General features: G+C 42.8%; 2 protein-coding genes and 1 pseudogene across 3 annotated transcripts; 1 reads left to right on the forward strand and 2 right to left on the reverse strand.

Moving 5' to 3' along the window:
• Positions 1 to 31572: 31572 nt before the first annotated feature.
• On the reverse strand, positions 31573 to 33327 carry LOC147894491 (pentatricopeptide repeat-containing protein At2g13600 pseudogene; annotated as a pseudogene).
• A 9-nt stretch (positions 33328 to 33336) lies between these two features.
• LOC147894492 (pentatricopeptide repeat-containing protein At2g33760-like) lies at positions 33337 to 34411 on the reverse strand. The gene is made up of 2 exons (XM_087385323.1): positions 33490 to 34411; positions 33337 to 33395 (listed from the first exon to the last, which is right to left on the reverse strand). Exons 1-2 carry the CDS (start codon positions 34409 to 34411, stop codon positions 33337 to 33339), a joined length of 981 nt encoding a protein of 326 aa, XP_087241449.1.
• A 13539-nt stretch (positions 34412 to 47950) lies between these two features.
• Positions 47951 to 58373, forward strand: LOC147894493 (uncharacterized). 2 transcript variants are annotated; one of them, XM_087385251.1, is made up of 5 exons: positions 47951 to 48333; positions 48459 to 48586; positions 48668 to 48849; positions 48946 to 49212; positions 58008 to 58373. In XM_087385251.1, exons 1-4 carry the CDS (start codon positions 48085 to 48087, stop codon positions 49065 to 49067), a joined length of 681 nt encoding a protein of 226 aa, XP_087241377.1. In that variant the 5' UTR covers positions 47951 to 48084; the 3' UTR covers positions 49068 to 49212; positions 58008 to 58373. The 2 variants fall into 2 exon arrangements, with proteins under 2 accessions (XP_087241377.1, XP_087241378.1); XM_087385252.1 differs by having other exon boundaries at positions 47955 to 48238.
• The last annotated feature ends 13716 nt before the right edge of the window (positions 58374 to 72089 follow it).

Raw genomic sequence — 72089 nt, forward strand, 5'->3', positions numbered from 1 at the left:
ACCAGCATTGCGTGTGACACAAATGGGTTATCATGATATGGTTGCTATGCTTATTGATCATGATAGACAGTATGCAGACACTCCGGACTCCACTGTACTGTACTCCAAGGGCAAAGCCTTAGGCAAATTAAAGCCTTTCAAATGCAATCACTGTGGGAAGCTTGGTCACACCGAGGATCGTTGCTTCCAGAAGCTTGCCAAGCAACACCACAAGGATCATGTCACCTTGGTTGGGGCTGCAACAAGTGAAGACGAAGAAGAAGATGATGCTTCGACACTGACTCATGCTCTTACTACCGACATCAGAGATCTCTCTCTCTATTCAGAGGTCTATGTACCTGATAATCGAGACTTTTGTTTCTGATCTATTATTCCTATAGCTTGATGTATTTTGGGGTCCTCTACCCTGGGTAGTTTCCTTAAAATGATATGTATTGAGTGTTTGGTTTTCATTGAGTCTAAAGGTCCTCTGCCTTGGATAGTCCTCCTAAAAAGATGTATTGGTTTTCCTATTTTGGTGTGTGGCTTCCTAACATGTCCTGTTATGAAGCCAAGGGGGGATGTACTGTGGGAGCCATATGTATTGGCTTTGATAGGTCTCGTTATCAGGCCTGGCCAAGTTCCAAGATGGTGGTGTATTTCTAGACCTATGAGCTGGTCATGTAGCCATGCTATAACGTGAGCCTCTGAGCATGTTGAGTCTCAAGCCATGAGAGTGCTTGGATCAACCTCTGAACATGCTCAGACTTTAGCCTCTGAGTTACATAGGGTGCACAGTTTGATGGCTGTCATTGTCATGTTCTATTGTTGGTTCCATTCTAGTAGTCTCTCACCTTGCCTTCATGGGGGGGTGTTTTATAGTCTATGAGTCCTAGACATGCCACATGTCATATTGGGAGTTATCCCATATACACTATGGCTTTCTAGAGTCTAGTGTCACACTATATAGTGTTGTACTTGTCTATTGTCTATCACATCAGTCAACATCAAGCTCTTTTGTATCATGTGAGTACTTGTCTATTGCTTTCATTTTCTTTCCATTTCATTTCCATTATGCTTGTTATCATTCCTTTCCATTCCTAGTGTTAGCTTGCTTCTCTCCCTACCACTATGATCTTTCAGATCCCCCCTTAGACAATTTATGGCGATCACGGTGGGACACTGCTAGTGTTGAGTAGCAAGAGTGAAGTGGTGTTCTAGGGTCCTACAGGAGAGAGGTCTTATGCCGAGTAGTTCTGATATCCTTGAAGGAGCTAGTGAGACAACTTGGAGGTACTAAAGGAGAGTGGAGAGAAGACCTTCGGCTGATCAAACTCAATACAAGAAGCATTACATGCAACGGAAGTCCTCAGAGCGAGAGCACAGATTGAACCCATTGAAGCAGTAGCTAGAGCAAGTAACTTCATTGAAGCTCTCATTGACTTGGACAGGTGGGATCCCTGGTGGTAAGATTGGCGCTCCGGAGAAAAAGAGAGCGGGTGGAAGAGGAAGATACAAAGGATGAAAGCTCATTAGGAGCTCATCAAGGTCAAGAGATCCCCCTTCTCGTCTTGCAATGATATCTTCATCAACAACCACTTCTGCAAATGTGGTGACTCCTCCTGCATCGAACTCGACATCCATTAGTCAAGTTGGTCAAGCTGCTATCTCATCTGCTTCACATAAATCAGGGTTAGTGTCAAGTTGTGCTTCTACATCCATCCCACCTGTGGTTACTCATCTTGCCCCGGTCATGTCCTTACCTTCTGTGAACGTTCTACCTCCTCTCTCATGTACTTTTATGCAGTCTTTCCACTATCTCTCTCCTTCCCTATTGCCTATCCATCAAACATGGCTTCGACTCCGTCCCTCTCTTTACCAACATGCCTCCCTGCAAATGTTCCCGAGGAAGGCCGTGAAGATGGAACGGTCCCAATTGAGTTTTGCACCAACACAACTTTCAACTACCAACCGCTCAAGAGAGGAGGGCTCATCTTAAGAAGGAATTGGAAGAAATCAAAGAGGCACATAAAGATAGAACAAGGGTGGATGGACCGTCATCCTTTGAAACCTAGATGAGAAGCAGTCTCTAGTGAATTGAATGCAAAGGGGCTGGGCATGGTGGTCACTGGTAATGCCCATCTAAGCGTAAGGTACCGACTTCCACTTCCTTTTGTACATTTTACGAAATTCATGGGCATGATGCTTCATAATGCAGGTTTCTGAAAGGGTTAAGCAAGCTCTACTGGGGATCTCTAGTTGTTGGTTGTAGTCAACAGAGCTGCATCAACCACTTCTAGTCCACCTCCTCCTTCTATGAAGGCATCTGAGCCACTTCTTCCTTCGACTATGCCACCTCCATTACTTCCTAACCCTCCTTTACTTCAAGTTCCTACACCCACTCCTCTTGGGGCATCATATTGTTTTCCCCAACCCTACTATGCACCTTACCAAACCACCTACTCCAGGAGGTGAAAATGTACCATACTACCAACACGGTTGATGGGGTGGTTTCCGAGGAGATCGGGGAGGGATACTTAAAGGGACAAACCTTTGAAGACCCATCATGTGCTACAGATGTGGAGAGTATGGTCACTACCAAGTCATCGTACAGCCATACAACTAGGTCATCGTACAACAGCAGCATCGTACATAGCCCGCACCTCCGTATACTCAGGCCGTACAAGCAGCCATCGTTCAGTCGTACTACCAAGTCACTGTACTTCATCAGCGTCTTTCATCCGTACAGTCAGGTCCAAGTTTTTTTTTTTTTTTCCAAGAAAGAGACTTCTATTAAGTAAGAGAAAAAATCCACGAGAGCAAGCTCAAAGCGGAATACATCATGTAACCATGAGGATAAATAAACCCCTCAAAATGAGGTGGAAACAACCAAGGCTGAGGCTGAAAATGCCACCTCAACCCTGTAAGAGTCTCAGAGAAGAAAGGAGAATCCTTCCATTCCCTGAAAAAAGAAGCCCTCCTAGCTGAGGCTGCACGTGAGTCTCCCTACATGCTCGTCCATATGGCCATCAAAGTATGTATGGTGTCTGTCCAGATGTCTGTCCAGATACTAGCCAATGTGTGCGAGGGATGAACCTGAGTTCCCTCCAATGCATCTGTGCATCCGGCTCTCCAGATATGCCAGGCTGCTATGCTCGCCAGTATCTCCCAAGAGGTATCCACAGAGGCATGTACTGCTGCAAAAGGAAGGTGTGGTACCACATCCAAAGAACATGACTCAACATGACGTCAAATCGAAATGGCCCAAGAAGAGTCATGCCTCTCATAAAAGACCTGAGGCCCAGTAAGAGAAAGCCAAGCCACTGAGCTCCATGTCATAAAGAACAGGGAGTGCACAAAGTGACTGAAAATCCTGGCTACCCCCATCCAAATCATCCTTGTCTATCTGTAATTCCATAAGCAATGCTGAATAGTCTCCAAAGTAGAGAGGCAACGAGGGCAAGTAGGGTCGGCTCCGAGTTTGGATCTCCAAAGGTTCACTGCAATCCCACCATGGATAGAAAGCCAAAAGAAAAGAGTGATCTTTCTATTCCTGTGGGATTTCCAGAGTCTCCTCCAGAAGCACCTTTGCAAATCCGTAGTGATCAAATGCCTCCCAATGAGGAACTCTAGAAGGTCTCCAACCTCTACTACTAAGTTGGAATCTCCTCGCATTACTGACCGTGTAGCGAAAGAAGGGGATGCTTTTCTCTCGATGCCCTGTGTCAATCCACTCCCACTCTCCAGGGTCCCACTGCAAATACCTAATGGGAACTCCCCCGTAGAGCCAAAGCCTCCAAGATCCAGTGGAGAGAAGCCGAGGGTCTGGGTCAAGAAACCACTTTGAATTTGCCACCATCATGCACATAAAAAACTAAGGCATCTCCATGTACATCTCGAAAGGCCAAAACCTGAAGAGGAATACCCCCTCTCGTAAAAGCACCTGCCCAAGTGGAGCAAGTGAGAGGCATATTATCTGTGTCTACCCAATCCACTGGAAGGGTTGCCTCAATCTGCAAGATCCAGGTCCAAGCTTTAGCTATAAGCCGATTCAGACTAGGTTGGGATGAACCCCTTGTAGGAACAAGAATGGAGAATAGTTGTGAACACAAGAGAACAAGAAGTGAACACAAGTGAAATGTTCAAAAACAAACAATATAAGTACTTGGTATATATAGTACCTAAGTACTGGTCAACCATATAGTAGACTTATGGCCTACAACACCATATCATTGTAGATATCTCTACAAATCCCCCCTCAATGATATGGCTAAAGTAGTCTAGAGTCTAGTCATAGTAGTACCATGGTTGCACAAATTCATCCACATGTGGATATAGCGACCTATGGGAGTACAAAAGAAAACAATGTCATTTTACAACCCCCCTTGACATTGTTTGTATGTCTTGTATCCCCAAGCGAGGTCGATGTCGTGTGAAAAGAGATGTTGACAGGCTTTTAGTGAAGATATCCGCCACATTGTCCTCAGTGGAACAATATGTGAGGTCGATGAAGCCATCTGTAATACAATCCCGCACATAATGATAGTGATTCTCAATGTGTTTCATGCGAGCATGAAATACACGATTGTTTCTAATAGCAATGCAACTCTAGCTGTCACATAAGTTGCGTCACCATCCTGAGCATGATGCAAGTCATGCAGAAGCCTCCTCAACCACATACATTCCATAGTGGTTGAATTCACAGCTTTGTACTCTCCTTCACTGCTAGAGAGAGACACTCGGTCTTGCTTCTTATTGAGCGATGAGATACATGCTGAGCCCAATCAGAAGCAATAGCCGAAAATGGATGTGCAATCATCTATGTCCCCTCACCAATCTGAATCTGTAAAGCCACTCAAAAAAATGTCACCATCTGGAGCATAATGCAGCCCATAGGAAAGTGTACCTTGTACATATCTGAGAACCCTCTTCGCTGCATTCCAATGCATGACTATGGGACAATGCATGAACTAGCTAAGAAGCCATGTGGCATAGGCAATGTCTGGCCTTGTGGAGCATAAGTAGATAAAAGTGCCCACCAACTACCTGTACAATGTGCCATCAAACTTTTCAGCTGTATCGTGCTTACTTAGCTTGATTCCCTTTTCCAATGGAGTGGCCACAGGCTTACAGCTCTCCATCTTAAATCTTTGCAACAACCCCTTCGAATATTTTGTCTGTGACATAGAAATCCCCCTCGGGTTTGTCAAAATTCAATGCCAAGTCAAAAGTGTAAGAGGCCCAAATCTATCATGTCAAAGGTCTGACACAAGACGGACCGCATGCTGCAATTTGCTGCAAATTACTGCCGGTGAGTATGATGTCATCGATATAAAGCACAAGTATGACCAAATCTGATTTTTGTTGCAGAACTTATAAATTTGGCTCTGTATGAGTGTTGACAAAGCCATGGGACAGAAAGAGTTGATGCATCTTATGATACCATGCACAAGGCACTTGCTTCAGCCCATACAAGGATTTCCTAAGCTTGCATTCCTTGTGCTCTTGTCCCTGAATAACAAAACCCTGGGGCTGATGCGCATAGACCTCCTCCATGAGATCCCCATTGAGGAAGGTGGTCTTGACATCCATCTGGTACACAGACCAACCATAGAACTCAGCAAGAGCGATGACAGATCAAATGGTAGTCATCTTGGCCACCGGAGCAAAAGTCTCCTCATAATCTATCTCCTTTTCTTGTGCATATCCCTTGGCAACCAAATGGGCTTTATACTTCTCAGCTGTACCATCTGCATGATACTTTATTTTGTAGATCCATTTGGTGCCAATCACATTCTTGCCAATGGGCGTATCAACCAAGTCCCATGTAGCATTCTTTTGAATGGATCTAATCTCAGCTTCCATGGCTCTCTGCCATGCTGGATGGCCCTGAGCCTCCACACAGTGCTGAGGCTCAGTTTTAGCTTTCATCACTTGGGTCATGAGATCAAAATTCACCTGCTTCTTAGCATTCTAAGTGCTGGCCCTGGTTCTCCCCTATATAGGCTGATGTTTAGTATCTGCAAGTGTCAACCTAGCCCATCTAGGAACTGAATCCTCAGCGTCCCGTTGGGAATAGCATCTTAAAGTGCATCTGGAGTAACATCCTTTGCACGGCGTTGATAACGCTTCCAAATATTGGGTCATCCCTCCCCATGAGCTGCCTGCAAATCTGAAACATTTTAGGGAAAAGAACGCTCAACATGTGGCAACCTTGCTAGAGTCTGAGAGGTAGAGGGAACATCAATTGGAGAACCCAAATCAGCATCATCCTCAAAATGAATGATGTCCAAAGGTGTATCATCATATGGAGGTAACTCCTCACAGATGGGTTGCATGCTATCATGCTCTGCAAACAAAACATCCCTGCTTATGATGACTTGAGAAAAAATCTTGTTTCAGTTCCATCCATGGCTCATGATCAACACATGCTTGTGGAATTCCAGGATGATCAATGCACGATCAAGAATTCAAAGAAAGGGTATGAGATTGTGGCTACAGGTTCTTATCAGGCCAGCATGGGTCTTTACAAGCTTGATGCTCAGCCCTGTAATCAACATGCTATGGCTATCTCTTCTTCTACTCCAGGTGATTTATGGCATACCAGGTTTGGTCATGCACATCACAGAGCTTTGGCATATTTACATAATCATAATATGGTTGAAGATTGCCAAAATTACAGCAGCCCGCTCAAGAGGTGTGTGAAGCTTGTGCTCTTGGAAAGTTGCATCGCCTACCGTTCCAAAAGGATGGTCCAAGTTCAGTATAACATACCAGAAATCATGGATATACTTTTTCTTTCATAAGTCTAGAAGAATGGAAACATCTCCCACTCCTGTGATGTCCTGAGTGGCATCATTGACATAAGTAACCTATCTGCCATGAACAGGTTTAGTTTCTTAAAACCACTCTTTCCTGTGAGTCATGTGCTCCGATGCACCACTATATAGATATCAAGTATCTATGGCAAAAAATGAAGAATCCTCAGATGAAGCAAGAGAAGCATCATGTGCAACTAAATCCCCCTTGGCATGAAAGCTGTCCTGAAATGCAGTTAACACATAATCCTTTCCCTCTTGTGCAAAGTTTGCATGAGATGGTGAAGCATTGGCATTTTCAGCTGGTGCCACATAATTACTACTTGTGCCTTGACTCTTTTTCTCATTGGCAATCCTTTTTTGGCACTCTGCAATGTAACAACCTTCTTGCAATAATTGCATTTGCCTTTCTTCACCTTTGCACCTTTATCTGCATTCCCTGCATTTGTGTTTGCATTCACCTCCTTCCTAGGCTGATAAGCATGGTTGGTCTTTTTCTGAAATTTACACTTTCCATAAGTGGCAAGTGCTTGCTCACTCGAACGGGCTGAATTGGAAGTCCGCATTTCTTCCTATAAGAGCATGCCAAGTAACTTCTCAAAATTGAGTGGAGCAGCCTTGAGCATAATAGTCAAGGAGGTAACAAACGTATCATATGAGGGTGCCAGACTATTGAGGGTGATAGAGACCAATTTCTTGTCTTCTATATCCTCATCAATAGCTGCGAGCTCATCCTGAATGTCAGTAATCTTTGCAATATGAACTGAAATAGTTTGACCTTCCTGCATGGACAAGTTGTTGACCTTATTATTCAAAGCAATGCTTCTTGCTTCATTCTTCACATTCCGCATACTTTTCACTCTATCCCAAGCTGCCTTTGAAGGTCTTGCAATACTTGATAGTGGACTTAATGTGTGTCTTTACAGACAACGCATGTGTTAGAACATGAAGCCAAAGTGAGTGTTCTAGTGTGTTTTATTGAGTCCTAGAAGTAGTACTAGACTACTTTATATCCTAGAGTGCCACATGTCACTATGGGACTTATCCCATATACATGTGAACCTAGAGTGTGTGTCCCTATTCTATAAAGGCATTGTACTTTCTAGTCTTGTCATATCAGTCAACATCAAACTCTTTTGGTATCATGTGAGTACTTGTCCATTGCTTTCATTTTCTTTCAATTTCATTTCCATTATGCTTGTTATCTTTCCTTTCCATTCCTACTGTTTGCTTCCTTCTCTTCCTACCACTATGATCTTTCATGTGGTATCATAGTTATGTTCCTAGCCCTGCTCTCTCTTTCCCTTTCCCTTCTAAGAGGTTGAGGTGAGGGAGGCAAATGAAGCTACTCTACCTCCTCCTCCTTGGAAAGCTGCCCTCTTCTCTCTTCCTTGAGCTCTCTTCTCCACGCCATGATCTGCCACCTCACTTCTCCTTCCTTCAGCTACATCTTTCTGTGACCTGCGGGCGATTTTCTGCTTCTATCCGGATCTAGAAGCAGAATCACGGCTTTGTTCAGCAAAGTTGTAGAGGACATTGAGTACTACAAATTTCATCTTTACATCATTGCAATCCGAGTTTTATGTGAAAAATTACAGCCCTTGCAAGAAGTGACGAAAATTGTTTCTGCGCGCGAATTTTGTTTTAGAGCTCAATGATTTGACAGCCCAAGCATGATGCAGCCAGCTCAACGTGGAGCTCTCCATCCTCTTCATCGTTAACCTCTGCTCCAATCATTGCGCCTTCAACATATTCATTCAGCTTCAACTTCAAGCTCTTTCCCGCGCTTCAATTGTTTGTGTGCTGAAGCTACCCAAAGTCAGTTTGCTGCCATGGATTTCTCCAAGTACAACATCGAGAAGCTCAATGGTAGGAATTTTCCTATTTGGCAAACCAAGCTGAGATTTGCTCTTATGAGAGAGGGAGCATGGTCTGTGGTCAATGGAAAACTCAAGGAGCCACTCTTCGATGATACCAAGATCCAACAGTGGGAGACCCTCAACACAAAGCTCTTTCCCTCATTGGATTAGGTCTTGGTGATGAAGTGATTCATCACTTTGATTTTGACCTCACGCGGCACCTGAACTCTGGGACAAGCTCGAGCATTTATTTGGCAACAAGATAGTCAATTCCAAAGTCTTTCTCAGGCAGGAGTTCTTTAAACTCCAAATGGAGCACGATGTGTCGCTCATGGCACATTTGAATCACATGAAGTCTCTCGTCACCCAGCTCGCAGCCCTCAAGGCCCCCGTTGGGAAGATGATCAGGTAGCAGTACTTCTCTCCAGCATCGAAGAAATGCCCAAGTACCGTGAGATTATTCCAACACTTCGTGTCGCACAGGGCATGACTTTTCACGCTATGGTCGCCATGCTACTGGATCATGATAGGAGGAATATCGACACTCCTGACTCCAATGTCCTCTTCTCCAAGGGTAAAGGTAGTCCTGCCTCACATGCTCCATTTTCCAAAGGTAAAGGGAAGTTCACTCCTTCAAAGTGCACATACTGCGGGAGACTTTGACACACCGAAGACCGGTGCTACAAGAAGATTGCCCAGCAACAACACAAGGACCATGTCCACCTGGTTGCAGAAGGAGACAATGATGCAGAGGAACTAGATGATAATCCAATTCATGCTCTCACAGCTCAAGTGGAAGAATTCTCTATTCATCAGGAGGTTTATGAGCCTAATGATCGTGACTATGCTTTCTGAAATCTGAAATCATCTTGATGTAATTGGGTACTCTTCCCTGGGTAGTCCCCCTATAATGATTATCATAAAGAGTCAGTGTGTATAAGGTCCTCAACCTTGGATTATCCTCCTAAATTGATGTATTGATTTTATTTGTGTTTGGCTTCCTACCACTTCATGTTATGAAGCCATGGGGGGATGTTTGGAAGGAGTCCTTCCATTTATGGGTACTCCATTGTTGAGCCTCTGAGCCATGCTTGGTAGAGCCTCTGAGCCTGTTGTGCCATGCTCTCTAGCCTCTGAGCCATGCTCTTAGTCTTTTGCATTCATGCTTGTTGGGCCTCTGAGCCATGCTAGATGAGCCTCTGAGTCTGTTGTACTATGCTCACTAGCCTCTGAGCCATGCACACTTGCCTCTGAGATTGCATAGGCTAATAGTTGGATGCTATCATGGGTGTAGATTTTCTCCTCTATTCTCTCACCTTGCCTTCATGGGGGGGTGTTAGAACATGAAGCCAAAGTGAGTGTTCTAGTGTGTTTTATTGAGTCCTAGAAGTAGTACTAGACTACTTTATATCCCAGAGTACCACATGTCACTATGGGACTTATCCCATATACATGTGAACCTAGAGTGTGTGTGCCTATTCTATAAAGGCATTGTACTTTCTAGTCTTGTCATATCAGTCAACATCAAACTCTTTTGGTATCATGTGAGTGCTTGTCCATTGCTTTCATTTTCTTTCAATTTCATTTCCATTATGCTTGTTATCTTTCCTTTCCATTCCTAGTGTTAGCTTGCTTCTCTTCCTACCACTATGATCTTTCAGCATGGGCATCCTTGCGACCAAACCTCTTTTAATCCAACGTGGGAGTGGTTGTAGAAGACTGAGTGGTAGTGCCAGAAGTGGAAGATGCACTCGTGCTAGATCCAGGAGGTCTAGCCTCATCACCATTAACAATGTCCCATAAGCCCTTTCCAACCAAGATATTCTTGAGTGTAAATGACCACAAAGCATAGTTGGGGCCATCCAACTTGTTGGCCTCAGACATGGTCCCAAAATTCTTTGAAAGAGACATGATGCTGGCTCAAGAATACCTACAAATAAATCTGCAAAGAAAGGCAACAAATGGGCACCTGAAATATAACTGACTGCTATGCAATTACTTCAGTGGCATGTACTGATAGTGGCTGCTTTGAAATAGTAGTAAATATGTCCCAAAAATTGCTTGCACTAAGCCCAATCCCTGCTGGGATAATAGTTGCGAAAATCCGCCCCAAAAAATCTGCTCAATCACAATCCCCCTCCGGGATACAAGCACTTACTTCTGCCCCAAAAAAATATGCTAAATTGCAACCAGACAATGGTTCAATGCAATGCCAAACAATGGCCAACATGCAAAGTACTTTTGCCCCAAAAATCAGCTAAGCACTGGCTCAAATTCCAGTATTCTGAAGCACTTCACGTGCTAGAATGCAATCCCAACTGCAAGTAGCTGTTAATGAGTCTCAAGACTCATAAATGCAAGCTGAGTAGGCACCAAAAAGGCTTGTTCCAGCCACAAATCTTACACCCAACACAATGGGAATCCAAATGCAAGTTTGAAAGAGCTGCAAACAACTTGTAGAAGCTTTACCCACTAAAAAACAAGTGCCCAAAACAGCCTGAAGTTGTGTAACACTGCAAATGAACAATGTACCTTGCAATGCACTTGCAATATGGGCAAGAGAAGTTCTCGAAACTGTCCTAGAACTGAAAAGAGTCCAGATCTGAGCAAAAACAGCAAAAAATGCTTGGAATCGCCTTCTGACAAGTTGTACGGACTCTTGGCACTGTCACGCAGCTATCCGTACAGACAAAATTTTGCAAAAAAAAATTCCCGTCCGAAATGGTGCGGGAAAGGTTCATTTTTTTTAATATTTGCAAAAAGATTACTTCATTAAGTATGAATGAAAACCGCAAGAGCAAGCTCTAATGCGGGAGTACATCATGCCATGCATGAAAAAAAAAACCAGCTAAAAAAGAGCTAACAAAAATCCAAGGTGGAGGCTGAAAATGCCACCTCAACCCTGAAGGAGACTCACAGAAGAAAGGAGATCCTCTCCAAACTCTGGAAAAAGTATCTCTCCTGGCTTTAGCTGCTCTGGAGGATCCCTGCATGCTCGCCCAGATGGCCACCAATGTGTGTATGGTATCAATCCATATACTGGCCATAGATTGGGAAGGGTGAACCTGGGAACCCTCCATTGCCTCCGTACATGTGGCCCTCCAAATAGGCCAAGCTGTAATGCTAGCCAGAATCTCTCACGATGTGTCCACCGAGGCATGAGCAACTCTAAAAGGAGTGAAGGAAACATCCTAGAGAGAACAAGACTCCATAGAGTGTCGTCGTATATAATGAAGGATGAGTCTGAGTCATGTCCCTCAAAAAACACGTGAGGGCCAGTAAGAGATAACCATGCCACTGATCCCCAAGTCATGAAGAAGGGTGCTCTACGAAATATGCAAAATATCCTAGCAACACCCTTCCAAATCACATCCTCGCCTGTCTGCACTCCAAAGGCAATGTTGAACTGACTCAACAGCTGCGTGGCATCGAGGACAAGTAGGGTCAGCCCCGAACCTAGATCTCCACAAGTTCACTGCAATCCCTCCGTGCATAGAAAGCCAAAATAAGAGAGTGATCTTTCTATTCCTGTGAGGGATTTCTAGAGCCTCCTCCAAAAGTTTTCCTGCATCTCTGCAGAAATCTGATTACTGTCCGAATGAGGAGCTCTGGAGGGCCTCCAATCCTATTGCTAATCTGAAATCTCCTTGCATTTCTGACTGTGTAATGAAAGAAGGGGATGCCCTTCTCTTGGTTCCCTTCATCAATCCATTCCCACTCTCCTGGGTCCCACTACAAGAACCTAATGGGGGAACCACCATATAACCAAAGTCTCCAAGACCCAAGTGCCAAGAGAGCAGGGTCAGGATCAGATACCACTGTGAGTCCTTGTCCCACTCCATGTAACCTGTAATCCTAACAGACTAGAAGGCAACCTCCAAAAGAATATCATCTGAAGATCTAAGAAGTCTGTCTCACGACTGAACATCAAAGACAAGGGTCTCCTCAAGTGCATCCCGCAAAGCAATAACCTGTAATGGAATACCTATCCCCGTGAAAGCTCCCAACCAAGTGGACTCTGTGATCAGCATGCCATCTGTATCTATCCACTTTGCTGGTATGGCTACTTCTATCTGTTGCATCCTGGCTGCACTCCCTCTGAGGTGGCCAATTGACAAGAGTTTCTGATCCTCTGGAAGCTTCCTAAAAGCCTTCCAAGCACCTACTGTGGAAGCAGGTCCCCTCTCCCGTCTAGACCACTGCATGTAATGTGACACTCCTAGCGATCTGCCATGCTCATCCAATATAGAGTCATTCCACATGACTGGCTGCTTGTCTATTTCTTCTCGAGAGGAGGGTGGAACTCTCTGAAGAGTGCCTCTGAAGCTGCCCCAAGCTTTCAGAATGGCAGCCATGAGAGAAAAGAGGGAAATCTAAGATGGACTGAAGTAAAGATCCATCTCAAGCTATCCATCCAATCTCCCCCATGAGATGGTGTACAAGACTGAATGCTGTGTAAGAAAAAATCTTTCCAAGGCTACTGTAGGCATCAATCCTCTCATTACAAATTTACAGAGCAAGGCCATACACTGTGTAAGAAAAAATCTTTCCAAGGCTCCTCTCCAGGCATTAATCCTCTCATTACAAATTTAAAGAGCAAGGCTATACACTGCAAGTTTGGATCAATAATATTGAGACCTCCTTCCCCTATGGGGAGAATGAGGGTCTCCCAAGCCACCCTGGCTACAACATCTGAGGTGCCATCTAACCCGCTCCAAAGGAAGTTCCTGATAGGTCTTATGAGCTGAGAAATATAACCTCTAGACCTGCACCACCAGGAAGTAGCCAACAATACCTGGTTCACAATCACTACTCTGGATGCAAGGTCAAGTTTGGCAGAACTCCAAAAAATGACTTTCCTCCTGATGCTCTCCAACACGAGAGCAAACTGCTGCTCTCCAACACGGGAGCAAACTGCTGTGCTGGAGATATGCCCACCCCAACCTAGCATCCTAGGTACCTGAGGGAAACACCCCTCTGAATCCAAGTGAGTCCTATGTCATTCCCCCAGTCTAGAGTGTCCTCATCACTTACTGTTATGGATAAAATTGTCTAAGGAAAAAGGCATTAATATGTATGTGTGTTTGTATATGTGACAATAGTATAATAAAATATGGTGTGCATAGGGCCCAAGGTTGAGGTGGCAGGGCATGACCATGTGCCACCCTTCCATGTAAGAGGACCCATAAGGTGTGTTGTACATAATCCATGATAGTAATATTATAAAATGCAAGGTAGCATGGCTCCTCCATGTGCCACCCCTCCACCTAGGCTGTATTTAGTGAGATATGGCTCAAAGTCCATGGGAGAAGCAATATAAAATAGGTGGAGATAGATATTATATTGAGTTATTCCCTCCATATGGGATAGGCCCATGTGGGGGAGGTATAGAAGGACCAAGAGAGCTAGTTAAATAATGGGGAAAGTAGGATGAGGTGGCAAGATTCCTTGTGCCAACCCTCCACTTGTCCTCCTAGAGGTTTGAACATATTATAAAATTGGAAAGAGACCAAGGGAGTATCATAGACTTGAGATATGGGGCTTGATTTATGTGGAAAATTGAGGCAAAGGGTTGTCGCACACAATTGAGAGTGCGTAACCACCTAGCCCACATGGGAGACTTTTCCACACACACCATGCATGTGGGAGGATACATTAATGTGGAGAGACCCCCTCTTTTGGCTATAAAAGGAAGGGGCTATTCCTTGATGAGACACGCTCATTCTTGTAAAGCCACCTAGCTAGTATTTTGATATTTCCCTCTCATCCCTTCTTTCAAATAAAGTATGGTTCTCTTCCATTGATGTCTACATCTCAACATTCCTCCTCCTATTATGTACATGCTTCTCTTCCCCCTCTCCTTTTCTCCTTGTGTCATAGTCTCCCTTTTCCTTCCCTCCACTTCTAATTCCTTTTTCACCCCTATGACATCCCTTCGCCCTCATGATCTCCTTTTCTCTATGGCCTTCGAGCGTCGCCATACTTAGCCTCTAGCCTCTGGTCTCGAAAACTTTTCCAGCTAAAAGTTTTGGTGTGGCTGTTGGGATACGAATCTCCACGGCTAGTGGCGAATCTTCTACTCGTACGGGTTACATCTACAAAACTATACCATCTGTGCTCTTTCTAGGCGACTGTGCGTGCATTCGATTCGTGCGTCTCCTGTGCGACAGTTTTCTGCGACTTCTGGTTGCGGACAGTTTTCTGTGTTCACCTGCACGACAGTTCTCTGGACTGCTGCGACTTCTGGTTGCGGACAGTTTTCTGCGTTCGCCCGCACGACAGTTCTCTGGACTGCTGCGACTTTTGGTCGCGGACAGTTTTCTGCGTTCACCCGCGTGACAGTTCTCTGGACTGCTGCGTCTTCTGGTTGCGGACAGTTTTCTGAGGCCTTGCAAAACTGTAACAGCAGATCCCGCGCCCCCTCTCTCTCTTCTCTTCTTCTTCTTCTCCTTTCCCTTTCTCTTTCTCTTCTCCTTCTCCTCTCCTCTCTTTTTATTAAAGAGTAGGATTGGAACCCAAGACCTCCCCCTTCACAAAAGAAAGTCTTATCATTGGGCCAACAAGTTGGAAGTGGTAAAAATGTAATGATTTTTGTTCATATATTGAAATCGCGGGAACTGTAACTCCCTAACCGTAAGGAGTTTGCTCTTGCTGTAAAAAGCAAAAATACTTCATTTTATGTACTCTATCCACATCTCTTGCTAGATCGCCGATTCAGAACTTCTCCAAGCTCACTTCACGGACGCACGCCACACGAGAAGGGTGGACATTTATGTCACTTCTCGATGCGTTTAAGGAGTTGGTGCCTGTTCCTCCGCACCTTACGGCTACCAATGCACGAGATGTCTTCCTTGATCTTCATGTCGACCTTCAACGGCTGATTGTCCAGTGCATTATTGAAGGAGATGACGGGTGGAATGATACACCGTGGATGATTCATGGTGAAGAACTACTGATACGCTGGGAGGATTTTCTACTCATTGTGCGGTGATCGAACTGCTTGTTGCTTTAGAGGTAATTAAAACGGTGTCCTTCATCGAAGGGTGGGATGCTCCCCAAGCTTGGGGGGAGATTTGGCGCATTTGCTTGTTGATTCCTGTGGAAAAGCTCGTCCTGAATGGTTTATTCACAATCTCATTACAAAGGTTTCTAGGCCTCGGCTATGGTTGGTAATGTTTCGACCAAGGAATCCATTTGTACCAAATGAGTATCTTGTGGCCTTCAAGCGCCGTTGTGTTTCTCTCAACTTTCTTACTGAAGACAGATGGCTATTGGTTCTTCCCACATTTCTAGAGGGTTTGGCTTAAGTGTGGTATGAGAAGCAAACCGAAGACGTTCGCCAAAGCTGGCCAAGGTTGACAGCAGCAATGATTGAATATTTCGGCAAAGAAGAGGAGCCAGAGAATGTGTACCTGCAGGTGGCAAACTTGAAGCAGTCTGAAGGTGAGACGGCACGTCGATATGTGGATCGAGCGGCCGTGCTCCTGGACCGTTTGATTGCCACACAAGAGGACAATGCCGGGTTTCGAGCTGGAATGACTCAGCATGTGCTGGGCTACCTTGTAGCAGGAGCGAGTGATGAATTCCGCCTCAACCTTAAATGGGAGAATCCAGAAACTATGGTGCTAGCACATGAGATTGCTCAAAAGTTTGATAAAGTTCAGTCTGACCCCGCTTCAAAGAAGATGATTGTCCCTCCGCAACCCCCTCAATTCCTGCAACAACAACCTGGGGGGTCTAACTCAAGGGCATACCCCCACCCCTCATCAGGGATGTATCCACCGCCTCCACCTCAAATGTATGGTCCTCCCTTAGATGCTTACCCTCAGCAAGGTGGATATCCTCACCCTCCGCCTCGAAGATTTTCCCAGCCTCGCCCACGAGCCCCCCTCCTCTCTACTCCCATGGCCCCTCCAACTAAAGAGCCCCCCCCTACAACAGAACCTGGAGTCAATGACCTGGCCAAAGCCCTGAATGATCTTCGGCTTGAGATGGTGGGCATCAAAAATCAAGCCAACCGCCCTCCAAGAGACCGTGCTAATGTTGTATGCTACGAGTGCCACCAGAAGGGTTATTATCGCATAGAATGCCCCAATATTCCAAGGGTGAATCTTCTAAGTGAGTCGGGCACTGAGGATTCTGATGTAGAGATCCTTGATCTCGGGAAAAGAAGTCGTGTCACCTCAGACCCCTCTTCAAACCATGGACCGGGCCGCCCCAGGAAGAAGGTGTCCTTCTCAGAGCCCTCAGATGCTGAGATGGCAGACCCACCAACCGAGAAGACTAAAAGATCTCGCAGGAGTAAGTGGTCACCCTCGGATTTTCCCATCGGCTCAGGGCAAGAGGACTATTCGGTCGTCCAAGACCTTGCTCATCGGTCTTTGAGCATCACACTCCCTCAACTAATAGCATTAAGCCCTAAGGTGAGACGTGAGCTGCAGCAAGGTCTCTCAACAAGGAAGAGCAAGAAAAAGGGAAAGGTACGAGAGGTATCTTCTATCTCTGAAGAAATTGATCGACACCCGCATACAGTAGATGTCATCATAGATAATTACCGTGTCAAAAATGTGTGTGTTGATGGGGGAGCTGCATGTAATATCATGGTGCCTCGAATCATGAAGAAATTGAATTTGAAATGTACAAGGCGTTCCTCCACTCGAATCAAGGTAGCAGATGGTCGACGACTCGCCACCATGGGAGTCATTGAGGATTTGCCCATCACTGTCAATGGGTTGACCACCACTGTCAATTTCTATGTAGTGGACATTGAAGATACAGGCAGAAGTTACCCAGCCATACTCGGGAGACCATGGTTGAGAAAAAGTGATGCAGTCAGCTATTGGAAGACAGGACACATGTCTTTTGGTGCTTCTAAGGAGAAGATCCCGGTGCAACCTAGTGCCATGGAACCGGAAGAAGAAGAGGAGCATGACAGTGATACTCTCTCATCCTCAGTGTCTGAGTCCAGGTGTCTGAGTCCAGGGAAGAATCAGACGGGGGGGAGGAATTCTCAGAAAAGGAGGAAGTTTACATGATGGGGGTGTCTCCGACCCTGCCACCTGCAGAAAAGATAACAGCTAGTCCTCAACAGCTCGAATCAATGCTTTCTCCAGATCTCACTCCAAGGGAGAAAGATGAGTTTCTCGAAATGTTCAAAGATTTCCCTGACCTCTTTGCAACTAGCTACCACCACCTTCGCCATGTGACTGCCATAGAGCACAAGATAGAGCTGAAGCCTGATGCGAAGCCTGTGGCTTAGAAGTATCGGAGATTAGGGCCCCTGCAGACCGATGCTTTGCGCTCAGAGTTGCAGAAGCTTGTAGAGGCTGGGTTTATTGTTCCGGTTCACAATACTGAATGGGTTTCACCAGTGGTAGTCATCCCAAAGAAAAACAACAAGTGGTGGGTCTGCATCGACTATAAGAAGCTCAATGCTGCCACCAAGAGGGATCATCATCCTCTGCCCTTTCAAGACCTCATTCTTGAGAAGGTAAGTGGTCATGAGATGTATACTTTCTGTGATGGTTACTCTGGGTTTTATCAAATCAGAATTGCCGAGGAAGATGTGCTTAAAACCACATTTGCCACGCCCTGGGGGACATTTGCATTCAAAGTAATGCCATTTGGCCTCACCAATGCTCCTGCTACCTTTCAAAGATTTATGCAGATGGTGTTTACTCCTTATTTGGGGGATTTCTTGGAGGTGTTTTTAGATGATTTCTGTATATTCTCGTCACGTAAGGAGCACATCATGAAGGTTAGATTGGCCTTCCAAAGGGTCAATGATGCAAATGGCAGTCTCAACCCTGAGAAATGCACCATTGGAGCCACTCAAGGGAGGTTATTGGGACATGTTGTCTCATCGGAGGGCATCAAGCCTGACCCCGAGAAGGTAGAAGCCATCCTCAAGCTCTCCCCGCCTACAACCAAACGTCATGTACGCTCATTTGTCAATCTAGCAGGACACTATCGCCGCTTCATTGATCAATATGCTGCTTTGACACGGCCCATGACTATGCTATTAAAAGATGGGGTTGATTTCTCTTGGGATAAGGATTGTGATCATGGATTTGCACAAATCAAGAATGCTCTGGCTTCAGAACCCATTCTGCGCAATCCAGACTGGTCAAAGACCTTCTATATCAATCCTGGGTTTGGTGAGCACACTCTGGCAGGTATTCTTCTCCAGCAAGGGGAGGATCGGTTCATGTATCATGTTCGATTTGCTTCTCGACAATTGCTCGACACTGAGCGACGCTATTCAGAGGCTGACAAGCATGCATTGTCTTTGGTGTTTTGCATTGAGAAATTTAAGCATTATGTGGCTGGAAAGTCCTTCTTTATACTCACTAGCACTGGTCTTGCAAAGCAGGTTCTTCAATCACCAAATCCCATGGGCCGGTTGACCAAATGGTTGGTAGTTTTACAAGAATATGATTTTTCTTTCAAAATTGTAAAAGGGGGTTGTTCCAACTTGAAGAATGCTTTGATTGATTTAGAGGAGTGCCTTGATGTAACCCTTGTAGCAGCCATAGAAGTTGGGGATCCTTGGTATGGTGGTATCTACAAGTTTTTGACTGCTTTCTCCTTTCCTTCAGAAAGTACTAGCTATGAGAGAAAGAAGATCCGCAGAGATAGTAGGCCCTACACCCTCCTTGATGGGGTGTTGTATCGTCAAGGCATGGATGGGGTACTCAGACGGGCCATTGATGCAGATGAAGTGCCTAAGGTATTGAAGCATTATCATGATGGATTTTGTGGAGGCCACTATGCCAGTGACTATACAGCTAAGAAGATTTTACATGCTGGGTACTATTGGCCGACCTTGTTCAAGGATGTCACTTTGTATTGCAAAACCTGTGAACCATGTCAATTCTTCGGTAGGAAGGATTTGCGTCCCGAGCAACATCACCCAGTGATGTCCATCCATCCGTTTCAGAAGTGGGGAATAGATTTTGTCGGGCCCTTGCCCATGACTGCCCGCAAAAAGAAGTATCTTTTGGTAGCCACTCAGTATGTCACTAAGTGGGCTGAAGCTATCGCCCTCTCTGCTGCAAATGGCAAGGCAATTTCAAATTTCATATTTGAACGTATCTGCACAAGGTTTGGGACACCCATGGAGATAGTCTCTGACCATGGGAGTCCATTCTTAAATGAAGCAGTGGAGTTACTCATGGATCGCATGGGTATTGATCATCACACTTCTAGCATCTATTATCCAGCATCCATGGGTCAAACAGAGCGGACCAATGGCCTCCTTTGTAAAACCATGGGAAAGATGGCCGCAGAAAAAATGAGCCAATGGGATCAGAAAGTCACTGAAGCAGTGTGGGCTTACAACATCACTCATAAAACATCTACAGGTCACACTCCTTTTGAGTTGGTGTATGGTACTGAGGCAGTTTTACCACTAGAGATAGAGATTTCGGTCTTGAGATTGGCACAGGAACAGAGGATGACAGAAGATGAACATGTAGAGGCCAGATTGGTACAACTTGAGAAGTTAGATGAGACCCGACGCCTTGCACTACACCAAACAGAGATCCAAAAGAATCGTCAAAAGGCCCGATTGGATGCTAAGATTCGCAAGGGATGGGAAAGACACTTTGCTGAGGGGGATGTTGTGCTATGCTTTGATAAAAGATTGGACCACCAAATGGATAAGAAGTTTCTGCCACTATGGGCTGGTCCATACAAAGTCATCAAAGAACGTAGCAATGGGTCTGTACAAGTTCAGGAGCTGCATGAACCATACGGCAAGAAGGTGATCAACAAGCGTTACCTCAAGCCTTTCTTTGTGCGTGATGGTCCCAGGCATGGAAATGCTGTGCATTCCCTGCCTGGGGGGGGGAACTGTTATGGATAAAATTGTCTAAGGAAAAAGGCATTAATATATATGTGTGTTTGTATATGTGACAATAGTATAATAAAATATGGTGTGCATAGGGCCCAAGGTTGAGGTGGCAGGGCATGACCATGTGCCACCCTTCCATGTAAGAGGACCCATAAGGTGTGTTGTACATAATCCATGATAGTAATATTATAAAATGCAAGGTAGCATGGCTCCTCCATGTGCCACCCCCCACCTAGGCTGCATTTAGTGAGATATGGCTCAAAGTCCATGGGAGAAGCAATATAAAATAGGTGGAGATAGATATTATATTGAGTTATTCCCTCCATATGGGATAGGCCCATGTGGGGGAGGTATAGAAGGACCAAGAGAGCTAGTTAAATAATGGGGAAAGTAGGATGAGGTGGCAAGATTCCTTGTGCCAACCCTCCACTTGTCCTCCTAGAGGTTTGAACATATTATAAAATTGGAAAGAGACCAAGGGAGTATCATAGACTTGAGATATGGGGCTTGATTTATGTGGAAAATTGAGGCAAAGGGTTGTCGCACACAATTGAGAGTGCGTAACCACCTAGCCTACATGGGAGACTTTTCCACACACACCATGCATGTGGGAGGATACATTAATGTGGAGAGACCCCCTCTTTTGGCTATAAAAGGAAGGGGCTATTCCTTGATGAGACACGCTCATTCTTGTAAAGCCACCTAGCTAGTATTTTGATATTTCCCTCTCATCCCTTCTTTCAAATAAAGTATGGTTCTCTTCCCTTGATGTCTACATCTCAACATTCCTCCTCCTATTATGTACATGCTTCTCTTCCCCCTCTCCTTTTCTCCTTATGTCATAGTCTCCCTTTTCCTTCCCTCCACTTCTAATTCCTTTTTCACCCCTATGACATCCCTTCGCCCTCATGATCTCCTTTTCTCTATGGCCTTCGAGCGTCGCCATACTTAGCCTCTAGCCTCTGGTCTCGAAAACTTTTCCAGCTAAAATTACCCAAAAGCCATTGGATTTGTTCCAATTAGTATGAGCCCCTGCTGCAGTGCGAAAAAAATCCAAGGCTATCCTGAACGAGGTGAGTGTTTGTGTTGTGGCATCCAAAAAAACAGCTATATCATCTGCTAACACACTATCCAAGAGCTCATCCTCCTGCCTCGACAGAAGCCTCAACCCTATAATATCAGCTTGAGCTCTAAGGTAATAGTTCATAGGTTCGGCCACAAATAAAAAGAGAAAGGGGGCTAAAGGGCATCCCCGACAGATTGATTTGGTAATCTGAAACCTGTCTCCCGTGACTCCACTAATAAGAACCTGGCTACTGATCTGCAGAGAGCTGACACCCCTCTGATCCATGCATCTGTGAATCCAAAGTGAACGAGGGTACCCTCTAGAAAGCCCCAGTCTACTCTGTCATAAGCTTTCTCAAAGTCCAGGAGTAGAATGGCTAGCCCATGGCCATTATGTATTGCCCAGTCGGAAGCCTCCCAAAATGAGAAGATGTTATCAAAGATGCTCCTGCCATGCACAAAGCCCGTCTGCGTACATGGTATAAGATCTGGAAGAAAGGGCTGCAAACGTAGGCTGATTGCTTTTGCTAAGATTTTGTACAAAGTACCTAGCAGAGTGATCGGTCTTCACTGAGACACTAAATTCTTGCAAACCTCGACCAAGCAGACGAACATATGCGAGGTGCCCTCCGAGGTCTCCAGGTAAAGCGACGAGCACCTAGCCTATAACCTAGAAGGGTGGGATCCATGGCGGGAAGGAGCAGTCGGGACAGGTTTGTTTGAGGGCAGCTCCGAAATTTCAAAAAACGTTGAATCGGACCTCAAAAAGTCAAAAAACAGCCATTGGACTGTTTCTGGCAATGAAACGAGGCACCGGACTGAACTGGAGAAAAATGTGGGCTGCCGGGGTCGAAGCTGAAACAGAATGGAAAGTGGGCAACCACGATCTCTTTGTCGATGAAGCTCTCCAATGGTGAGGCTCAAGGTGGAAGAAAAAGGTTGAGCTCAATGGAATTGGAGAAGGCATTCCTACAAGGGGAATGAGGGAGAGAAGCTTCAATGTCCTCAATCTCTTACCTCAACCTCTTGGAAGATAGCGTAGCTTTAATACCATATGAAGAAGCAAGACATGGAATGGAATGGAAATGAAAGCAAGACTAAACAACCATAATGGAAATGAAAGAAATAAAGAAATGTACAACTGAAGTAAAGTACTTACATCACCAAGAAAGGCTTGAGGTTTGAGCGATTTGACATGAGAAAGTACAATGCCTTTATAGGATAGGCACACACACTCTAAGTGTCAAATGTATATGGGATAAGTCCCATAGTGACACGTGGCACTCTAGGATATAAAGTAGTACAGTACTACTCTAGAACTCAATAGAAACACACTAAAAGTCACTCAAATTGACTCCATTTCCTAACATTCCTACCCTACCTCCTCTCCCTCCTCCTCTATGCTCCAACATTTGGTATCAGAGCCAGCTCTCCTCTCTTCATTCCTCCTTGCTTCTTCAAGGGAATGAGGTTGAGGGGGGACAAAGGAAGCTACTCTCCCTCTTTCCTCTTGGAGAGCCTACCTTAGCCTCTTCACGATGATATTCCTTTCTCCAGCCATCAAGCTTTTGCCCTTGTCCTCCTCGTCATGCTACTTGGCCACTATTATGTTTCTCTCCCTCCTCCTTCACCATGACCTTGCCTCCCTCTTCCCCTCATGGATGCTCCTCTCTTGGCTGCACGAGCCTCCTCCTTCGTTTCAGCCATGATTCGCCTTCCCTTCACATGGATATGAGCTTCGCTTTGATGGTTTCTGGGGTCGTCTGTGTGGAGAAGCTGCTTTGGAGCAGATTCGTGGGAATTCTAGACTTGAGGATGCTCGTGGTTGCTGCTGTTTCTTACTGTGGAGACTTGGCTAAGTTAGTGGAGCTGTCAGAGCATCATGTGGGGGCTGTTTCCAGCCTGTTCGTGGTGATCTTGGCTTCTTTCCTACTTCATCTTTGCTGAAATGGAGTCTTCTAAGTCCGCTATTATTATTGAGAAATTTTATGGCAAGAACTTTCCCACATGGCAAACCAAGCTGAGGCTTCTTCTTATGAGAGAAGGTGTGTGGAATGTTGTTAGTGGAAAAGAAAAAAAGCCTTTATTAGATGAAAAGAAAATTCTACAATGGGAAAATCTCAATGACAAAGCTCACTCTTATTGGTTTGGGTTTGGTTGATCAAGTTATTCATCGCTGAGATTTTGATCACACTGCACAAGAATTGTGGGACAAGCTAGAACACTTGTTTGGTAACAAAATTATCAACTTCAAAGTATTTCTTAGACATGAACTCTTTGAGCTCCAGATGAAGCACGAAGACTCTGTTGGGAAAGATGATCAGGTTGATGTCCTCCATTGAGGACATTCCTAAATATCGTGACATTATACCAGCGCTTCGTGTGGCACGGGACATGACATTTGATGACGTTGCAATGCTCATTGATCATCACCGAAGACATACGGATGTCCATGAGGAGCAAGCATTATGTTCTAAGGGTAAAAACAAATTCAAACCTCTTAAAGTTCCGTATTGTAAGAAGCTTGGCCATACAAAGGATTGTTGTCTTCGGAAGCTTGGCAAGCAACAATCTAAGGACCATGCTAACTTGGTTGTGACTGCTGCTAGTGAAGAAAAAGAAGAAGACACCTCGATACCAACTCATGCCCTCACTACTAAAATCCGACATCTCTCTCTTCGTCAAGAGGTAGATGAGGATGATGAGTATGTTTTCTAAAATATGTCCATGAGTCTTTGAATCAACATTTGGGTAGTATACCTTGGGTAGTCCCCGAAAAATGATCGTAATAATATCATGAGTCTTAGTATTGTGTTCTTGAGTCAATAAAGGTTCTCAGCCTTGGTTAGTCCTCCTAAAATGATGTATTGCTTTTCTCTTTGTTATGTGTGGCTCCATGTCACTAATTAGTCCCTGTTTTGGAGCCAAGAGGGGGATGTATTGTGGGAGCCTCTTTGTATTGGTCTTTGATGGGTCTCTTTATCATGCCTGGCCGAGTTCTAGTATGTTGGTGTAGTCCCTAGACCTATGAGATGGTCATGTAACCATGCTAAGACATGAGCCCTTGAGTCATGTTGAATCTCAAGCCATGAGAGTGCTTGGATCAACCTCTGAACATGCTTATTCTTTAGCGTCTGAGTTACATGGGTGCACAAATTAGTAGATTATTTATTGTTTCCATTCCAGTCATCCCTCATCTTTCCTCCATCGGGGGATGTTAGGAAATGGAGTCAAGTTGAGTGAGATTTATGTGTGTTTTAGTCTAGTGTGTCTTATGATGCGTACTAGGGTAAGCTTCTCGCAGTTCTGGGCGAATCTGTTGCTCACCTTGGATGGCTGGCCAAGGCTTTGACATAGGCTTTCCTATATCTTTCTTCCTTAGTCCTTTGCACCCCTTGGATGGCTGGCCAAGGCTTTGACATAGGCTTCCTATGTCTATTTTACCTAGTCCTTTGTGCCCTTTTTGTCCAAGCTTCTCTTTTGAACTCCCTTAATTTCTGCTTCCTCATTTTTCCTCCTTTTTGTCCCTTCCCTCTCTTTCATTCTGCTTGTGAAGTCTCTCCCCTCCTGCCCTCTTCATTTCATGTTTACGTTGTCCCTTGTCATAGCATTGACTTGCCTTTGCTTTGTTAAGTTTGCCAATTCTTACAAGTGATGTGATCTGAGCACACATACATTCTACCTATCACTTTTGCATTTCACTTCCATATGTCTTTTCCTTTTTGTCCCTTTTTATTCTTTCCTCCTTATCTTAGTGTTGTTTTGATCCTTCCAGCCTGCCTCGTTCCTGTTAAATTAACCTTTGCTCTTTCTCAGCGTCCTTATCGTTCCCTACTTCCTTCTTCATTCTCCTATTTAATTGATTGCAGCTTACTGGCACTATTGGTCTCTTTTTTCTAGTTAAGGATTTCTTCAGCAAGTCTCTGCTGTTCATGTTCAACCACACCAAAAAGATTTTGTAAGGACATTATTAAACTATAGGCAGGGCTTAGGTGCACCTAGAGGTCGTATTCAGATATACCCCTCATTTTGGTTATTCTCTAAGATAAACTCTGCATTCCCAATGCATCTGCTTTTCTTCTTTCGCTATTTGCCAATCAAGTTCTAATAACTTGTCAGATATCTGAGAAATTGTTGATCAAATTGATCTGGTGATTTGCCTGCCAATCAGACAGATCTTTGTGACTGTTAAGTGCAGATCGGTGATTCCTTTTTAAGACGACTCACATGAGCTAAAAGCGGACTAGATAGGGAGTAGTTTGAGATGGATTGACGCAAGTCAAGTTGCTGGAAGTTCCCATGTAGTCAAAAGAGTCTTTTGCGAAGTTTATAAACCAAATTCTCTTCCATTAAGCGCCATCTTCCTTTATTTTCTAAACAGAGTCATGTAGGCTCTGCCATTATGAAAAATGGTAGTCTTGTTTCATTTATTTTATTGACTATTTTGTGGTCTGGTTATGGTCATTGTGCAAAAATGGAAATCCTACTTCGTCCTTTAGTGAAAGATGAAATGTTTTTCTCTTTTAAAGAAGCATGCGTACTATGAGCTAAACTAAGTGTTATTTTGTCTTTTTAGTTCATAAATGTATTAGAATACCCGGGTTTCTAGCTAACATCAATTGAATGTTCAAAAACTCATCGACTGACCATATCAGGTGATCAAGAAGGTAACCAGACTGTAGAGAAGCAATCATCAAATCAAAATGCATGTGAAGAAAGTGCAAGGTCGTCATTCAATAGGTTGATGAATGATGAAGACCTCATTGATGAAGAATGCTCAAGAACACCCGAGGTGAGAAAAGTTGGAATTCTTACAAGAGTGAGACATTTAGGAAAGTCAGCACCCCTTTCAAGCAATGAGGCTATCGAAACACAGATACCAAGCCAAACCACATGCAAAGAAAGTGCAAGGTCATCATTACATATGCTCATGAACGATGAGGGCCTTACTGAAGCAGAACAATAACAGATACTGGAGGCAAGAAAACTTGGCATTCTCACACGAGTGAAGAGCTTGGGACGGCCGTCACCTTTTCCGAACTTTATGACTGATTATTTATCTGACTCTGACAGCGATTCAGGGTCAGAAGAGGATCAAGAAGAAAGTACTAATATACCGTTAGACACAGTTTAAAATGACTTGTGCAGTATATCGAATCTCAGTCCAGAATACTTGAAGGTGACTTGGTTAATCCAAATTTATCACGCTCGGCAGAGTCCTCCATTGGAAAAGCTGACTTCTGCATCTCACATCTTGTGATAGTCTTCTCCAAGCCCTTCGGATTTAACGTGTTTACGATATTACTTTTTGTAATTTACAAGTACGATGTATTTAATGCATCATTGGCCGGAGCTTACAAGTTTATTTCAGGTTGTGAGTGTAAACAAAGGTTATGTAATGTAGAGTTGCTTTTTCTTCTTGCTCCCATGGTCTTGTTAGCTTTTGCTGACCTATCCATTTTCCTTTTAGAGCCTGTTTAAATCAGTGTCTTCTTTGTCCTACACTACATTTTCATGCAACACTGAGTTTGGATCTTCAGGCAAATCCTCAAATATCTTATTTCCATAGACAATCCAGAATTGTTGAAACTTGAGATTTGACAACCAGAACATGCCAAATACACTTTGCTGCTAAATTGACGGAATTTAAAGTAATTATTTTGGTTTAATGAAAACAGAGGTGCCTCTAATGAAAGAAAGTGATATCACGCACACAGCTCAGTAGCTGAACAGACTTCTATAATTCCTCTACAATAAGCATTAGACAAATATCTGATTGATAGCCACCAGTTCCAGATTCGACTGTACTCTGAAAGCTTCATGAAACAAACTTGACCGAGGACTTCATTTCTTAAGTAAGCCTGCTCTGCCCCCATTTCCCCCTCCCTCCCATCTCAACTTGCCGTCCCATTCTTCAGCCCAGGCAAAGAGTGTGACAAGAAGATAATGGTCAGCACAGACTGTTGAAGGCGAAGTGCAAAAGAGATGCAACTAGAGCAATGGGACCATTGTTGAATGAGGGAGTTCAAGGAGTGAGGCATCCTTTTAGTTTCCTTGAACATGTTGAGGTCCACTAGGACATACCAAATGTCTTCAGAGGCGACATGGCTATATCTTTATCGCATGTTCCAAAAGGAAAATATCGAATAGTGAGTAGTCTCCTCCTACATTCTATAGGCTCTCTAAGGAACTTCCTAATATGAGACTCAGTATCTTCAGATGAGTGAGAGCTCTTATATTGAACCTTGAGAACAAAGGCTTCCTTCCTATCGTGCCAAGGCTGAAGCTGAGGTGGCCAAGTTGCAGGAAGCCCTGGCAAGATCCTCTTGGGTGTTCCTACGACAAGTCACGGGAGCCTCAGCGCTTCACTGGAGCAGCCAAGACACTCAAAAACTTTTGCTATGATGTAGAGCAATTCTTCAGAGTGGCCAAGCTCACTAAAGATGAGGACCAGATTACCCACTTTTCTCACAAAAGACACCAAACCGTGGTGGAGACACTACAAAGATGATGTGATGCATAACTGGAACTCCTGCACCGTCTCTTCATGGGCTGAGATAAATGTTAGAGAAATGGAGTTGCTTGCTGAAGCCAAATCCAACTCGGCGGAATAAATGTCTCAAGATCTCATGATGTAAACCTCAACTGCCAACTCACTCCATGTGCATGTCTATATACAAAGAGAGCACTTCAGATAAAAGACAACGTACAGATGTACAGCCAAATAATCTCATATCGTGTATTAGATCCAAGGACAATATCTTGTCAAATCTGTATCATCACCTTCAGCAAACATACACTGAGGTAGGGCATAAAACTCGGACACTGGTTGCTGTTCCTATTGCTGTGGGCCTCTTCTAGACACCCATGTGCCTCCAACAAAATCAGTGGCTGCTATCGTTCTCTAGTAACAGCCAGTCTGGAACATTCCAGAGGTTCCGGGGGGTTCCAAGGTCCCCACTTCTTTGGAACGGCGTTCCACGCGTTCCGGATGTGGGAACAGCGTTCCCTGGTAACTATGCCCTAGGGGCCTCCATTCTCATCAATTGGAGCCGCCCTCTAAGGAGCAGAAAGGAGCAACAGGTAGCCATCCTTGGGCCTACATTCAGAAGGTGAAGGCGACCTACAATAAGCAGCAGACTTAGCTCAAGAGTGACAGCCCACCTAGGCTGGCTTTCCATACAGCAAGGTGGAAGGGATCTTTGGACAGAGAGTCTACATAGTCCAAAGCTCCTGCAGAAATAACAGATTGGAGTGCCAACATAGGGGCCTTTATGTAGGGCACTAGGCCCTCTGATCTGGCTGACCAGGTTACCTGACTCAAAACTAAATAGGTCGACTGAACGAGCCTCCTGCCAACCTAGGCTGCCCTTTCTTTTGTCCTGATGTGCTCCTGCTGTACTCGACTTCATACTGCAGCCTGCTACTGCTGCTGGCCCAGTCTGCCATGTGGCATACTGCTATTGGCCTGCCCCTCTTGCAGGACTGCCCTAAACCTAACCCATGCAGGATGGTTTGTTGCTGGCCACATGGTGGTCTTTCTCACTCCTGGTGCTACAGATATCAAGATCCAGTGCACTCCTCATTTGGGGGATAACAGGTGAGGCATTGATAGGCATTGACATTTTAACGATGAAAATTGCCCTTACAGCAACAGTTTCTCCCCCTTAGCGCTGAATGGAAGGCCATGTAGGCATGGGATTGCTTGAAGCATACCGGCATCATCCAAGAGTACATAAAGGCACATACATCCCTCGTGCTTGAGGTGAGAACATAAATGATGAAGACAGATTCTTCTCCTCCATGAACAGGCTGAAGCCTTGGGCTTATTATGAGCTAGTCAGACAGAATGTGCATACGCTTTAACAAGCATTGGAAGCCACAGACCAGTTGACTGATTGGCTGGAAATTGGCAAATGAGGTTCTGGGAGAAGCATCCAGCAGTGTGCAGCCTGAGTACGCAGCCCCTGTGATCGTACTCATGGACAAAAGAGGCGATGACCTCCTTTTTATGGCAAGTGCAAGCGGATGAGGCCTTGCAGTAATGCAGCTAGTAATGCTCCTGCACGGACAGCCCCTCCCTCCGACAGGAGGTAAGGGCAAAGGAAATTCGTAATCCAGAACATTAAGAGTAGCAGTGGACCCAACCAAACGGATGCGAGCCCTAGCGGGGTTCCAAAGATCGGTTGCTTTATCTGTTCGGGTTCTAATTATACCATGAACTGTCCTATGAAACAGTCCTTGCAGCACACAACAGGGAACAATGCTGTACTGGAGGAGATCCCTGCTCAGACCATGACACCCTTACAGCTGTTAGGTGCTGTAACAGACTCACAGCAGGCAGCTGGCTTGTTGTATTTTCTGCCTCTTTCAATCGAAGGCCAGCAATGCAGAGCCACGCACGACTTTTTGACCCCAGGAAAGGCCAAAGATTTGGAGTTACATGTGGAGGCAGGCCCTGGAAGCAATTTGAAGATAGTTAATGCTCCAGGTGTGACACTACCATGTGTGGCACGCAGTGTGGTAATCACCATAGGTAAGTCCAAGTGTTTGGCTGAAACAGTGTCATCCCCATGAATGACTTCAGCATAATACTTGAGCAGACATGGTCATGTGCGAATAACGCACTGGTGCATTGTAGGGTAGAGCAGCTGTTTTTTGGCCATGAGGAGAAATGGTACATGGTGAGTGCATCCAAGCATCCCCCTACAACTTCTATGCCTCAGCTGTTGTCAATAGTACAGCTCAAGAGAGCAGCCCGCAAGGTGTAAGGAGTGTGCCTAGTGATGGTCCAAGACAGGTATGATGAACTGAGAGGCAGTCCACAAGGCCAGCCAAGGTGGACAGCTTGCTAAGGGAGTTTACGGACGTGATGCCTCATTGCCTTAAGTCATTCCCACATGAGTTGCCTCCAAAATGTGGCATTGATCATCTGATTGAGGTGTACCTGGGGATGGACCCACAGGTGAAGGCACCCTACAGGCTGACATGGGAAGAAAATGCAGGGCTGAAAAGGGAACTTGTGGACTTATTTGATGCAGAGCTTATTCAGCCCTCCAAGTCCCCATACAGTGACCCAGTCTTGTTTCTGAAGAAAAAAGATGGCAGCCTGAGGCTATGCATCAATCTCAGGCACTCGATAAGTTTACCGTGAAAAATCGGTACCCCTAGCTGAACATGAGGGGTCTGTTCTATCAGCTTGTGCATGCAAGGCGGTTCACATCAACCTCTGCTCTGTCTACGATTAGATCTTGATAGCAGATGAGGATGTGGAGAAGACGACCATGTACAGTACTTGGCATGGGTCCTAGACTGGTCGGCTTTGACCTTCGGACTCATGAATGCACTTGCAACTTTCTCAAATCTCATGAATAACATATTCCAGGCATTCCTTGATGATTTCATGTCAAGTACCTCAATGACACATCGGTGTATTCCAATACTCTCAAGGACAACATGAAGCATCTCTAGAAGGTACTCGAGATATTCCATGAGAATAAGCTATATCTGAAAGAGTCAAAGTGCACCTTCACAACATGGATGGTATATTTTCTTGGGTTCAAGGTGAGTGAGGGGAAGTTATGGATGGATGAGGCATGGTCAAGGTGATAGTGGACTGGCCAACTCCATGATCAGTCCATGAAATGAAGAGCAACACAGGACCTTTATCGACATGCACTTAGAAAAAACAGCCCCACTCACGAACCTTTCCTGCAGCACACAGCCCTGGCAATGGACACCTGTGACAAGGATTTTAATAAGCTAGGTTGGAATCAGTCCTCTCTACGAGACTTTGACTGTCACTTCAGGTGCATACAGATGCTCCAACTGTGGCAATTGGCGGTGTCTTGGTGCAGTCCGGTCATCCAGTGGCATATGACAGCTGGAAGCTCCTTAATGGATTGGGGGACCCGATACCCTGACCCACAAGAAAGAGATGACAGTTTTGGTGCATTGTGTGCGCACCTGGAAGCACCAACTCATGGGTGGCCACTTTGAAATTTTTACAGACCTCTTACTTCATGACTCAGCCTAGGATTTCCTGGTCTTTGCAATGTGTTCCCTCATTTAACATCAGTCTAGTAGAGGGCCCAACACGACTTGATGGAATGCTCTGATCCATTACACCTCATCCTGCTGCATCCTGCGGAGATGCCATGATCTGCATTCATGAGAGTAAAATAGCGGCGGCGGCCACACGTCAAGCAAACAAGCATGGCTAAATGCAGTAAGAATTGCCAAAACTTTGCTTTTACAGAACAATCTGCAAGCGTATGTTCTTCACAAACTTACCATTGAGTACAGGACATCCCATGTCTTTTGTCTGCAATTTCTTGCATGTAAAGGTGATTCCCTTGAATGCAAATGATGCAGAGTTAGATCACTGTACTCATCAACTTTGCTGCAGCATCTTCCCTGCCAACTGCAGCATAAATACTTGATAGAATAACATATGGAGCAGGATTCTCCGGCTCCAATTCCAACATGTACGTAAGAGCGCTCTCTCCTCGCAGAACGTCGGTCTGACATTTGCAGCCACCCAGCAGTGCCATGAATGAAACTACTGTGGGCTGAAACGGCATGATGTTGATCAATTCCTCCGCCATATCCAACTTCCCTGTCCTACCAATTAGGTCAACCATACAATCATAATGATCCACGCATGGTGAGAGGCCATAATGTAGGTTCATAGAAGCAAAATAATGACCGCCCTCATTAAGCAGACCAGCATGACTACATCCAGTAAGAATACTGACAAATGTGGCCTTGTCAGGCAGCACTCCTCCTCCTAGCATATCATCAAAAAGTTGCAGAGCTTTCTTACCATGCCCATGCTGGGCATAAACTGTAAGCATGGCATTCCAGGAGAAAAGGTTCCGCTCAGGCATTTTTTCAAAGGTTCGCCATGCATCCATTAGGATGCCACACTTGCCATACATGTTGAGAAGTGCGTTCCCAACTTCAACATCGGCCTCAAATCCATGGTCCAAGATGAATCCATGCATCCATCTACCCTCAACCAGGGCTGCATAGCTGGCATATGCAGCAAGCACACTGACAAAAGTGAACTTATTTGGCATTATGCCTCCATGCTGCATTTGACTTAACAGCTGCAAGGCCTCACTGTCCTGACCATTCTCAGAAAAGATTGCAATCATTGCATTCCATGAAATTGAATCCCTCTCAGGCATGTCATCAAAAATCTTCTGAGCAATCTGTAAGCTGCCACAGTTCCCATACATGCTAATAAGAGCAGTCCCAACAACTACCTCTGACTCAATGCCACTTTCAACAATATGGCTGTGTATCTGCATCCCTTCAAACATTGCAGCCTCACTGGCACATGCAGCAAGTACACTGACAAGTGTAACTTTATCTGGCATCACTCCTTCTCCCTTCATCTGGTTGAAAAGCTCAAGGGCCTCCTTGCCTTGTCCATGTTGTGTAAACAGTGCAATCATTGCAGTCCATACTACCAAATCCCGCTTTGGCATTTTGTTGAATAGTTTTCGTGCATCCACCAGACTGCCCTGTTTGCCATACATATTGACTAGTGCATTCATTACCGCATTTTCTAGTTCAAATCCACTAGCAGTAATGCGTGTATGCATCCTCTCACCTTCATATATGGTGCCACATGCATCCAGAATGCTGACAAAGGTGACTTTGTCTGGCACAATTCCTTCCTTCTGCATTCGCTGAAAGAGGTCCAACGCCTGCTTGCTGCACCCATGTTGGCTGTAAACTGCCATCATGGCATTCAATGAGACAAGATTCCGTTCAGGCATTTTGTCAAAAATCGTCCATGCATCCTCCACACTGCCACACTTGCCATACATGTTGACCAGGGCAGTGCCCACAAAAACGTCCCACTCAAATCCATTGTCACAGACATTGCTATGCAAAAGCTTGCCTTCAGTTAGGGCTGACTGGCTGGCAAACGCAGAAAGAGTGCTTACAAAAGTTATCTTATCTGGAATTATTCCATCCTGCTGCATTTCATAAAAAAGTCGTAGAGCTTCCTTGCCCAAACCATCCTCAGCATACAAACCAATCATAGCAGTCCACGACACCACGTTTCGCTCCGGCAGTTTGTAGAACACCCTCTCTGCGTCTATCAGGCTGCCACACTTACCATACATGTGGACAAGAGCAGTTCCTACAATGACATCCACCTCAAATCCACTGTCCACAATGCGGGCATGCATCCGTTTACCTTCAACGAGGGAGTTTTGGCTGGCACATGCAGAGAGAATCATGACCGAGGTGACCTTATCAGGCAGTATCCCCTCGTGCTGCATTCGTTCCAAGAGTTGAAGGGCCTCGTCACCGCGCCCTTGCTGGGCACATGCCGTGATTATGAAATTCCACGTAAACACATTCCGCCGACGCATGTTACTAAACAAGACCATCGCATCGTCCAACAGTCCACATCTGCCATACATCTGAATGAGAAGGCTCCTTATAAATATGTCTTGCTCAAGTCCTCTGTAAATAATATGCTGATGGAGACGCTGACCATCCAGCAAAGCATTTGTATTCCCGTATAGCCGCAAGAGGGAAGCAAAATCGACGGAAGGTTCATGTGAATACTTAGAATATGTGTCTTCCATAGCAGATGCCGGTCTCTTCTGTGGCACCCTGTGCAATAGCGTTTGTTTCTGCTTCTCCTCCCAAGGCCCTCCATCAAGTAACTTCCTCGTTTCGCACTTTTGGCATTCGTTTAGCAGTGGAATTGCCGCCAAAGACAAAGAATGCGAAGGTAGATACGCGGTCACCTTGCCTGTATGCTCAGGTTTGAATGAATTTACCCGGCATGTGCTCCTCAGCAGCATGGCATTCCTAGTTTACTGCGAGTATTCCTAGTTTGACGCCATACTGGTAGAGGCGAGCTCCTTCAAGCATCCCGAGGTTTCTGGGAATGGAATTTGCACTTTGAGATGCCAATGGTGTTAGCTCTATCGATGCCACTGTCTACAGCATAAATTTGGCTCGAATCAGAAGCGATAGCGGACTGAAACTTTCCCCTGTCATGGACTATCTTAGTAGGATTGCCAGCAGCAGCAGATGAACAAGTCCCAATCCAAATCTTTTGGGGTGCGAATACGACTTCGTGATGAAATTTCTGGTTGTATGAATGAAATGCCATTCGATTGGATTCAAGGCCACAAGTTGATCGAATGAAATTACTCGTTGATCGAATGAAATGCCATTCGATTGGATTCAATCCAGCAAGTTCAACAGGACACAATCAACCAAAACAAGTACTTTCCACTTTTCCATTTGATTGGATTCACGCTGCAAGAAAGACGTAGATTGAGGACCTTTACACACTCCAGCCCCCGCCCCAAGCCTTTGTTACAGGTGCCACATTGAAATAAATTATTGAATCCACCAAACAAGTGAAATAAATGAATGGCTTTTTGGCCAGCCCACTAGGCCTCAGGGGCTTAGCACATGGGAAGAAATAGGATGGGAATGGGAAAAGGTGGTCCCAAGTGGTCCCATGCATATTTCTATCCTATTCCCATCCCACCATGTGCTAACAAAAAAAGAACTAGGGATGGGTTTAGGAGGAAGAGGACACATGGCATCATTTCATGTGTTTAAGAGGTGGGGACCTTGTGGGGACAAGGACACATGTCATCCTTCCATGTTTTTAAATCCTTAGAAAAGGGGAACCCATTTTGGCTGCTAGGGTCTAGAGGCCATGGTCCAAGATGGGAGAAAAAGTGGCTACTCCCATTCTAAATCCATCTTATCCTGGGAGAAAAAGTGGCTACTCCCATTCTAAATCCATCCTAGACCACTTGGTGTAGGATGGGAGTAATGATGACAAAAATATTCCCATCCTAAACCCATGCTAGCCCCATCCATGTGTTAAGGCCCTTAGTGGAGGCGAGGGCGCTACAAAGACAAAATGGCCCTTTTCGATTTTCAAAAAATTTAGATTAATTTTACGATCCACTTGCTATTTTTTCATCTAGAAATCCTCCACATTTTCAGCCCCCCTTTCTCTCTCTCTCTCTCTCTCTCTCTCTCTCTCTTCCTTTCTCTCTTTTTCTTCCTCCTCTCGAGCAGGCCTATTGAATGATACATATCATTCATCTTGTTTCATTCATAAGGCCTTCCCAAAATGTAAAACAAAGGAGGTAGTGAATGGAGAGAGCTTAGGAATGATTTAAAAAACGAGGGAGCCCTACGTCTCGAATGCTCACTGCCAAGCTTGTCTCTCAAAGCCATTACTGCACTTAACTCCCACTTGACGCCAATCAAAGCATCACCCCTCTCTCTCTCTCTCTCTCTCTCTCTCTCTCTCTCTCTCTCTCTCTCTCTCTCTCTCTCTCTCTCTCTCTCTCTTCCTTTCTCTCTCTTTCTTCCTCCTCTCGAGCAGGCCTATTGAATGATACATATCATTCATCTTGTTTCATTCATAAGGCCTTCCCAAAATGTAAAACAAAGGAGGTAGTGAATGGAGAGAGCTTAGGAATGATTTAAAAAACGAGGGAGCCCTACGTCTCGAATGCTCACTGCCAAGCTTGTCTCTCAAAGCCATTAGTGCACTTAACTCCCACTTGACGCCAATCAAAGCATCACACCTATTTCAAAAGCAAATTAATCCTAAAAATTTTGAATTTCTGCTTTACAAAATGAAAACAATTGCCAAGGCTACCCAAAGGGTAGGCCAAAAAGGAGGGTGGACAAAGTTGGGCAACCAAGGTCCTCTACCCAAGAGCATGGTTGGGGGTTTTACATAGTTGAAGGCATTTATTGCATCAAGGTTGGTGGGGCTTGAATGTATAATACCTTGCCATATAGTTTGTGTAAGGGCTTGGGTTGTGTGTAATGATCCCCACCCACCACTGCAATTAGTGTTTGAATGGCCTTATACCTATATTCATGTGTATGAACTTCGCGAGGAGATCAAACTCATGCTCGGGTTCGAGGAACTCTTCTCTAAACATTTTTTTGAAATTAGCATAACTCCCTCCATCAATCTAGCGATTTCCCCTTAAACATCCCCTATGCCATCTGGATAGGCCTCTGGGTCAATACATGCCAAACGCACCCAACAATAAGGCTTTTGCCACACGAAGTGTCAAGCTCAAGCCCCACCAGCTGCACTAACGATAAATTTTTGTTCGTTAAGAAAGTGCCTGCCCATATGCTTAGGTAGGGGGTCTTGCCTGTCCATATTTGTCCAAGTGGCAGCTTGCCCTGAAGAAGACGCTTGGTGGGCATGAAAATTGCCAGTTTGAGGCCAGTTTCATACTCGTTCGAACGGTTGATTGGGAGAGTTTACACACAAGTCCCAATGGGGATTTGATTTTCGTTTTTACACAAGGTAAGTGGCTAACATTTTCTTTGTGACTGCGCTATGGATTAGCTATCACCACCGGATGAGAATTCATCGTCCGGATGAGGTAAGGTTTCTCTCTAGCGAATTATCTATAGACATGGATTTCACACGTCCAGTTGGACACATTCGTCTGGACGGGTATGAAAGGCGCCTAAGAAGAAGAAGAAAAAGAAGAATTCTTTTAATGTGAGGCCAGAACGCAGGGCCCTCAAGGGGTTATCATACGTCGATCCTGGGGATTGAACTCAAGACACCAACAACAAGAGTCACTCCCATAACCAATAAGGCTCCTCACCAAGGGTAATTGTAAACTCGAAAATTGGAAAGTACTTGTTTTGGTATTTGGAACTTTATGGCTTTGGCGGGCACCAACCTTCAACTTTCAATGGTAATGGGAATTAGAGTACTCCATGTCACTGCCTTGCTCGAATGAATTGGGAAAACATGCATTGACACTTCACAGATTGTGTGCACTCACATTTGTGCATGCCACACATCCACATTGTCGCGCCATGACATCCATGCCATAGCCTGTATCAAGTTCATCATTGCGGTTGTGCCATGTATCACATAGCCAATCACCACACTCTAATCTGTCCTTGATGACACATTGGTCAACATCTTGCAATCGCCATCTTTAAAATTCCATATATAGAGTACTTAGGCAATCACTCACTACAATCATCTGCAGATCGGATACTGCAACCGGGCTACGATCGTAGAAGTGCTTTCTTCACCGCCCCAATGCCCATATTTTTTAAAACTAGAATTGCCTCTCAATGTTGTTCCTTGCACCATCAAACTTAGGACTCAATGAGTAAGTTGAAGACTAGCTACTTATACACCTCCAATCGGCACACCATCAACTAATCATCAAAACACAAATTTGGCTTCAATAGCATGCAATGAAAAATGCAAAAGCATATTCCAACAAGCAATAAAACAAAGTTTGAGGTGCATATTGTCACAAGGACATCCACCATGTTAGCAAGAAATTCAAATAATCAACCCAACAACTTGTAAGCATCAGATGATTACGCCATCAATAAATTGAAGCAAGCAAAATGGTAAAAGCAAAAGCAAAACAATTTAAATGGCGAAGTGACATAAACAAATGTAAGCAACCAAAATGGTGAAAGCAGAAGCAAATAAATTAAAAAAGGCAAAGTGACATAAATAATTGGTACAATCAACATGTTAGCACAAAGATCATCAATTCAGATAACATGAGTGTCAAACAAAGCATTAAAAATGTCAACAACAACTTGCAAGAATCCAAAAATAAGAAAGACATCAAACATTAAAATTGCAAAGCTATGCATTGACCAAATACAAAACCATGATCAAACATGAACAAGAAGAGCATAGAGGTGTTCACAAGTAGCAAAGACAAAGAGTCAACATGGCAAAGACAATAAACAATCAAAGCACAAGTACTAGCATCAATCAAACACTACGCAGAGCCAAAGGAGAATTTCAGCAAGAAAAGAACAAGGAATAACAAAAAACATCCACACCAGTACCAACCGAAGGTGTGCTATAGAGTACAACTAAAGAAGACATGTCAACACACATGCATCAAAAGCCAGTGACACCTATAAGGAAGTATATGTTTCAAGATAGCTACTTTAACATGAGAATACAATTAAGAGAAGATATGAATGTTAACAAAAAGGAAAGACACAATCAGAGTAAAGTGACAACATTCTACTAATGGTGGCAAGAAATCCTCGAAGGATCATTTGAAAACTAATGGCAAGAAACCCACAAAGGATCATTTGAAAACTATGTTAGACTAGTCAAGGGCACTTAATATTTGCGAAGACCCTCCAGAGTATCTTTTGGAAGGCTCTGGAGGCTGCGTTGCTAGGAGGTGGGAGAGTGGGACACCCCGTACTCAGTGCTTTCTAGGTGAGTAGATTGGCAACCTATGGACTAGATTGTTGTGGATTGGCGATGATTGTTGTGGACAGAAAGAGACTGTGTGCATATGCAAGATGTGGCGTCCTGCCCTCGACCCACATCTGCTTTGATTCATGGTGGCTATTTAGAGTAGGTGTTGCAAAAAAAAGATGGAATTGGTTTTTGGGCGACCTGTCCTATGTGGCTGGTCTCGTTTACTTTTTGGCAACCTTGCCTTATGTGGGTGGTCCCATTGATTTACTGATCTAGCCCTATGTGGGTGGTCAAATTTTTGCCTTATGTAGGTGACAGCTATGTGGGTGGTCAAACCATGAACTTGGTGCTTGGCCCATTGGGGGGGTGTTCGATTATGTGCTAAACACCTTTGTGAGACAATCAAATTTGGAGGGGGGAGGGTAATACGCCTTGTGCGCTTGCGACACATGGATTATGGGGGGCTTACTCCTATATACAAATATGGAAGGTTAGTCCCATATACAAATATGTAATTGAGAGGCCCTTGGATATTAAGACTTGTGAAGATGCTCCTGGCATCTTTTGCTAGGCTCTAGAGGTTGCGTAGCTAGGAGGTGCGAGAGTTGGACCCCCATAATCAATGCAACAAACATTGTGTGTTTCAAATTATGAGTATCGAGGTAGCTATGATGTGCACGTTAGAATGGAGCCAATGTGTAGCTACCCTAAAAAGCATACATAGCTCACAAAAAAACCATACAGAGCTTGCAAGCATTTGTATGATGTGTTCCTACGTGTTTTTGGGTTGCATAAGACTCAAAGATATGCTTAGACCAACCAACACTTTTGAGGTGCACAAGTTGCTCTATGGAAGTACCAAATTCTTGGCATCATAGTTGTATAATATATTATGAATAAACTTACGGTGTGGTAGAATGGGGGTATCAAAGACAAGTTGTAAAACTTTATATATTTTGGTTGAAAAAGCTCACCCAAATAGACTAGTTGATATTTTGTTATACTTAATCAAGCCGTATCACATTTTCTTAGAGAAACTTGGAAGTCATTAGAAAAATGTGAAAATACTTGAGAGATTTCTTGGCATCAAAATTTTCTTAATATGATCTGTTTGTTGTTAACTTATGGTTGAAAAAGCTCACAAAATTTTGTTGGATTTATATGTTTGGGTTTAAAAGTTGTTGATTAGTATTTTGTTAGTTTGTAATCCACAACTCCAACCAGATTTTCTCAACGCAAAACCTAGATGAATAAGAAAATCCTAGAAGTACTCAAGTAATTTTTTGGCATTATAGTGTTTGCTTGGAAAAACTCACACAAATTTGGAGCCTTTAAAAAAAGCTCAACAAAAGGTTTTCCCCATAGCTGGATAATCATTCTCAAATCACTCCTTATTAGTCTTTAGGATGTTAGCAAGGTTACCTCTTATCCAAGTCCACCAACTTAGAACTCATGCTCTGCTAAAACCCAATCTAGATAACGTGTAAGGACGTTATTCTCAAATCACTCCTTATTCATCTTTAGGATGTTAGCAAGGTTATCTCTTATCCACGTCCACCAACTTAGAACTCATGCTCTACTAAAACCCAATCTAGTTTAGTTGTCATCCAAATAATTTGGCTTCTTTGATAAGGATGAATATGCCTTCATCATTCGACTTTTGGTGAGAAAGCCAAATACCTCGTTGTACTTTAACTTGGATGAGAAGGCAAAAAATGACTTCATCATTCAGCTATGGTAAGAAGACTGAATGTAATCTATCACCTACCCCATTTTCCTCCTCATATGTGGGCTCACATGTGAGGCAATGATCTCTAACATAGACAACTACTTACATCAACTAGAAATGAATTTATAACTTTTAAGAGGATGGTTGATTGCAAATCATGCCTTATGGTAAACTATCATGATAGAGGCTACCTTGTCTTGAGAAATCACATGGCATAAGTAATGAAATTAGTAATAAGTTGTAAAATATTACCATCTATCAACAATGGTAGCAGTAAACACATTGCTTAAAATTGAGCTTCACAATTGAATGGCAACGTTAAAGTTACAGTTGGATGCAAATAGTAAACACATTTTAAAAGATATGTTTGACAATTTATTGGAAGCTCTAAATTAAATAATTCAAATATGTCGAATTTCATGTAATGATTAAAAATCTCTTCAAATTTGAAGGCTGGATGCCAAGTATTGCTTGACTAATTTATGATAAAAGAACATCTATAGCTTAAAGATAGAAATCAATGCATAAGTTTTTTTTTTAAAAATTTGCAAGCATCATCTCATCTCCTACACCAATAATTGAAACACGAATTGTGCTATGAAATAAGCCCACATCATTCACATCATCCTCAAATGCAAAGCTAGCTTGAACACGAGAACATTTCATAGCCACTGTAAAATTTACACCGTGTCTTGTGAACCCTCAAAATATCTATATTTTGCATATGTGACACATCATATTTGCAAAGCCAAAATAAATGCCATTTTGATAAGCTCGCCTCTATAGTTCAATCATAGAGCTAGGAGACTAACCAAATATTCCCTTCTTGTATCATTTATTAAGACTCCATACCAAACCATGAACTTCATGAAACTAAAGCATGTATCCATGCTTTGTGGTTTTGTATGTTGTATTGCCTAGGTTTCATCATCAACCATGATCTCTTTGCAATACTGCACCCCAATAAGATTCCCATTTTGTCTAGTCTTCTCTTTGCTCTCACCATATGGGTTTATTACAGACATACACACACACTGAAGGCAGAGGCTATCCCTTTCATTTATGATGTGGGGGTCTTATGCACTTTTTCCACACCTCAAAATCCTCTCATTGTTATTAACCTTAGTGGTTGTATTTGATGTCAATCTATATTCATCAAATATAGTATCCACCCATCCACCAACATTTTGCCTTGGTGGTGTAGGCAAATATCTAAGTCTCATGAATCACTCTTGGAGCCTTTTTAAGGTGGTACCTAAGCAAACATTATTTCCTAAAAGATATTCATTGTACTTTGCATTTTTTGAAGTACAATTTTAATGCAAAGGCATCACATAAAGAAATTTTTCTATGCCTCCTCCTTTAGCCTTCGTGCTTGATGTGGTAGCCTTTGACAGATTTACATTTGGAACAAAGCCATGGTCTCTTGCTATAAAAATCCATTGACCCCAATGGTCTATCCTTGTATCGCAACAAGCAAGCCAAGTTTCTAAGGTTGGCTCCTCACCATCCTTTGTGATGGGCTGAATTAGAATACAATGTTGAACAAGTACGAGTAACTGTCAAATCTCATGGTGGTGAACTAGATGGGACTAGTTTTATTGACCCCGCCCATGGTGAAGAAATATGCTAGACGTGTCTAATAAGGTAAGATCTCTAAATTTGATTGTACCACTTTGAAAGTGGACGGTGTAGCACTTCTTTGGGGCATTTTTTCTCGCTTTTTGTAGTAGGGCGCATAGCGTCTCCTTATAGGGAAAATGCTAGTTTTCCCCACAAAGCTCTTATGCAGGTCCTATGTTCACTTAAGTGGATGTAGGCCCCCAGTTGTGGCATAATATGCTCTTCTTGATGTGAAGGCATAACACATGCACATGCATGTGCTTTTATCCAGCAAAAAATGCAAGATCTTTCTTGCACCAATCATAATTTTCCATGAAGCCATAAAATTGTGCCCTTAGAAACCTTGACATTATCATCTTCCAAAATTGCAATCAGGCCTTTGTGTCTTCAAATTTGAAATCACAAATTCCAATTTTCAAGACCTCTTGAATGAAAAGATCATTAACGAAAGGGCTCCTCCTTCTCGGGGTCATATGAATACCAATGACACTAATCAACACCTACCTCTTAGATTTTAAATCTTGATGTGTAGTGGGACACTAGTGCCCTACAAGATCTATTTGACATCGGGTTTGCATTTTTCAGAGAAGAACCAAACTTTGGAAGAGATCTCTTTAGGACCATCATTCAACCTTGTGCGCCAATGACACTAGAACATCTAGACACGTCAATAAGAACCAATGCTAGTAGAAGATGAGTGCATTCATGAGCATGGAAGAAAAGGATAACTTGCCCAGTCCTCTTCTTCAACCAAGAATCTTTGAGTAAGGAGACATTGCAAACAAAAGCAGGCTAGTGGTTGGGTTTTGTATATCAATTGGATTTCTCGTAAGATAGAGGAGATGGTCTAATAAAATACAATAGGTAAGTGCGTAGAATTCACATATATGTACACACACACACACACAATATACATATATATGTATATGTATACACATTTTAATATAAATATATGTAGATGGGGCTCTATTTGCACTAAGCACTAGATTGAAGGCATGAGAAGCTTACTTAGATGTGGGTGATGTTGCATAGCAAGGATGACACTATGCAAAATGATTTAGTAAATGTATAGGTGGGACATATAAATGTCATTGTTTGTTGCATATTTGTCCTTTACATTTATGGGATTTGTCCTTTACATTTGTCCTTTACATTTATAAACATATGGGTTTTTTTTTAGTTTGATTAAAAATGCCCTTTTATATATGTAAACTTGTAAATGTATCTTAAATATTGAATTTAGAACCCCCTTCATTTGAACTCATGTGGTAGCTTACATATATTTTAGGTGAAACCCCTCTAGATAGGCGATTGCATCAATTAGTAGACTTGGATGAGGTCTGAATTGGAGCTACTTCGTGTTTACAAGTAGTTCACTAATGCCAAAAATCCTAGCATGACCAGCACATAGAATAGAATTATCTGAGGGAAGGAATGCACATGTTATATGATGATACCGAGCCAAGACCATTAAATACAAATGTGAAAATTGGCTAGATTGGGCGGGCCATACAGATTGAGCAAAGTGCATTAGAAAGGGGACAATAGAGCTCAAAGACTTATAAGGCCATGTAATCCCTATCACTATCAATGGAAGCAAGGTAAAACCCTATAAAATCTAGGTAAAGGTGGAAGAAGATACTTGGATACACCAATCTAAAGTCAAGGTAATTAAAGTTCACTTAGGGGAGGTAGCCAAGTGGCCAAAGGACAAGCGTAGTTACATGTAGTAGAGCCACATAAGGAAATAGCCATCAAATCAAAGTTAGCAAATACTCATGTCTTAATGGAAGTAAAGTTGCATTAATGGCTAATGCTTTCACCAAGAACACTTGGTGTACCATAGAATATTATTGCATGCATGAGTATGCATGAAAATCTATGATTACCACCTCCACGACCTCTTCCATACTACCACATCCTGCCTTCTACCTCCCCAAACTATTTGCTTCCTACTTCCTCACTTGCTATCAACTCTCTACCCTTATAACAATGTCTACACCGTCACACTCTTCTTCTCCTACCTCAAGCACTTGTTTGATACACACTCTCCTTCACCATCTTCAATGATGTAGTTTGCTTGTGAACGCATGAGCAAACTACAACTCCATCATCCCATTAGCCCTAGCAATACATCGCAATAGTTTTTGGAAGTGAAACAAATTGGACGCTTTTGTCACTCTCCCATGAAATAAGACATGGATTTTGGAAGTTGCAAATGAACTTATAGCATATTATTCACCTCAAGACCATACCTTGCTAGACAATGGGAGAGGATGCAGATCGATCATGCTTTCATCAAAATAGTTTTTGGGTTCAAGCCTAGTCAGGGATATACCATCAGTATGAATGTAGATTACTTCAAATTTTTGTTGGAGTATATTGGTTTAAAAAAGAGCATAGGAATAGTGCCAAGGACATACGTATCTTGCACCATTGTTGCTTGGGAGGACAAACAATCAATAGAGTGGTTTTTTGGATCTCAATTGTAGGCTATTGCTCTAATAAAGATAAAGCAAGTTCCAAGCTTCAAAGTCATCTTTATATGATCCAACATCCGTTTACAACAAGACAAGTCCCATGGCCAACAACTATTGACACCAAGGAAGGAGCCCACATTAAGTGCAGAAGCATTGCACCTAGGGGAATCTCGGAGCATCAGGAAAAATGGTGAGCTAGGAAGATGGAGAAAGCCAACGCCAAACTCTCTTCCAAGACAAAGACTAATCATTTGACCAAGGAAGAAGAGGAACAAGGTACATACACCAGCCTAGATGCACCCTAAGTCCAAATGTACACAATGGTGATGCTTCATAGATGAATAGACACAAGCCAGTCCAAGAGGGCAAACATAAAGCCATAGAAGACAATTAAAAGGTTGCCAAGCATATTGAGGAAGGAGAGACGCCCAAGTAGCAATATCCAAAGCCGTAATAGTAGAGGGCGAGCACCAAGGAGCTTGTCAATCCAGTTCATTAGGATGTGGAGTCAAGTAAGGGTAAGGAGAAAGTAGATAAAGAATTTGCTTTCTTAGTGGCACCCTCACTAGTGGACCATTGCCCCTTTTCAAGGAGGAAGAAACTATTAGGACATGGCCCAACAAACTTTAGATGTGCCCTTAGCTTGTTACATAATAAAGTTTTATGAAAGCATGGATGAAGTCTCTTGAAGATGCAGTTCTCTCTACTGTTCACTGTAGATATGCAGACTTTTTGCTTCACACAATTGAATGAGTAAGACCAAATGTATGTAGAATTGCACAAGGAATGTCAAATGTTGCTTGATCAATATGAGCAACAAGGTTGCTAAGGTGAGCAACATAACTTATATAGATTTGGGAAGAGTCTACAAACCGTAAGGTGATCTACACCAAACATAGAATGAGCCAAACAAGTTCACAACAAACAAAAATTGTGAAACTTCGACAAAGTGTAGCTACCTTGGATTCAAAAGTCAAGTGTAGGGAAGTATTAAAAGAGGAGAATAGGAAATTGCCACACGATAAACTCACCAAGTGGAAACATATATAGTTCATCCTCTTTAGCATGAAGGCTTGGGCGAGGATCAAGTCCAAAAGTTCAGCCAAGGTTCCTAGGCTATCGGATGACCAACCCCTTCTAGCCTAGTTGGCACCAACACCCAATCCCAAGGCCAAGAGTGAAACAAGCACATGTACTAGGTCCACATTGGTCACAAACAACAAAAGGACGCTAATGTGTAAGAAGAGCTCAACTACACCCTCACACAATTAGCTCATATATAAGGGTGGTTCCCAAGGAACAGAGTCTGTAAGCATTATTTTTGCCTAGGTTGAGACCCATATTTGTTTTGAATAGCCAAGTTTTGTGGAAGTTGACACATAGATGACACCATTAAGCAATCTGGATCTAGGGATAAGAGATGCTCTACTTAGGGATGTTGCTCTAGTAGTGCCATATTTGGGAGCTGAGCTAAAGGACAAGATCCTTGATATCTACATTTTTTAGACCAAGTATATCATGTTAAAAGAGCAATATGAAATAATGCAACAAGTTGTAGTGGCCTTTGCCAATCTAATTATTGCAAGCCCTTTGGGCATAGTACTTTAGGAAAGGCTCATCAAGAATTTCATGAGGTAATATGGGCTCAAGCACAAAGGCAATGGATAGAGTGTGCACTTGAACAACAACATATTGTGTCAAGAACATAGGAGATACCAAAGCCTAATGTCGAGACCCCACCAGGTTACTACACCAATATGCTAAGATATTTGGAGCACTTGTTGCGGAACACTACCATTGAGTCTATTGCTTCCTATAAAGTGCAATGTCAAGTGTGTAATTGCCCTCCACTTTTACTAGACCCATCGAGATTGATGAAAGAATGCCAATTGAAGATGCTTAGAGAGACCCACACAACTTGTCTCCAACCAATCAATGGAATGTGGAAGGAGAAAGTTCAAGCTTCGGGGTAGTGGACACCATTGAGCTCCATCCTTGTCCATCCCCTAGGGTGATCCAAGGTATCCCCCATCTTTAGACAATGTTGCTAGAGGATGAACTTGCCTCATAATAGCATGTCGTTCCCATGGACATTCCTCCTTTGCCCATGTGTTGGAAAAGGCCAAAGCAAAAATCTACTTGGCCACGTTCATTTGAAGAATGGCTGCTAGGAGTATCGTTGATAGTAAATAGCTGTGCGGTCAAAGAATCTCAATCTACAAAAGCTATAGAAACTTCAAAATCAAAAGTAAGATTGGTTGGGATGACATAACGTTTTGATCTAGATTTCTCTATCTAATATTCCCCACCAGGACATGGAACCAAGTACATTTCGAGGCGAAATGTGAACAAGGCATGTGACCAAGCACACCAAGGACACACAGAGATTGGGTAGTTAAGTGCGAGTGGCATGATAGCATTTGAGATACCAAGGAATGAGTGTGATAAGCAGGACAATGGAACAACTAAAGGATAGAAGTCAGTTAAGCAAGCAAATAAGAGATAGCAATGAAGCAAGATCGATGAGTTAAGAGTCAAGACCAAGAGGATTTAGTGGCTATGTCCCAATGGACAACCTCAGGAAGTAGGCAAGAGGTAGAAGTGTGGTACAAATAAGGTTGCAACCGCTCAAATCATACTAACTAGGAAGCAAAGTGAATAGAAGAGAAGAGATAGAATTGTATTGTGCATTATGTGATTGCATTGTAGTAGCTTTAGGAAGTTAATGTGTGAGGTAGTAGTAGCTTGCATGTGTGAGGCCAAGAATACTCAAGTCTGCCTTTATGAGCAGAAGACTGGGTTCTCGAGATTTGGCTGGGTGATAGAGAGCTCAATCTAAGTCGACGCTGCATCGTGACTTGGCTTTTGTAATTGTTTTTGGCAGTTGCAATATTCAATACAATTGCTTCAACTATTTATAATATCATTGTTTTTCAAGTGGTTAAGTGTGGTTACATTTACACATTTGGAATCTTGAAGGCACCTTTAAGTGAAGAGGATGAAAGGCGCGATGTGTATGCCACATATGTGCCACTTTCCCCCACTTGCCGATCACTTGCGTCGGTCCTATGGACATGTTGCGTCGCATGTGTACATCCGAAGGTGCCCAAGAGGAGGGGCATCCTCGGTGGCTCCCCTATTGCTATGTGTGGCCGTGAAATAGCCACTTGCATGCCAACAATGAATATACATACCAAGTAGTGCTATATGCTATATGATATATAGTATGATATGATACGTCTTGAGAACATGGAAGAGTCACAGGGAATGAAGAGTACTTAAGTAAAACTACAAATGACGATGAATGCAGGCAGGAATAATGAAGAGTAAAGGCGAGGCGTGATGTTTACGAGTGGAGTAGGTGTCATTGCCGCGGTCCTATAAAAAAGACTGCTTTATCAATTCAGCGTGGTAGTCTGGATGTGTTCCTCGTCGACGTCTGATGACTACGAGTGCGACTCGTGCGATCGCTGCTTCACGTCTTACCAAGCCCTGCACTCTCATCTCCAAAATTCTTCCAGACACAATTACTGCTCCGATTGCCGCCGTGATTTTATTGATGCTAACGCTCTTCGTAACCACCTCGCCTCTAGCATCCACCAACCCAAAGATATCCGTTGCCCTCGTTGCTCCTCCTCTTTCGTATCCGCTTCCGCCCTCACTAAACATGTTCGTCGTTGCTGTTGCATTTGTTCATTGTGTTTGCGTGCATTGCTTGCCTTCATTGTTTTGCTAAATATTGTCGGCTTGTTCTGGTAACGAATCGTTTTGCTAAGGATTGTCCGCTTGTTCAGGTAGAGAATGGTAAATGCGTTAACGTTACCCATAAACAAATAGTGCAGTCTGTCCGACGTTGGGAGGAGATTTCTGGCAAGGGGAATCTCTTGACAGTTCCTCGCATAGGCTGGCGTGATAGTGGCAGGTATGTGCTTGAATCTGTGTACTGTGCTGGGTCCTAAGCTAATCTGTCAGCCTCAAGCTCGCGACTGTCGCTGTCTTGCAGGGAAGACGTACCGTTGCGAACAAATATCGTTGCAACGGAAGCAACTTTCGATGGTGAAGACTATGTATGTCCCCTGTGTTCAAGGTGTTTTCAGTTCTTGCAGAGCCTTAATCAGCATCTGAACTCCAGTGTTCACGAAAGCTCGGAATTCCGATGCCACAAATGCCTGAAGACGTTCAGAGGTGAGCGTGATACCCAAGCCGACGTTAGTTTCTTTCAAAATCCTCAAAATAAAGGCATAACTAATGGGCGTTTTATGGTGATGTGTGGTGAGACAGACTTCTCCGCGTTGATTGCACATCTAGAATCGGAGGTTTGCGGGGGGATGAGTGTCAAGAAGATTAGAAGAGTTGCAATGCTGGTGCACAAGTTCGGAACGCTGGCCATTAGGGACAGATAAGCTATCTTAGATTTGGGCCGTGAACGTTACTCTCAGAAAACAAGGCTGCGACCAGCTACACTTCCATCAATATCAATCACCCAAGGCTTGTTCAAACACAAAAAATAGCTATTTCAGTACTTTTGCATGTTCAGCTGTCGCCAAGGTCGTCTTTTCCTTTACTGTGATCGCTTGAGTAGTTTGACTTGTTTTCTGATTTCTGAACATTCTAACGTCTGTCTCATAAGACATTTTGGTGTGGATGCAGAGTCTTTGGATTTTATTTATCTTGGATGTCCACGCGTTTAACAAGTCAAAAGATATATGCAAAGTTGTAGAATGTAGGAACACTAACAATTGCAAATGTTTCAAGGAGGTCAGAGTTGGGGTAGACCTCCAAGGTGAGGGGGAAGGATGATAAGCTCAACTTCGAGGTGAGAATGTACCGTTTTTGTTAAGAGGGTTAGAGGTGAATGTTTCAAGGATGTTAGAGTTGGAGTAGATCTCCAAGGTCATAGAAACAAAACTTGAGACAGTTAAAGTTGAAGCCCAGGTCTAGGGTGAGGATGAGAAGTCTATAAGTCTACATCTAGGTGAAGGGTGTGGTGTTAAGAGTAAAAGCTAGGAAAAGTGCAATTGTGGAGGACAAGGGTGAGTGCTGTAATGTGGCAAAACTTGAGAAGGTAAGACTTGATGACCTTTAGGGTGAGGTGGAAGGATGGGAAGCTGAAGACCAAGACCAAGTCCACAGTGAAAGATGGGATGTTTGAATGTGGGTGAGATGTCTAGGTGAGAAACGTGAGGGTTTGTCATATTTGGTTTCATTAATGCTTAGCAAGCGGTGGGGATGTTGTGGGAAACACTTAGCAATGGGTAGATCGTATGATACACGATCAAGACCTTCTCTAAACCTTAGCAGCATTCTTCAAAACATAATATCCCTTTGTTGTTTCAGATCTCCCAAATTCTGCTTGCATAACATCGTCTGTTGCTTTGTCCCAAGTAGTCTCCCCTGTATTTGCCAACAAAAAATGTTCTGCAAAAAACTCAACTGTGATCTCCTTCTCTGTTCCTGTGACTGAGTTCGCCTTCTGCGTTGTCTGCAACACACTCAATTGTGTTGGGCCATCCAATGCAATCCACGAAAAGTGTAGGAAAGGTAGAAAGACAATGTGAGAAACACCAGATTGCATCCTAGATACCCATGGAGGATCCCACGAAAAGGAAAAGAGTGTAAGAAAGGCGGATAGATGATGTGAGATGAACTCCAGATTGGGTCCTGGATACCCATTGAGGGCTCCTCCTTCAAGATGGAGAACTATCTGCTCTTCCCTTTGGAGAAATGGACAGAATGTGGAACAGTCTAAAAGTGAAATGAAATACCAATGAATAGTATATCTATGTTAGATACATGCCCAAAGTGGGTAAAGAACTCCAGCCATTGACCTTTACCACAATGTGAATCCAAGAGCTACAAAGATGGAACTTTGTGGGCACAACAACTGAGGCTATTGCTGTACATGGGCTAATGATGTGTGAGATAACAACAAAAGAATGCTGCAAATGAATGCCAATTCAATGTTCCTGTGGTATGTGTGCTGCTGCTGTGTAAGAATCTTGCCCAAATGTGGCAATGAAAACTGAGATCTGATAATGCTTCAACTAGGTGTCAATGGGAACAGAAGCTTGCTGCAGTATATGTAGGCTATGATGCAGATCTGCAGAAGTGGTGGATGAGGTGGCACAGCATTAGAGGTGTTAGGTGCAAATGGCTGAATGCCCAAAAGAGGAGGGAGAGGAGGCAATGATGGAGATCTGCAGAAGCGGTGGATGAGGTGGCACAGCATTGGAGGTGTTTGGTGCAAATGGCTGAATGCCCAAAAGAGGAGGGAGAGATGGTTTATATAGGTTGACCAGGGCTGGTAGAGGGTTGGCCAGATCAGCCCCAAACTTTCCTGATTGATATATGCTATAGAACTACTTAGGCTGGCCCAAGTCAACTTTTTTAGGTTGGCGACCTTAGACGGTTGATTGGCCAAATTTGGTAGTAACCTTTATTTTTTTGTATGGTCAGTCAGTCACTTTAGACAGCTGATTGGCTGAGGATAAATCTAGTTGTCTCAGCTTTGTCCTATTCTAGCTGGAGGGCCACAAAGTCACTACAATCAGTCAATTTAGACAGCTGATTGGCTGAGGATAAATCTAGTTGTCTCAGCTTTGTCCTATTCTAGCTGGCGGGTCACAAAGTCACTACATGACAAAAGTATGTGTGTACATAAGTACACATACATATGTCTAAAACAAATTTATGTGATTTGAACCCAGGATCAGCTGTTCATGACATGTTGGGCTAGCCAGCTTGGCAGGCTTTTTTTCACACAATTGTATGCTTACTTTTGTATACGTACAAATGTATGCATACTTTTGTGGGGGCCACTTCTGTGCCTCTATGTAGATGAGACAAACTGGAGACGACTACATATATCCACAGGCTGGCTGATTGGCCAAGTTTGGTAGTGGCCTTTGGTTTTTTGTATGGGAATATTTGCTGCCCCCTTTGTGCCCTTTTTTTATGCCTTGCCATGTAATGCTTTTCTGATGTTCCTTTGTCTAACATTATCCTGGGTTTTTTGTTTTAAAAATGATAATATATTCAATTCATAACTAAGCATACAACTGGTGGGATAGTAAGTACTCTTTCCCAAAGCTCATCAATATGAACAAAGAACCATGGTTGTGGACTAAAATGCCACATCATCCCATGGGTAGTGAAATGCGAAAACAAGGACCAATCCTAGGTTCTCAAAAATTTACTAGTGTGAACTATTATTCAGTAAATGTGCCACATTGCTCCCTGACACAGGAATATGTGTGAGATTTCCTCTTTTAACTCTATGGTTACTAGTACATTCAGCGTCGTTGCTTTCTCTTTGTTGGCAGCCTTGATCTCTCTTCCATCTGCTCAGATCTAGCTCTCGGTTCTCTTGCTCAGCAGGCCATCTCTTTGCGTCTCTTAGTTGGCAAGAAATTTATAGGTTTTTTTTGTGACCAAGTCACTCGGGCTATGGACAACCTATTGCTTCATCAAGAGCCACTCCTCCCCTTCCTTCATCATGTATCGGGTTGGCTCCTACTATCTTCACCCATGTGCCTTTATCCAAGATTTACTTGATAGTTTTCTGTTGGCTCCTTGGCTCCAGCTCTTGTTGCTATTGCGATACGAAGACATTGCAATGCCCCCTCCGTCCACTCCCTATCGAGCCGATTTACAACAGATCTTGTTCAGGCACTCCTAGGTTTCTTTTATCGGTAGCCTCTTCTTCTTTTCCCACTCTCTCTTTCTCTTCTATTCTCTTCATGGCGAAAGAAGGTGAAACCTCCAAGTGTGATGCTTTCGATTTCTTTTTTGATGATTAGTCTAGTGCTTTCAACTTCTTTCTCGAGTTTCTCTCTGAGGACAAGCTCACGAGTATTCTCACCCTTCCTACCTTCCCTTAGGATTGCAAGCTGGATGGTATCAACTATGGAATCTAGAAGGTGATGATGCAGTCAGTCCTAGAGTCTTATGACCTTGACGAGGAGAGCTCTTAGAAGGTTCCTCATCTTGATCCTGATGATGAGCTTTCTTCCACGCGATGGTATATGGTAACATCTTTCCTTCCTCTATGATCATGTTATGCCCATGAAAAGGCTTGCCTTGGAGCTTTACTTGCATCAACTTCATCTTAAGACATGCAGGCCCAAGATGCAAGCTCTTCAATAAGAAATCCTCCAAGCTGGCAAAGCTATCTCTTCTAAGGACATGGCAATTATGCTTCTATCTCACCTCTCAGATAAGTAGTTCACTTTTTATTCCTCTTTGTTGATCATTGAAAGGATGAATGCTATTACATGGGAGAAGCTTGTCCCAATGGTGTTGAACCAAGAAGAGTTGTTCCTTCAAAATTCCAACCCAAGATCCAAAGCCTTACCCGGCAAGAAACCAACCAATCATCCACAATCTAAAGGCAAAAGTCCTAGTTCTTCACGTCCCAAGTCTCTTGATAGAGGGGGCTCTTCATTTGGGAAGTTCGATAAGAATTGCAATCATTGTGGCAAGTTAGGATACTTTTGATGATAGTGTCCTCTGTAGCAAACTCAATCTACTTTCTGACTAGGAAAGAGGACTTGCCTTCACAATGGGGTCTTGGATGTCCTTTATGGAACTTTCTGAAGAGTGTAAATCTCAAGTTGTCAATCATCTCAAAGGGAGTGCTAGGAGAATTCAGCAGATAGAGAGGGCTATCCCTGAGGATTGTCCTTCCTCCCTCTTCTCATCCCTGGATGGGTTCCTTCTCAGGCACGAGTGTTCCCTTGTAGGTTATTGCTCTTTGTTCACAAGGGAATAGCTTGGTGTTTGGTGTGCAGACTAGTGGCAGGCTAACTCAATCTACTTTCTGACTAGGAAAGAGGACTTGCCTTCACAATGGGGTCTTGGATGTCCTTTATGGAACTTTCTGAAGAGTGTAAATCTCAAGTTGTCAATCATCTCAAAGGGAGTGCTAGGAGAATTCAGCAGATAGAGAGGGCTATCCCTGAGGATTGTCCTTCCTCCCTCTTCTCATCCCTGGATGGGTTCCTTCTCAGGCACGAGTGTTCCCTTGTAGGTTATTGCTCTTTGTTCACAAGGGAATAGCTTGGTGTTTGGTGTGCAGACTAGTGGCAGGCTACTCAAATCTTCACAAGATGCACTTTTGGATTTTCCTTTTTAGCTGGTCAGGATTATAGGCCTTGTTGAGCATGGTCTTGAGTCAAAGTGGTACATAGACCCTGACCCCCTTCTTATTGCCCTAGGTTCATGGAGGCTTTGGCTTTATGGGGGTACCCCCATAAGATTTTTACAATGGGATCCAGGGGATGGAGATGGATTGATGTAGATAACAATGAAAAGTCTATGATGTGCTTCAGGTACACCATGGCCAATGCCAAAAGATTTCAGCTCTCCAAGTTGGATTGGGGACCTTCTAGAACTCCTCATTGGGAGAATTTTCAGATTTTTGAGGACCTTCGGAAATATTTTTGGAGGAGGCTTTGGAAGTCTCTAAGGAATAGGAAAGTCGGTATGTTTTTTTGGCTTTCAATCAATGGTGGAATTGCAGCAAACCTTTGGAGGTCTAGATCAGGTGTAGATGCTACATGCCCTTTATGTTTGACTGCAGTGGAAACTATTCAGCATTGTTTATCGGAGTGCAGGCATGCTAGGATTATTTGAAAAAGGTTGGCCATGTTATTTTGCTCTTTCAAATGGTGCCCTTGCTTTATGACATGGGGTTCTATTGCCTGGCTTTCTCTCTCAAGACCTCAATTATTTTATGAGAGGCATGACCTCTCTTGGGCTCTTTCTGTACATGGCAGGTTGTATAGGTTTGCCCTTTAAATGTTGTCCCACTGCACCCTTTAGGAGGGCAAGGGATTCAGTGGACACCTCCTGGGAGATTATAGCTAGCCTCACAACTTGGCACATTTGGAAAGCAAGATGCATTGAGGCTTTGGATGGTTCCTAGGTTCACCCTTCTTCTACTTTGGTCTTTCTTACTTAATAGAAGTCTATTTTATGAAGAAAGATTTGTGATTTTCTCTTGCCCACTAGGTCACATACCTCTTTCTCCCCTTTTACATTCTTGCAAGATGCTTTTGTGAAGGTTTTTGGGTAGATCCATTGTTGGCACCCGGATCTAGTGGAAAAAATTTTGTCGGTAGGTTTTATGGAGGTGTCAAGCAATAGTTTGTGGTGTATTCACATTGTTTTTATGTTGGCAAGGCGTGCATAAGTTGCACTTCAAGTCGCTCAACATTGAGGAAAAGTTTGTCTTGGTTCTCTGAAAGAATCACTTGGCAGACCATTTGGTATCAATATCCCCCCCAAAACGCGCCGGGGGGCCTTTTTGCATACTTTTGGAAGGTTTGTAGGTAAATTTTAGTTGTTTTTCTGCTGCGATTTGTTGGCTGGTTCAGTTGGCATTTGATCTCTGGTTGGTCAAAGTATTCTTGCTGCAAAATTTGGGTATTTTTCTATTTTATAATTTGTCCTAAGTCGCTTGGAGTATTGATAGTGTATAGCTTCATCAAAAGCCACTCCCCCCTTTCCTTCATCACATGTGGTTGGCTCCATCTTCACCCATGCTATTTATCCAAGCTTTTCTAGGCAGAGGTTTGTTGGTTCAGTGTTTTATAGATCCACATTTTCGCAAGGTTGTTTTTCGATAGATCCTTTATGCACCAACAGAGAGCACAAACTAAACATGGCTAATAATGCTCATTGGAATGTGCAATTTACATTTGGTTCATTAACAAAGTCCTTTGGGAACTTGTTCAAAGCTTTGAAAAGAAACTGAAGTATCTTGAAAACCCGAAGAGATGGACTACAGATTAAGAGGAGGTCCAAGAATGGGAGGAACGAGACTCGAAGGCCCACTCAGTCTTGGTCCACACCATCAGCTCTCTTGGACTGTGCAGACTTTAACCAATGTGCAGCAGAGGACCTTTATGCATGGCACTCTGTGATGAGGGAAGTTACACTCATTGGGCAACTGTTCAATCTTGAGTTTCCAAGTGGAAGTACAATGCAACCCTTTTTTATGGTTATTTCATGGCTAGCTATTGTCGACGGGAACGGCTTTGACTTCTTTCAAGCTGGCATTGATTATCATGAAGCTCCCACCTTGATTATGGTATGGTCTCCTGAGCATTGAGGTGTTAGGTCACAAGTAAGCGGTTGAATTTTGATGACCTAAGCTCCATGTTGCTCAAGGAGTCCCTTCCCTTGTCCCAAGGCAAGTTGTCAGTTACTAAAAGAAGCAGTCCACCTTGTAGTGATAAGATGTATACTAGCATGGAGAAACCAAAGAAGAGCAGAAGCAGGTGTTACAAGTGCAAGAAACAAGGTCACTTGGCAAGTGATTGCAAGTCCAAGAAGGATGATGACTCGTCAACTGATTGTAAGTCGAGCTGTTGCGCATGTGTTACCATAGAAGCTGCTATCCCTTTGAGGGCAAGTTCACCCTCCCATGAGCTCATATCCAGAGAGGGCATGTGGGAGGATGGGTGATAGGTTGCCTTTGACCCTTATCAGTTGACAGTCTAGGAGGCAGCAATGGCAGTTTTGGAGCTATGGATCGGTTGTGCTCAAGTTCATTGCTTGGATGTGTAGAGACTATGGAAATTGTAATTATGGAGTTCGAAGTTCGAGGTTTTGTTGATAAGAGAAAAGAGGGAAACTTTGGACTGCTTTAAAGCAAACTAAGATGACCTAATGAATACAAATTCTACACTCAATCAAATGATTCGCCCTCTCTCACAAAACTTTAAGACAATTTAGCCAAGATTAAAACACCTTAACTAGATTTTTTTTTGAACACCATGGAAACAAAGAACAATGATACTCCAAATATATGTTCAATACCAAATGGTGGATAGCTTGCCCATTGATGTTAGTAAGTATACTATTGTACCTATGGCAGACCCATATGGAGGATAGAGTAGCTTCACTAACTCAAGTGGGCCTATGCAAGCACCAATTGAGACATAGAGATTTGGCAGTCCTAGAGGGGTTTTCTTGTTACACATTAGTGATTTCTTAATGAGCTAATGAACACCTTTTAGAGAAAGGTTTTCCAAAGTCGGGATGGTCCCGATTTTGCGGGAATTTAGGCTATAAGGAGGAAGTTGCGTAAAGTGGGGACCAACCATTGATAGATAAAATTTCCAATTTTGCAACAAAGAATGTGCTTTGTCAACCCCACCTTGCCTGGGCTTCGGGATGGTCCCGATTTTGCGGGAATTTAGGCTATAAGGAGGAAGTTGCGTGAACTTACTTTTTACGTGTTAGTCCATGATTTCATGTAGGTGATAAGAGGGATAGATATGTATAAAACGGGTGTGAGGTGGACCTTTGACCATGTGAATCTCTAGAATGGCTTTAGAGATCACGTACAAAAGGGAGAAGGATTGAGAGGGGAGCTGGTTGTACAGTTTGGTGAGTAGGAAAGTAATAAGCAGGCTGAAATGGCTTTCATGTGCATACATGTGCGCTTCTCCTCCTTCACCCTTTTGTGAGTTCCATTGATCAACAAGCATAAACACATAATTAATATATGATCATTTCATTTGGTGGAGACGTCGGGTATTGATCCCGGGGAGAAGAGCGTGGGATTATGTGATCACAGTTTGACGAAGCTCATTGCTAATGGGAGTCAAACAAAGGTTCTATGTATAAGGAAGAGATGATCAAGACTAGTGACACCGGTGCTTTCTGTGGCTGCAAGGAAGGATGGCAATTGGGGATGAAGATATGCATGATGTTCGTGTGGGGTCTCTGCACGTAAATATCCGTTATTGGTAACTGGTGTTTCTGAGGGGTATCGTCATGCGTTCAAGATCTCTATCCAGGTGTGACATACAGGTCGCAGCCGCTCTTTTGGGAGGCAGTGTGGTTGCTAGGGAGCTTGATTTGTTTGTGATGAATTGGATGGGTTTGAGGAACTAAACGGATGGTGTATCATCAGTAATCATGTCAGAATTGCATTCTTTGGTACTAACCAATATACAAACAATATATTACTCCCTGCACTCTCCTTTTCTGTTGTTTGTATTGCAACAACAATATCCGGCACTCTTACATGTGGCAGGCAGATGGAATAGAGTGGATATTAGCATCTGGCATAGTCTGTTCCTTGTGCTTGTTGATTGTTCAAGACGATCAGTCATCCGTCGAAGTTGACTTATGTGGTCTAGTTTGATAGACTGGCGGAAAAAAGAAACCGTCATTTTTAGGAAGCAAGGCAGATACACAGATTAATATGCATGCTGGAGAAGTGTTGTTGGAAACACCCGCGTGTTGACGGAGAGAAACATGATGACCATGTTGTTACGTTGGGAGAGTTTGATATTGTGAACTTCTGCTTATACATTTGTCTGCTGCAGATGCAGGAAATACTTGGGGGAAAAGCAAAGAAGGATGGAAGTATTGGTATTTGGTGGGAATTAAGTGGCAAAATGGCAAGATGCTTAATTTTTCAGGGAGTTGGTTCAAGGGAGTTGACCAACAACCTTGTGCATACTGAAGCCTCAATCTTATGTTCTATTGGGAGGACTGTTGACTGACCCTGTCAAGTGTTGAAGGTAATGGGAGGGTTGACCTTCGGGTCATTACAAGTAGTCTACTGGTTTGGATGTTGCTGAGCAACTTAGAGCAGCTTGGAAAATCCATTTCATGCAAAGGAGTTCATAAGGCTATGAAAAAATGTTATACTACTGCTTCGAGTGTTGAAGGGTACAATCCGAGTGGCGTACAAGGTTTTCTTTGCCCCAGGGCCTGTAATTAGCTTTCTTTGTGTGTTCTTTATAGGAATTTGAATTCAAAATCCCTGTGTCAATTGTAGTTTGCCAGCTCACATATGTTGGGTAAAAAGAAGGGAGCAACTGATGCCAAGCATGTTAGCATCGATGTGAATGATCAAGCTCCATTAGTGATAGCTTCCATAAATGGCATACCGATCAGAAATATGTATGTTGATTGTGGTACGGCCATCAATGTTATTAGTGAGCAGACCATGAAGTTGGTTGGCTTAAAGTTTTTTTCCCAGTCTCTATAAAATAAAGAGCTTCATAGTTTTGCAACTTGAAAGTAATCAGAGGAACATTTGATGCAACACGGATTACGCTGCACTGCTGGGAGCTCCGGCTCCCCATCTCCTTCACACTACCTCCCTCCTTCCCCTCGGGCTGCCCCCCCTCGCGAGCTCCATACACCCACCTCTTCGTATGCTGCTCACCCCCCCTCCTTTCGCCCGTCCTTCTCGCCACGTGACCTGGCTGGAAGGCCCCATACATGAGTGCCTGCTGCGAGCTCCTTTGCTGTCCCTGCAGTTCGTTGACCCCTTGGGTTTTCTGTGTGCTGCTTCGAGCAGCATTTGTGGGCTGGTTCTCTTTGTGGCTAATCTGCTCCCACGGCTCCACTCCTAACCCCTCCCATTACCTACATCTGCCTGCCCCTGCCTGTTAGCCACCACACCCTATTCACTCTGCCCGCGACACAGCAGAACAGATTGTCGGCCTGCTTAGCTTCTGCCTGCAATCTAGAACCTCTCCTCCACGTCGCATTGGACCTCTAGGAACCTCGTGTGCTGGCCTCGCAAGAGGGTTCATGTGCTGGTCTTGCAAGAGTAGGCAAGCAGGGGTCTGTGGGCTCCTCTTTCCTCCACACCCCTAGTTGAGCCATCTTCATCTCATCCTTTCTCTTCGCGATTTCAACCCTTTCACCTTCGTGCGTGAGCTTTCAGTTAGTCCCCTTCGATATGATGGCTTCTAGCCTCGAAGTGGTGGCTCGATAGGACCCCCCTTCATCCAAATCCTATTGAGTTATTTTGACAGAGCAGTAGACCACCGTGGTGTGGAGGGCCACTACAAACTTCGCCAATACCTCGATGTATGGGGCATGTCATAGGGTATACCTCCTCACGAGTAGGTATTTGCGACTGGCTCTAGCCCACCCTGATTCTAGAGGATAGTCACATAGAAGATGTCGGCCTCATGGGTAGAGGTATCTTTTGGCTTAGGCTCTCTCTAATCCAAGATCCATGAGCACCCTGATAGTCAGTTCACCGATTGCAATGGACGGTAGGATCATCACCCTCATCCCATGGTATAGGGGCTTCAGTGCCTCACACTTGGACACCTGATTCCATATACCTCACCACCTTGTTACTCTTTAGTTCCCAAGCCTAGCAGTGGAGCTTCGACCCATTGTCCGAGATCTTGGGGCATGCTTTGATGGGTCATTCGTAGATGCAGTGGTTGCTTTGGGTGTTTCCCAAGTCAGAGTGGCAGTTTTAGATCCTTCTAGTCTGCCCTTAGAGTTGGAGATCATGATAGATGCCAGGATAATCATGTAGAGTCTATTAGTCATAGGTCTCCCAGATCAGTGCTTGAGATGCCATGGATTTGGCCATTAGGCATGAATGTGCCCCCACTTCACCAAGCCAGAGCCTCCCCCTACCCCTAGATAGCCCAGGCTGCTAGCACAGGGAGCAGCCTGTTAGGCGACAGCCCCACCAGGGGCAGAAGGTTGGAGGAAAGTGGAAGATAAAAAGAAAAGAAAGAAAAATAAAATAGAGCAAGAGCCTCAAGGAGGATGCACCACCCAAGAGCACAGGGATGGTAGAGGTTGACGGTAGGGAGCAGCAGATGCAGAAGGAGCAAGACCTACAAGCTTCTCAGCAAGAGATTCTCCCTCCTCCCCCCCCGGTTGCTATTTCAGGGACTATGGTAGCTTAGAGCATGTCACTTGGGACATCAACAGCTAGCACCCAGGCAGGGAAGGAGGGACACTAGGATATACCTTAGGTGACCAGCCCACTACTTGCTCTGCAGGTTGTTAGCATCCCTCAGCCAAGTAGCTCTAGTTCTTCCTTATCGGTGACTCCACTTCCACAAATGGCCCCAAGAGCGCTGCCCTATGGATTTCTACCGTGTAGGACCTTTGGATTATTTGGATGCAGCAGGCATTGGCTCATTTCTAGCTTGTTTGGACATTAGTATCTTCTTCCTTTGTAAGGGGGGGGAGGGAAAGATTTCAGCCCTCTCTCCACAAGATCGTCCGAGCTACTCCTTCACGGTTCTCAGTGATGGGACAGAATAGTGGCCAAACGACAACGTTTGGGAGAACATCCATTCACAGACACAGGAGCGGGTACAAGGATGGATTGGTAGTAGAGTTGGGGATCTACTCCATCAGTAGTGGCAGGAAGGAGACATCGGCGCTGCATTAATTATAGTCAACTTTTTTCAAAATTAGCCTTGATTCACTGAACATGAATCTTTAAACACTTAATTAACCACCAACCTGTCAGTCAGTCTGTTATTGCACCGGCGTTGCAATAATTATTGCAACGTGACTAAGTGAACTGACCAATCCTTAGAGTCTGTAAGTGTTTTCATTAAGTGTTCAAGGTCAAAGCCAACCCAGAAAGTCAACAGAGTGAAAAAATCCAAGGCGCTGCAATAATTAATGCAGCACGTTGCATTAATTTGCTTCATCAGTTGTCTGAAAAAAGTGCATCATATCCAACATTGCCAACCAGAAGTGAATTGATCACTCAGTACAGTGCCAGGAGTCAAACTGAACAGGGCGCTGCATTAATTTTTTGCAGCGCGTTGCATTAATTTAGTGCATCAGTCAGCATCCAACAGACCATCACCAGTGAACATTTCCAGAGCAAAAGTGCATTGACCAGTCAGGGAGAGTGAAGGGCTCAGAAAAGTCAGGGTGCTGCAATAATTATTGCAGCGCGCTGCATTAATTTCCTTCACCAGAACTGCATAGTTTGACTGTGACAGCCTGAACACATTGACAGCAAAACTCAAATCTAACCTGAACCTCAGTTACATACATGCACCTTAGGTCCGGACGTACCTTAGGACCTGAAGTTGTTCAAGAAGATAGTGTTTCGAACGTTGACTTAGAGGCCATTTTGGGCTCAAGTGTAACCGCTAGGGAAAGATCTTCATTGAACAACACATCATCTGTGCTAGGACCATTGTTTGAATACAAATCAAGCACAGACGAGACTATGAGCATGGAGGACAACATGTCCAATCAGAATGAGATACAAGTATCCATTGCTCGAAACACAAGGACTCAGTCCCCAACATAGTCAACCTCCAATAGGATCTATGAAGGAATCACCAATTTCCTTGGAAGGTTTAACCCACGAGCTCAACCTTTTGAGAACACAGATGACATTAATTTGTTGGCTCGCACAAACACAGTGACTTCAGGACTTCCTGTCGTTACGGAACACACGGCAAGGGTGATGACACCACCCCTCGCAAATGATCTACATTCTCAGAACTTACATGCTGAAGGTGGACCGGTCTTTCGGTTTGATTCGGAAGCAGGACCATCCGACCCTCAAGGGAGTTACAGATCATACATGAACACACAACAGATGAAGGCAAATGTCGAGAGAATGCCTCAACCACCGAGACTTGTGCCATACTTTCAAGATGGACCTCCAATAGCACGACCACCAATCACAACCATGGCTTATCAAGGGCCGACACCTAGGTTTAACCCGGTGTCAATAGGATCAACATTCACGCAAACTCATCCAACGGTGAATCCACCGCATGAAACACCAAGTACATCTTATTTTGTGGATCCTCACATGAGACAGTATCCAAGACCGGTCCAAACCCAACAAGCCTACAATCCCCCACAACCAACACATCCATATCCAAATCCACCACAAATGCCATATCAACAGCCATCTCCTATTCATCAGACGGTTTTGTCGGATGATGCGCTTAGAACGTTAGTACAAGCAATAGGAAGGGGGCGCCAGCGCCAGCTGCATTTCTTGCAGCTAGAGAAAATCATGGGTCTAGGAATAGATCCATTACCATTGCCAAGCTAATCACAAAATTTCATGGAGAAGGTGATCCAATCACGTATGTGGAACGATTCGAACAAGTATGTGTCGCGTTCGGAGATGTCTTCGATGGCGATAAGATTGGAGCCTTTGGAATTCAGTTGGATGGCAAGGCAGGCGCTTGGTATAGAGCGCTTAAAAACGAGGAGAAGGATACGTGGGAAACATTAAGAGGGTCGTTCATTTTGGAGTACTCTCCAAAAGGTCCGAAGTGGAGCCCTATAAATCAGTTAAACCAAGTCAAACAGGTAAAGACTCCTTGCGAGATTACATTGCTAGAATCAAACATTTGAACGCAAGGTGTGAGCCTCATGAAAGGCTCAACGATGAACAGCTCTTGCCTCGATTTTTATTGGGGTTGAGAAGTTCTAAACTGCATGATCAACTCACAGTCTTGAATATAACATCTTTTGAGACATGCAGTAAAGAAGCGATCAGGTTGGGGGATAACATGAGAGAGGGCGACGAAACTGTTAATACATCGGTACCCTCAATCGTGGGATCCAAGGATTCTGACGCGAGTTCATCTAGGGTTTGTAAGGATTCATCCAAGGAAGCCAAGGATTTGAATATAGATGAGCTTGCAGACTTAATAGTCACAAGACTGAACCCTCAATCGAAAAGTGTAGCTCATCGAGATACCCAAGGGAATGCACACTTGTACCCTAGAAGAGACATGGTATGGTGCAGTGTATGCTTGGGAAATCATCCCTCGAACGAGTGCCCAAGGTTGAGAGCAAGACCACCAGCCTTGTGATGTGGACACTGCAATAGGTGGGGAAACCACGAGACAACCCAGTGCAGATACCCAAGGATGTTGCCGCCAGCACAAACTCAGACCTATCAACCAAGGCCGCAACAGCTAGCTCTACCAGCTCCACCATTGCAACCGAATCAATTTATTCAAGAAGCTAATCAAGTTAGACCCATGCCATATCAACCACAAAAAGTTCATATAGTTCTTCTCAATGAAATGCTGAAGTGGCTGTGCATGCATGCAGTGGGGGTGCGGTGGTAGGGTACATACACAAAACTTGCCCCCTAGATTCCTTTCTCAAAGGGAAAGTTAGAACAATTGGGATAAAGAAAGGGCTTGATGTAGTAAACATCCACTTCATGAGGATGGATTGATGGTCTTTCTCTTCCAAGAATTGGAAATGGCTAAGATGTAGTTAAAAATGGCACTCAGAATATTAGTATCAACCAATGTCATTTTAAGTGTGGGATTCAAGATTTGATCTTGATATGTCACCTCCCTATAAAGCCCTTATATTGGTGGAGTTTCTTGACCTCCTCAGGCTTCATTCCCATAGCCTAGAAGTGTTGTGTGTGCCTTAGAACAAGAATGACTTATAAGCCCTAAAGGTAACTTGCAATTTTATGTCCTCATGGATATGGGAATGGATCCACCAACTACTCTTGCATTCAAAGATGAAAAAAGGCAAAAGATGCTACAAAAAATATTCTATAAAAATATCCCAAAGTCGTGCTTTTTGTGTGCATAACATGACTCCAAAAGAGGCTTTTTATTAGAAGAACCCTAGAATTTACCTTAGGAAATTTGGTTCAGCTCCATATGCATGGTTGAATCATGTCGATTATAAGCATGTGATACAATATTATAATACAACGATACATCTCTTGAATAGAAGTCCTATTATTATTTTGTACAGTATGACTTTGAAAGAGGATTTGATTAAAGAAAGCACTAGAGTAGTCACCTCAAGATATTTGGTTCAACTCTATATGTACATGTTTTGAATGCATTAAGAAGAACACTTAATGCCAAATATTAGAATTGTCTTCTACTTGATTACATTGATGAAAGGAAAGCATATCATCTTTGGGACCCTATCAAGAGAGCTTACAATTGGTAAAGATGTGATTGTGGATGAATCAAGTAATAACATGTATAACTACCAATTCTACCATTTTATTGAAGCAAGTTAAGTACTTAATGCCAACTAGCAAAGGGAAATGAAGCTCTACTCCTTAAGTTCCAAGTCAAATAATAGGGAAAAATGACAACAAAATCATGCAAACGACAACACAACTCCTTTACTCAAAAAAAGGAAAAACAGTACTTTTTTTTGAAACCATGGACACAAAATGCACAATTTTATGTCAAAAGCATCTTTTTAAAATAGCTACTTTTATGGAAAAAACATTACTTATATCTTACTCTAAAGCCTAAAAACATCCAATATTATGAATTAGAGAAAGTGTTCTAACCTATAAGTTACAAAATATGACAAATTACGAAGGAGAAGAAACTATTCTATTCAACTGGGAAAGTCCTTCGACTTTTGTTTTAAAATATCAATTGTTTTTCGATGCTTAGTTGTCCAAAATTTTTTAACTCAAATCCATACACAATAATTTCTATAGCTTGCAATTTAAACATTTCTACACATTGATGAATCCACCTTTTCTTTTATTTTTTTCCTTTTTACGCATCTTCGAATCAGCTTTCTCTTTAGCACTTTTGTTGAAAGAGTTTTATATCAATTACTTCCACAGAAGTAATAACATTGCCCTCAAGTATAAGTTTTGTACCAATATATGTTTCCAAACTCCATGTTGTATGTAATGTGCTATCCATAAACCTATAGGAATGCATTGTCTTTAAAAAAATCATTCTTTTTGTATCGTGTTAATCCAATGCTTGAATTTAATAATATTTCAATATGAACATAGGTAGTTAACTATATGGAGTTCATGGCCATAGAAGAGGTTTGTTGAATGTAAAGGTGTTTTTAGATTTAAATATTAACTAAAGATATTTATCATCTTATATTATTTGGATCAAATAGTTTGATTTCAATCTAAATAGTAAGGATTTTCAGTTTGTCAATTTACTTTATTTCAATCAAGCCGTTGTGACGTGAATTTGGATTATGGAATACAAATTTCGTGACAGATTGATATTTCTGTCGATGGAGTGTAATTTTCATCCAAAAAAAGAGGGAAAAGAAGAGGTCCAAAATGTGTAAAATCTCACTTTCATCTAATGAAACTTTCAGTGCCAAAATTTCTCGCCAATCTAAAAAAAATTTGTCAAAAATTTTGCTGATTGGAAACTTTCCGTCGACAGAAATTTTCCCCATCATCAAAATTGCGATTCCAAAATCCAAGTGGATACTGGAATCTCAAATTCCATTGATGGAAGAAAAGTTTCCGCTGAAGGAATAAGCTTTTCGTTGATGAAAATTTGAATCCATTGACGGATTTCTCAATCCGTTCAATGGAAATTTCAATCCATCGATGAAAATCTTAGTCCATTCAGTGGGAACTTTTCCTCGGTCGATGGAATTTTGGATTCAAAATCAAAGTTCAGGGATCCCGATTTCAATGACGGGAATAATTTTTGTCAACGAAAATTTTCTGAGGGATGTAAATTTTCCCATCGGTGGACTTTTTTGATGAAATTCTTTTCCATTCGGCTGGAAATTTTGGCATTGAAAGTTTCATTGGATGAAAGTGAGATTTCACAAATTTTGGACCACTTCTTTTCCCCCTTTTTTGGATGGAAATTACACTCCATTGACAAAAATATCAATCCGTAAAGAAATTTCAGATTCTAGAATCCAAGTTCACATCAGTATTTTTTGAATAACAATTGTCATTGTTTTCATGACTTAGAATTTATTTTTTGTAAGAAAATGGCTTAGATCAAATAACGTAAACACAACACTTACTACCATCTAAATATTGACCATTACGTCAAAAGTAAACCATTTGGTCCAAATGAATGTATTACTTTCTTCTCTAAACTTTGACCACTTAGATAGTTTAGTTACTATCCAATTCTAGAGATATTTTTAGTTTCAATAAACCTCTTCTATGAGTATGGACTCCATATACTTATTTATCTTAACATAAAAAATATGCTCTAATTCAAATATTGGAATGAACTAGAATGATTGAGATGAAATTTCTTAATTTATTGTAGAAAATAAAGCATATTTTTGTAATTCTAAGTAAAGGATGTCTTATGCATTTCATAGTCATGCATGAATTACTAGTAGCTCTTAAAACATTGGATCTTGTCATTGACCTGGTTTTTTTATTTTTTTAATTTGACATGAAAAGCAAAAAAAATCCCACCTTTAAACTAGCAATATGTACATTTTAAGAAAAAGTTCAAAAGTATACTTAGTTTGCAAAACGGTGGAAGCACGTTAATCTACTACGCTTTTTGTGCTTTTTAGCATTGACAAGATAGCATGAGTTGAAAGCACGCATATTTTAGAATGAATCATATTCATTTGATATTTTTATTTTATAAAATAATGTTTAACACTACATGAATAATCATAACAAGGCATGGCCTTGCATGGACTTGCTCTCAACTGAATCCAAGTGAAGTTGAATGACAATTGGGAGCCTTAGTGATGAGTAGCTCAAAAAGTGCAAATTCTGTAATGGGTGACGTGCTTGCACAGCCTGATCATCATGGCTAGGAAGGGAAGGAGTGGCGAGCATGGGCTCCACAACTTCAGGGAGAAAAGGAAGCACAAGAGAGAACATGTTTGAGAGAAGCTAGAGCCGCCTCCACCTCTAGCTCTGAAGAAGACTGCCAAAACAGAAAAGAGAAAGCTGCTTTTGCAAGAGAAGCCAGAGCCACCTCTAGCTCCAGCTCCAAAGAAGACTACTAAACAAAAAGAGGAAGGAGGTACAAGAGAGAACAAGAAGCAGAAGGAAAAACCCCTCTAGTGTGGAGGAGAGTCGACATGGAAGCCTCTTCTACTGGTGGTTCATCCTTTTTCTATACCTATAGGTTTGTTTTTTCTCTATGTCTTGTCTCCACATCGCTTATTATGTGTTCAAGGTGATGGAAAGCTCCCAAACTAGAGTATCAAAAAAAAAGGAGGTTGTGCCTTATGAAGGAGTCTTTCACAATCAATATAGACTTAGTTTGATGGGAATGGATCCAAAAACCTTAAAGGAGGCTGATCTATCTAAGAGGGAGTGGTTGGTCGTGTTTTAAACTCCTAGATATTCGTTCGTATATAGAATTAAGTGCAGCAGTGTTCGTCCTAAAGCATATAGGGATTTTCTTCTTTTCCACAATAAGGTGTACCAAAAACAATGCCCTACTAATATGAAGGTCATAGTGGCCTTTGCGAGGGTGTACGCAAAATAGTTTAGCCTGGTTGCGAACGAGCAGGGTAGTTCAATTGATTTTGCATGGGCAGTTTTTGTAGAGCAGCGTGTCGAGGAATTAAAGAAAAGAAGCTATTTTGAGAGCCACACCATTAAGTGGAAGAGAAATAATGAAGGAAGTTTTGCAATCCATGATGATGAGGAATATTACTTTCAAGATGACATTCCACGAACATATGAGAAGGGGCGTCCTGAAGAAACCCCCATATCAAGGAGACAGTTTACAGGGCATGGCAAGAAAAGAGGGGTCATATGCTTGTTCGCCACCCGCATGCAAAGGAAAAAATTATTTCTCTAATTGATCATTTGGATGCTGAACTTAAAACTGTTGCACAAGAATTGGAGAGGGCAAACACTTCATTAACAGATGCAATGGTTAGGAAGAGGAGTTGGGAAAGTGTAAGTGCAGATGTGAAGCAACTTAGAGTAGAGAAGGAGGAAGCAGAGATTGAACTACGATCCTTGCAGCCATACTCTGTAGAGAGGATGGCCCACTTGGACACTAGACATGCTAAGATTTGCATGAGTTCCATGAGTAAGAATAATTTTAACCCTTATTGGGGAATAAAGGTATGATTATGAAACAATAGATGAGATAAAGAAGAACATATTGCATTCCAAAAAGTCATTTTAGAAGGATTGTGCTACATGAAATTCTCCTAGAAGATAAATGGCCCACACTACTTGACATTTTCAACAAAATGTATAGCAATATTATCCCATAATGAAACTAAGGTAGAATAATAGTTTTGTAACTTATGCTTTGTTATTTGTACTTGAGATCTATAATGCAAAATATGGTCTCATCCATGATTCCCATGTACCATACGAAGGTGAAATTCAATAAAAGTATATAAGAGAAAAAATGACAAAACGAAACTAGGGTGGAACATACAAAATTTGAAAATAGCCAAGCTCTACACATAGAAAAAAGAAAAAGTCCTATAGAAGAATATAAGGAGTATAATTTTTCCTAAAACTACAATCAAAGTAAAAAAGATAACACGAATAGACAAAGAGTTCCTAACATGTTGGGCTTTTGTTTTAGCATTCAAATAGTGGTTTAAAAATCTTTCTAACGTTGAGCGTGGGTTGCTCCCAGGGCTTCCATGACTAGGAAATCCTACATACAACATGCGTTCAAGGTGTCATTTTAAACCTCTACTCACATATGTATCCTACAATCCTTTCCCTATGAAATTTTTTTTTTTTTAATATGGTCAATTAAAATGTATGTTTGTGTACTAGAGTAGAAAACCCACATCCTATGGTTATATATGTATAGGGGCATGCTCTAGGATGTCACTAAATAGGCCCTCAAAAGGGCCAAGTGACATTCATAAATGACTAAATAAAATTGATTAGTGAAAAATCACAATTGAATTCTAAGGAAATGTCATGAAATAAAAAAATTAGTTACAAGATCATTGACAATTGCCATGTTATTATGAAGCGTATGTAGACTACCTCTATAGAGGAGCTCGTAAACATAAAATGGCACTGAGTTTTAGAATTATAAACCTAAAACAGCTAGATAACTCAATCCATCTACGTCTAAGTCCTGATTGTATAAGAGAGAGACAATGGAGTTTTAAAATACAAAACAAATTTTTAAAAGAGAATGCAAGTAAAAATTATAGAGAAACAAGCCAAGAGCATAATTATTACTTAATTCATCTTGAGAGATTGTGCATTAAGTAACCAAGATTCTATGAAGGGGTTCATAAAATAAGAAGGTGTTAAAGGCTTGCAAAACCCTTGTAGTGGTCAAATGTTGGCTCAACATAAGAACTCAAGGTTGCCATTTTCAATTCATTAGAACGAATTGCTAGACAAATTCAAATTTCAAAGCTATTGAAAAATACAAAGGGCCACTAGCTATAAGAAAAGTCACATAGTATTGGGAAAGATACTTGGGGAGAAGAGAAGAAGCCTAATTGTAATGTATATTAGTTAAGGTAGTGCTCGAGGTAGAAGAAACAAAGTATGCAAAGCAGAGTAGGTCATTTTATCATAATGAATCCATACCTCTACGAGTCTAGCCATTCAAATTGATGAGGCAAAAATAATGCAATAGGACTACTGGAATATTTCCAGGGTGTTTAAGCAATCCCCATCTAGTATGTGTTTGGAGCCAATTCAATAGCTAGAGTTGGTGCATATTTTATGTGATTTGAGTAGCTAAAAGTGGCTATCTATCCAATGCCCTCCTTGTACTATTATAAAACTTGTGACGCATACAGGTCACATAGTTCCACCTAGCAAAATTTCTAATAGTATTTAAAGTGGACTTTTAACTAGCAACTACAAACAAATGCTTTGCCAACTAATAAGTAGTCCATAACACCATAAGTTAGTAGGTTAATTAAAGGTTCATTTGTGGGGTCAGGTTTATAATTGAATATCAAAAATATTTTCATAATAAATAATAACCAAGCATTACCTTTAGCAATTTAAATATATAAGCAAATTTTCATTTAGTCATAGATAAATGGATAATGAAAAATTCATCATGGACTATGCAAATGTTTCAGTACATAAATATAATGAGCATGTAGGGTAAGGATACCTTGGTGCTTTTGTTGCTCTCTGTGCAAAGCACTTTTTTACCCACTTACGGTGTTTTATTTCTCATGCGTTATTGATGTATTTCTACCATGAGCTTTGCTCTTGGGTATTTTTCATAGTTAATAGAAGTTATTTCTTGGAAAAAAAGAGAGAAAATACTGAAGGGACAAAAACTGATAAGGCCCTAATAAGTGTGGAAACGTAATTATTATAATATTGTATTAACACATATTAAAGAAGGAAAGAATAGTCATGTGGACCCCAAAAATATAACATTAAATTTAAATATAGTATATAAATAGATTGGATTTAAAACTAAGTGCTTGGGTAAAATTGTGATTATACATTATTAGGATTGGGGATATGTGTGTGCATATGAGAGATAGTGTGTGTGTGTGTGTTTTGCATATATATATGCATGAGGCCTCTACTCACATTTATAACTCTCTCTCTCTCTCTCTCTCTCACACACACACACACACACACACACACACACACACACACACACACACACACACACACACACACACACACACACACACACACACACACACACGTGCATGTGTGTGTGTGTGAGAGAGAGAGAGAGAGAGAGAGAAGCACTTCTAAACATCTACAAAGACCTTAAATATATATGCAATGGAGATTCTCACACGTGCACATGCATGCGTGTGTGTGTTGTGAATCTCCATTGCATATATATTTAAGGTTTTTGTAGATGTTTAGAAGGGCTTCTCTCTCTCTCTAACACACACACTCTCTCTTTCTCACACACACACACACACACACACACAAAGACCTTAAATATATATGCAATGGAAATTCACAACACACACACACACATATGTTAGCTTAATCTCCCCTGAGGTCTTTGTAGATGTTATAATGCCTCTCTCTCTCTATATATATATATAAATATAAATATAAATATATATCATGTTAATTCAATCTCCACTGCGTAGATATTTGACATCTCTCTCTCATGTTCATTCAATCTCCATTGCGCTAGATATTTGTGGTCTCTATAATTGTTTATAATCTCTCTCTCTCTCTCTCTCTCTCTCTCTCTCTCTCTCTCTCGTGCACGTGCACACACATAAACACACACACACACACACACACAGACACACAGGTGGGAAGTCTCTCTCTCTCTCTCTCTCTCTCTCTTAGATTTATCTTACTAATGTATGGACGTAACTTTTTATGGTTGCCCATCTAATTATATGCTGGACTGAGCACCACACACGTACGTAGGAGATACAGTGACTAGGAGGGCTTGTATACAATCAGTTGCATGGCTTGAACTAGTGACTAGGAGGGCTTGTATACAATTAGTTGCATGGCTTGAACTGGGAGTAATTCGTTGCTCGAATTACTCCCAGTTTTAACACATTCATGGTTGCCATGAAGGTGTTAGAACTAGGAGTAATTCGAGCACTCCCATTTTAAAGCTTGTCAAAAAGCTTCAAACTTAGGTCAAGGAAGAACCTTCATCATGAAATTGGCCAAATCTACCACCGATGTTGCTGCTTCCATCCTCCTCTTAGTTGCTGCAACAACTATTTGTGAAGTCTCTAGGGGCTGATGCATGTGGAAATGGCACCGTGATGGTTGGCACTAGTGGATCTTGCTCATGGGTTCTTTCATCCTTTTGGCCTCGGGCATCCTCCCCACTTTGCAAAAGCAAGAATTCTCTCATACCTATGCTTTTTACGGTGGATGCTTTATATGTATCTCTTTCCTATGGTCTTGGGTGCTTGATGGGATGATGCCAGATGTTTGGGATGGTGTAGGATCGCTCATCACCCTTGTTGGTGTGTGCATTGTGATGTTTGTATCG

This window comes from Dipteris shenzhenensis, chromosome 14 (assembly GCF_047967505.1).
Source record: "Dipteris shenzhenensis isolate YYH24624 ecotype China chromosome 14, Dip_SZ_1.0, whole genome shotgun sequence".
Lineage (NCBI taxonomy): Eukaryota > Viridiplantae > Streptophyta > Polypodiopsida > Gleicheniales > Dipteridaceae > Dipteris > Dipteris shenzhenensis.

Coding starts and splice junctions, on each gene's coding strand:
- LOC147894492 (XM_087385323.1), bottom strand. CDS start 34,411: ATGCTGCTGAGGAGCACATGCCGGGTAAATTCATTCAAACCTGAGCAT. Junction 33,396..33,489: donor CCAGTCAGCCCTAACTGAAG/GCAAGCTTTTGC, acceptor CAAGTGTGGCAG/TGTGGAGGATGCATGGACGA.
- LOC147894493 (XM_087385251.1), top strand. CDS start 48,085: ATGTGTTCCTCGTCGACGTCTGATGACTACGAGTGCGACTCGTGCGAT. Junction 48,334..48,458: donor CTTCCGCCCTCACTAAACAT/GTTCGTCGTTGC, acceptor CCGCTTGTTCAG/GTAGAGAATGGTAAATGCGT. Junction 48,850..48,945: donor ATGCCTGAAGACGTTCAGAG/GTGAGCGTGATA, acceptor GTGGTGAGACAG/ACTTCTCCGCGTTGATTGCA.